Source organism: Podarcis bocagei (genome assembly GCF_964188305.1).
Source record: "Podarcis bocagei genome assembly, chromosome: 16".
In the NCBI taxonomy this organism is placed as follows: Eukaryota; Metazoa; Chordata; class Lepidosauria; order Squamata; family Lacertidae; genus Podarcis; species Podarcis bocagei.
Window position 1 is genome coordinate 35,543,216 of NC_138142.1, and position 54,650 is coordinate 35,597,865.

General features: G+C 49.4%; 1 protein-coding gene across 10 annotated transcripts; it reads right to left on the reverse strand.

The window, feature by feature from the left end:
• Positions 1-3,011: 3,011 nt before the first annotated feature.
• UBAP2L (ubiquitin associated protein 2 like) lies at positions 3,012-53,312 on the reverse strand. Of its 10 annotated transcripts, none has more exons than XM_081173489.1 (29): positions 53,187-53,312; positions 44,644-44,767; positions 43,252-43,329; positions 42,884-42,994; positions 41,168-41,336; positions 40,203-40,298; positions 39,014-39,059; positions 38,724-38,836; positions 36,842-36,901; positions 34,367-34,419; positions 34,179-34,264; positions 31,701-31,872; positions 31,304-31,547; positions 28,639-28,916; positions 27,209-27,381; positions 25,714-25,903; positions 25,056-25,110; positions 23,292-23,469; positions 22,663-22,735; positions 15,402-15,597; positions 12,506-12,594; positions 12,151-12,204; positions 11,441-11,522; positions 9,793-10,010; positions 9,588-9,693; positions 8,026-8,093; positions 6,219-6,419; positions 5,854-5,889; positions 3,012-3,753 (listed from the first exon to the last, which is right to left on the reverse strand). In XM_081173489.1, the coding sequence occupies exons 2-29, from the start codon at positions 44,725-44,727 to the stop codon at positions 3,658-3,660; spliced, it is 3,405 nt and encodes a 1,134-aa protein (XP_081029615.1). In that variant the 5' UTR covers positions 44,728-44,767; positions 53,187-53,312; the 3' UTR covers positions 3,012-3,657. The 10 variants fall into 10 exon arrangements, with proteins under 10 accessions (XP_081029615.1, XP_081029614.1, XP_081029613.1 ...); XM_081173488.1 differs by having other exon boundaries at positions 12,151-12,198; positions 36,827-36,901; XM_081173487.1 differs by having other exon boundaries at positions 6,219-6,416; positions 36,827-36,901.
• Positions 53,313-54,650: the final 1,338 nt, after the last annotated feature.

Here is a 54,650-nt window from a genome sequence, read left to right on the forward strand (position 1 = left end):
AGAGTACCTTAAGAGCGATTGTTGACTGGCGCTGCCAGAGGGCACCAAGTGTTATTATTACATCATACATTTTAGCCTCACAGAGGTTGATGTAAAAGCCTCCCTTGCCTGCAAGAATGCTGATAACTGGAGATCTCTCAATTTCCATTCAATCTTCAGTTTATTTCAGGTTTATTGATTGTAAGCAGGTTGGCTGGCAGGCCCTCTCCTTTTAACTATTGCACACCACCCAGTTACTTAAAGACTTAAATGCAGGTTCAGTTTTGTACAATGGTTAAGGGACACAAGGTTTTGCTACCATCCATGGACATCAGATATTCAAGGCTGCCATAGAACAACTTTGGACGCAGATGCCTCCCGGAATTCCTCCTCCAGTCCAAAGATCTACAGGCTAATGGTTCTAGAGAAGGGATTAAAAAAAATAATTCTTCCAGTAGCACCATAGAGACCAGCTAATTTTGTTATCGGTATATGCTTTCATGTGCATGCACACTTCTTAGGGTTAAACCAGAGAGCCTAGAACTTGCCGATCAGAAGGTTGGCAGTTCGAATCCCCAAGACGGGGTGAGCTCCCGCTGTTCGGTCCATGCTCCTGCCAACCTAGCAGTTCGAAAGCACGTCAAAGTGCAAGTAGATAAATAGGTACCGCTCCGGCGGGAAGGTAAATGGCGTTTCCGTGCGCTGCTGTGGTTCGCCAGAAGCGGCTGTCATGCTGGCCACATGACCTGGAAGCTGTACGCCGGCTCCCTCGGCCAATAAAGTGAGATGAGCGCCGCAACCCCCGAGTCGGTCACGACTGGACCTAATGGTCAGGGGTCCCTTTACCTTTATGGTGCTACTAGAAGGAATTTTGTTTCAACTATGGCAGACCAAGATGGCTACCTACCTGTAACTAGAGAAGGGATATTTGGGGAGTGATGCATGGAAAGGGCTCTCTTGGGGTGGGGTATTGTGGAAACTGCTGGAATAATCCACCCCTCTTGGATAGCCACTTATCCTTGGTCTTTCTGGGGGGTGAGGAAAGCAGGATCTGCAGATACTGCGCAACACTGCAATACCTCAAGAACCGCCTTTCCCCATAGCTGGAGGACCCTGTGCCCATCCTCTGAGCAGTGGCGTAGCGTGGGGGGTGCAGCCGCACCGGGCGCAACATCTGGGGGTTAGGGTTAGGGGGTGCAAATCCACGGGTTAGGGGGCGCAAATTACTTGCCTTGCCCCGGGTGCTGACAACCCACGCTACGCCACTGCCTCAGAGTCCCTTCTTTGTGTGCCTCTTCCATGAGAGGGCATCAACAACCAATGGGGCCTTTTCTGCAGTGGCTCCCCGCTTGTGGAACGCTCTCCCCAGGGCAGCTCACCTGGCACCTTCATTACATAACTTTGGGCACCAAGGAAAAAATATTCCTTCTCCCAGGCCTTTGGCGAACTAAGCAATTAATGGCTTGGGGGTGTGTGCTGTTTTTCTTACTGTTTCTTTGTGTTTTTATATTGCAAAACACCCTGTGGTCCTCAGATGAAAGGCAGCATTGAAATTTATTAAATAAACTACGAGCCACTCAAGTTCCAAGTTATCCGCTAAATTGATATTATGTTTATGGATGTTCTGTATGGTTCCAACGAGTGAAGCACAGGTAAGTTCAAGTCCAAGAAAGCAGCTGCTCTCGACTGCAATTCTTCCAGTCCATGCAAATCCATCCCCAAGATTTTGGCCCCCATAAATCCCAAGGCTCCATTGCACAAAATTAGGGTACATACAAGCAATGCCAAACTAGTATGCAGCATTGATTCTGGAGTTCTCCAGTCTCGAGTCTGCAGGTGTTGCTGGGCTCTAACTCCTATAATCCAGAGTTTAGCCAATGGTCAGGGATAATAGGTGTACGTAGTCCCAACAACATGTTTGAAGGCCAATTATCTAATGGTGGTGGCTTTTGAGGACTGTAAAACTGAGTTCTTTATGGTATTGCTTTGTTTTTAGTTACTGATCCACAAAAGTCACTTGAAGTAGCTGAACAGAACAAGGACTTGTGTATACAGTGGTACCTCGGGTTACAGACGCTTCAGGTTACAGACTCTGCTAACCCAGAAATAGTACCTCAGGTTAAGAACTTTGCTTCAGGATAAGAACAGAAATCGTGCTCCAGTGGTGCAGCAGCAGCAGGAGGTCCCATTAGCTAAAGTGGTGCTTCAGGTTAAGAACAGTTTCAGGTTAAGAACGGGCCTCCGGAATGAATTAAGTACTTAACCTGAGGTACCACTGTTCATCCTTCTCTTGACTATATTTGTAGCTTGCCTGACATCACAGGGGGTGCAAGAGGCACATGAATGGCCAGCCCTTGCAGAAATCTGTTATCAGAGCCCAAATAGGTGGGGAGAGGGAGGGAGGGAGAGAAGGCACCATGACCTGACCAGGGTGTGTGCGTAAGAGGCTTTATCTGGTAGGCAAGAGACAGGGAAGGTGGAAGGATGAGAGAGATTGAGGAGATATTATGACCCTATTGTGCATGGGTAGGCAAACTAAGGCCCAAGGGCCAGATCCAGCCCAATCACCTTCTAAATCCTGTCTGCAGACGGTCCGGGAATCAGCGCGTTTTTACGTAAGTAGAATGTGCCCTTTTACTTCAAATGCACCTCTGGGTTGTTTGTGGGGTCTGCCTGGTGTTTTTACATGAGTAGAATGTGTGCTTTAATTTAAAATGCATCTCTGGGTTATTTGTGGGGCATAGGAATTCATTCATATTCTTTTCCAAAATCTAGTCCGGCCCCCCAAGAAGGTCTGAGGGACAGTGGACCAGCCCCCTGCTGAAAAAGTTTGCTGACCCCTGCTATTGTGGGTTGGGGAGAAACAGACAAACACAGCAGTCTTGGGGAGATGGCTTCAGTGTGGAGAATGAAACAGGCTTTGGGGGGGGGGCTGGGGCTGCCTGGCAGGTACCCTCTAAGTGCGCGCGCACACGCACACACACACGCACAGTCCAACTATGGATGGAAAACGCAAGGCCCACAGAACAGAGTGGGGTTTTCGTTTTTATATACAAGACACATTTATCCATTAAATTTAGAACACAGTACAAAAAAAACACTTCAACTAATTAATCTTACAATGCGGTTCATATCAATTACTGATCTTATTCCTAATAATAAAGGGGGGCATTGTAGGAGGAGTGGGGAGAGAGAGAGAGAAAGAGAGAGAGAGAGAAAGAGAGAGAGGATTCCAGATGTTGACTCCTTTGGATCCGTCAGGCGGTACTTCTTTTTTTTCCTTCCTTCCTTTTTCTGGGCGGGTGGGTGGGGAGGGGCGGGAAGAGTAAAGGAGTAGAAAAACGAAACAAAACAAAAGGCCCCTACGGCTGAACAGCTCGTAATCTGAATGAATGCAGAGAAAGAGAGAGAGAGAGAAAGGAAAGAAAAAAGATACAAATTCTATATTACATACAATGGGGAAGGGGGGGGGAAGAAGGTGGCTGGAGGGACGGGGGGGGGGAGAGGATGCTGAGCCCAGAGCCATGTTGGCTGGGGTCCGCCGGGGCTGTTGCAGGGCTGTGCTGAGGGCAGGGGAGCTCTTCTTTCCTTCTGGGGTCCTTCCTTCTTGGGTAGATTGCTGTCGTCCTTCCGTTTGTCTCTTGGTTGAAGTGTGTGGAGCCGCCTCTCAGCCTCCCCTCAATTGGCGCCCCAGTTGTAGCTGTTGTAGGCAGACTTGTTCGCCTGCGACTTCTGTGGGATGGAGGTGCCCTGGCTGCGCTGCCCAGTGCCGCTCTGTGCAGGAAGAAAAGGGGGGGGGGAGTAGGGAGAGAGGGGGGGGGGAGGAAGAAGGTGAGCGAGGCTCGACTAGCAGCTAGCTCAGCTCCCCAGGCCTTATTTGGAGGCACGAAACAGGCTCCAGCAGCCCATGAGCATGTGAAATGAGTAAATCAGCTCAAGAAAGGAGGTTGCTTCTCTTGCCAGCAACAGGAATGCTCTGTCTGCCTCTAGATCAGCGTTTCCCCAACTTGGGTTTCCAGCTCTTTTCAGACTACAATTCCCATCATCCCTGACCGCTGGCCTTGCTATCTAGGGACGATGGGATTTGTAGTTCAACAACATCTGGGGACCCACAGGTTGAGAAAGGCTGCTCTAGATCAATGTTCCCCCAACTTGGGTTTCCGGCTCTTTTCAGACTACAATTCCCATCATCCCTGACCGCTGGTCTTGCTAGCTAGGGATGATGGGAGTTGTAGTCCAAAAAAAAAAAAAAAAAACAGCTGCAGACCCACCTTTGGAAAACACTGACCTAAACGCTGGACTGCAGCTCCCACCAGCCAGCAAAGGCAAATAAGTCAGGGATGATGGGAGTTGTAGTCCAGCGACATCTGGAGGACGCCACAAGTTTCTCGCAGCCCGGCTCCGGAGCAAGGCCAGGAAGGGCTTGGGGGTTTTTTGATAGGGCTTTTGTTAGTTCACCAGCCAGAGCCAAGCGCAGCACAGGGTGGGTGTGGAGAGATGCACAAGATGGCAAGTTTTGGGTGGGGGTTGAAGCCAAGCATATTCCAGGAGACATACATGGGGATGACCTGTGTACACAAGTACAAATCTGCACCTGAGGACTGCCAATTCAGGGTTTGGAAAGAACCTTCTGCTGCCACTGCTGCCAAACAAGGGGATGTCGGAAACCTTTGCCAATTCCATGGCAAGTGGCAACTTATCAGTAGATCTTCCCTCCCTCTACTTTAGAGGGAAGAGCCTGGACTGTGCCACCAATGGCCAAGGGCCATAGCAAACTGCCACAAACGCTCCCTGTGATGTCCCAAATCCTACTGTGCCGTTGGGTAGACTAGGAAAGCAAGGTACTCCAATTCTAGTTGCAAAATCTGACATGGAGTTTTACGACCTGGCGGGGCAGGACACCAGCAGCTGCTATTAGTTATCAAAGCATAGCCAATAGTTTGGACAGCTCTGCCTGCTGAGCGTAATGGCACCTGCAGCGTATCTCTGTGCTTGGCCATTCAGATCTGAGGTGGGAGACCTAAGCTAGACAACTTTTAATTTTATTTTATTCATCGAGCCGACTTGGATCCCGGTATTCTGTGGTGGGGAATCCACACTGCACACGACACAATTTGGTAGAGGGAGCAAGTGCTTCTTAATACAGCGCACGGTTAAAGCTCATCACCGGGGATAGCCAACGTGGTGCCCTTTAAATGCTGAAGGACCGCAATTCCCACCAGCATCCCAGAACAACGTTCAGGGATGATGGGAGCTGCCAATCAGCGTCATCCAGAGGGAACTCAGTTGGCCAGCCTCGTTCCTGGCGGTAAGAGCTGTTTGATGGTGGAACAGCTTGGAATTTTTGTTGGAGGTTTCTAAGCAGAGGTTGCTTGGCCATCTGCCTGGAATTCCTGTGGCTGTAGGGGGCTGGACTAGATGACCCTTAGAGTCCCTTCAAACTCTCCGATTCTGCTCATGATGTGCTGCCTCACTTCCAACACGTCCTGCCTTTGCTCTGTACTCCCTAGAGAGCCTGTGTAAGGCTGGTTCACCATCAACCAGCCCCAGGACAGAGGGAGGAGCAGGGAAAGAAGATTTCTACGGCTTGTGGGTCCATTGCCCTGTGCGTGTTGTGTATGGTTGTGTTTTTATGCCCACATCTGTCTGGGGCAGAGCTGGGGGGAACTGGCAGCCTTTTCCAGCTTCTGCCGGACTCCCAGGAGCCTCTGGTCAACAGGCAGGGAGGAACGATGGGAGGCTGGAGTCCGGCAGAAACATGGGAGGAATGCAAGCTTCCCTCCAGCTCCCTAGCCTACGGCAAAGACTGAGCACAGCCACCAGGGCGCAGCAGGATGGGCCCAAGCGATCACCCCCTTCCAAGAGGTTCGTTACCTGGTCTTCCTGCTGGCGTTGGAAGTACAAAATCGACTGTTTTGGGAAGGTGGAGGCAGGCCCAGGATATGGAAAATACAAGGAGAGGTTATGACAGCCCCCCTGGACCCAAGTGTGCGAGGACGAGTCTGGGATGTGGCAGGAGGGGAGAAGTGGAGCGGGTAACGAACCAGCAGCTGGGGCGATCAAGACACCTGCTAGAAACGCATCCCAGGGCCTTCCCTACTGCGTGTGCATGAGGTGTGTTGTTTTACGTCTCTGTGCAATGAGGGGGATGGAGATGGAGGAGGAGAAGAAGGAGGAGGGACCTGGAGACAGGTGGTGGTTGCCCAAAGGAGGGAAGGTGTATTGAGACCCGCCCTTACCTGCCCGTCCTGCTGCAGGTGGTGGTGCAAGATCTGGGAGTGCGGCTGCTGATGAGGCGTCAGGATGTGCATGAACGGGGCCGGCGGATAGGCTGCGGCGGTGGCAGGGTTGATGGGGCCGCCACTGCCCAGCGCCGACGGCAGGTTGAAGGAGGCCGTGGGGGTTCCGGTGTGGAATCCCTGCTTCTCAAACGACTGCTGCTGGGTACACATACACACAGAGGGGCGTTTAGGGACAGGAATTCTACCACAAGCGTCTCCTATGTCCATAGCTGTCAACTTACAGATTTGAAAATAAGGAACCAGCAGCCTCGAAAATAAGGGATCAGCAGCCAAAATAAGGGATTTTGCTGCTGTGAAGAGTTGCATACATTGGTAGGATTGACAGATGCTGTCAATCCGGCATGAGGCGGTTGCGGCGCGGCCACGGCCGCTGAAGCGCCGCCCTTCTGCGTCCCTCCCCATCCCCTACTCTTCCTCCTCCCTCAGGCCGCCTCCTCAGCTGCCACCACCGCTGCCGCCTCCGGGCTCGCGGGGAAGAGTCTCTCTCTCTCCCCCCGGGCGGGGAAGGGCCGATGGAACTCCTCGCACCAGACGATGGCACCAGCGCGCTCTCTCTCTCTCACGGCAGAGGACCCTGAGCCACTGCTTCCCTCCTGAGCCGGGCGAGCATGAAACCCGGGAAATTTAAGGGATATCATCAATAAGGGACAGCAGCGGGACATAGCGCTGGGATAAGGTACTTTCCCGCCGAATAAGGGACGGTTGACAGCTATGCCTATGTCGCTGGCAGGGAACCTGCGTCGCCACCCCACACCCCGGTTCCTGATGTTGCTGGGCTCCCATCAGTCCCTGCAACAGTCACAGAGTGGCTCAACTGTCAGGGATTATGAGAGCCAGGAGTGCAGCAATATCTGCAATGCGCTCCACATGGGGCTGCCCTTGAAAGTGACTCCCGAAATGCGGCTGTCAGGTTGCCCACTGGGGCTCCATTCAGATCACACACAAGCCCTCTTTGAAAACAGGTTGCCAGTTCATTTCTGGGCCCAATTCTAGGTGCTCACGTTAAGCATTTAAAGTCCTAAACCACTCAGGCACCAAATATCTGAAAGACCAGATCCTTCCCTACAGACCCTCTAGATGGGACCTGCTCGGTAGTTTTGCCTCCCTCAGGAGGCTTAGGGAGGGGCTGGCCAAGGAGTGGGCCTCCTCTGTGGCAGCCCCAAAATTGTGGAACTCCCTCCGCACAGAGAAGCGCCTGGAACCTTCGTTATACAGCTTCTGGCGAATGCTGAAGATTCATCTCTTTACCCATGGGCCTTTGACTCCCAAGATGTATACAGGCAACCCCTGATTTGTGTGGGGTTTGCGTTCTGGGTCACTGTGTGTTTGTGTGAAATCATGTGCAATTGAAACACCTCGTTCTGCCCCTGCTCCACTCTTTTAATGATGTCTTTCTTGATGTTTCTGGGTCACTTCTGGGTTCGGTGCTATGTGCATGTTCACAATCATGCACAAAATAATACAATCACAAAAGCAGGGGAGGGGGTCCTGAAAAATACAGGCAACCCGTTTTAGGCACGACTAAATGTTGCACCTAAAACGAGTTGCCTGTATTTTTCAGGACCCTCCCCCGTTTTTTGCGATTGTATTATTTTTGTTTCTCAGCAGGGGAAGGGGAGATTTTGGTGGGGAAACCGGGGCAGTTCCTTTGCTCCTACACTCCAACTAGATTACTGCAAGGCAGCCAAGCACCCAAACCTCACACAGCACACTCAGGAGCCACCTCCCACATTGAAGCACCAACCTGCGTTTTGGAGTAAACAGAACCAGAGATGTCTGGCACTCCTGTGTTACTGGATGTTACTGACACACCTGGAAAAGGGGGGGGAAACAAAGCGGCGTTAGCAGTTAGCTTGGTCGGTCGCATGCAAAGCCCAAACTCCTCCCCTCCTGGCTCCCCTAGCTCCTTCCTAGAGAGATTTGAGGGCGAGAACAGCCTCCTAGCCATATCATGATGTTGCAAAGGCTGACTTTGGTGTACATGTGCACACATCAGCTTGGATGCAGTGGAGAGATGCAAGAAGCAAAACAAGCAAGAAGCGAGAGGGAGGCACTGTGGGAGAGTGGCTCCCACGTCCGAAAAACTGGTCAGTTGTCTTCCCCGGAAGGAGCAGGTTCACAATCTGGCAGTGCTGCTCTGTCATTGGAACGCCCAGGTAGTCTCGGTGGCCAGATGCTCATTTTACCATACTGATGCAGACGGAGTTCCTTGGAGCGTTAAAGGTAAAGGGACCTCTGACCATCAGGTCCAGTCGCAGATGATTTTGGGGTTGCAGCGCTCATCTTGCTTTATTGGCCGAGGGAGCCGGCGTAAAGCTTCCGGGTCATGTGGCCAGCATGACTAAGCCGCTTCTGGCGAACCAGAGCAGTGCACGGAAACGCCGTTTACCTTCCCGCCAGAGCGGTACCTATTTATCTACTTGCACTTCGTGCTTTCGAACTGCTAGGTTGGCAGGAGCAGGGACCAAACAACAGGAGCTCACCCTATCGCAGGGATTCAAACCGCCGACCTTCTGATCAGCAAGTCCTAGGCTCTGTGGTTTAACCCACAGCGCCACCTCAGAGCGTTAGGCCCTACCTAATTCCATGTCTGTGTCTGCCTTCCTGATTTAAGCAGTGCAGGGTCTGTATCTGGGAGCAAAACCAGGGTGGGAGTTCCCAGCTACCCCAACCGCAGCCTTTGGAAGCCTTGCAAGTTGCTGCAGGAGAGGGACTGTGAGCAACACAATGGAAAGGGTGTTTCTGGGACCAAGTGGTACCTCGGGTTACAGGCGCTTCAGTTTACAGACTCCGCTAACCCAGAAATAGTACCTCGGGTTCAGAACTTTGCTTCAGGATGAGAACAGAAATCGTGTGGCGGCGGCAGCAGGACACCCTATTAGCTAAAGTGGTGCTTCAGGTTAAGAACAGTTTCAGGTTAAGAACGGACCTCCAGAACGAATTAAGTTCTTAGCCCGAGGTACCACTGTATACTGCTTACAACTGTACCCAAAAACCATATATGAAAGTTAAAAGTCAGAAATCACGGTAACTCTTGCTGAAAGATGTTGGCTTGCATACTAAGCCTGGCGGAACCCAAGTTTCCAGCAGGCATTTAAAAGGTTGCAATGGAAGGGCCTGCTTGCAGAATTTCTAGCGGCAGGGCGTTCTGCAGGACTGGGCTGAAGGCACCAAAGGTTTGGCCCCTTGCCACTGCTCAGTGAGCCCCGCTAAGGCAGGGAACCGCGGCGAACGATGCCCCTTGCAGACGATCTCACGCCCGCCCTCAAGGCTGCTTCAACTCTTGTGGCCACCCCACCTACTCACCGGTGCTGTATCCATGGGAGCCGTAGCCGCTGGGCTGCTGGAAGGGGGTGGCCGAGGCGTTCATGCTAACGTTGACGCTGTGCTGCTTGGAAGAAGTGGGAGCCACCTGGGGAAAGCAAAGGGCTGGGGAGTGAGCAGGGTGGGAGGAAGTGGCCGGGTCTGGCTCCACCCCAGCCCCACAGCTCCACAGCAGGCCGGCACTCACGGGGAACACAGCTGGCCCGTACTGGAAGGTGCTGGGCAGCCCCGGGACTCCGGTGTAGTAGGGCAGGCTGGTGTAGCTGTAGCCGGGAGGCAGGGCCGGGTTCAGGAACGTCTGCTGGGTGGTGTGGTGTGTCTGGGTCTGGTTCTGCTGAGGCTGGGCCAGGGTCGTGGCCGGCGCGGGGGAAGAGGCGTCACCGCGGCCAAACTTCGTAAGGTCACCTGGGCGGGGGGAGGGCAGAGTGAGAATTAATAATAATAATAATAATAATAATAATAATAATAATAATAATAATAATAATTTATTATTTATACCCTGCCCATCTGGCTGGGCTTCCCCAGCCACTCTGGGCAGCTTCCAACAAAATATTAAAATACAGTAATGCATCAAACATTAAAAGCTTCCCTAAACAGGGCTGCCTTCAGATGCCTTCTAAAAGTCTGGTAGTTGTTTTTCTCCTTGACATCTGGTGGGAGGGCGTTCCACAGGGAGGGCGCCACTACCGAGAAGGCCCTCTGCCTGCTTCCCTGTAACTTGGCTTCTCGCAGCGAGGGAACCGCCAGAAGGCCCTCGGAGCTGGACCTCAGTGTCCGGGCTGAACGATGGGGGTGGAGACGCTCCTTCAGGTATACTGGGCCGAGGCCGTTTAGGGCTTTAAAGGTCAGCACCAACACTCTGAATTGTGCTCGGAAACGTACTGGGAGCCAGTGTAGCTCTTTCAAGACTGGTGTTATATGGTCTCAGCGTAGGGTCCCAATGGCAAAAGTGTGTATCTAGTTTGCCACCACCCTTCTCCAGCAACGTAGGGAGATTACGGCACATTACTGATAGGATACAGCTGCCTCTGCGTGTTGTCCACCACCTTGCTCCATTTTCTGTGCAAGTGATGTTTGTAAATACTTAGAATAAATACCCTGTATTTTTCAACAAAAAAGATGTTTTTATGCTACAAAAAACAACAACCCTTTATTCCAAAATTGGGGGTCGTCTTCTACACAGATAGTGAATGCACAGGGATCCTTCAAATGTCCGGGTGTTTGGCTTGGGTGGGCCAGAGCGTGGTGTTCGGCAGGGTGATTGGGCCGTGGGGGGGGTCTTGGTTTTGCCCCCAACAAAGCTCAATGGCTTTGAGGGCCACTGCCCCCCAAAAGGCTGAACAACTTTTCACAGCTGCTGATTGTTCGGATTTTCACTTCTAAAGTTATGGCAACCCTAAAATATTGATTTCCTAATTTGGGGTTCAAAAAAATAGGGGTCGTCTTATACACAGAAAAATACGGTAAGTGGCAACCCACTCCCACACAAAACAAAAACCCACCCAAAGGACCTAGCTTGGTGCCAGCAAGTTAGTGTTCTAGCAGGTATCTTCCTATATAAAGAAGAATGTAAGATGTCGTCATGTTTTGCAGTTCGCGCCGCTCCCTTCCCCATTCCCTTTCCCTTCATGTGTCTTGTCTTTTAGATTGCAAGCCTCAGGAAAGGAACGGCATTGTCCCTTGGAGAGCCTCTTTGACTGATGGATAGGATATGAATACTGGAAATAAGTAAGTTAGTTGAACAGAAACCTACAGAATTAGTCTGATTAGGACGACAACTGAACTGCCCTTCCCAGGTGGCTCAAATCCAACTCCCTTCCCCAACCGTCTCCTACCAGAGTAAGGATTGCTGCTCAAGCTGGCGTCTCTTCCAGTAAGCGGGGTGGTCTGTGTGGGGAACGGGATGCTGTAGTAGTCCTGGAAGAGAGGCAGGAGGAGAAGCTAAGGATGTTCATCTCAACTGGGGAGGAAGAGGAGGGGGGAACTGGCCTCCAGGGACCAGAAAGCAACCCCAGCACACATTTGAAACACATGACTTCCCCCAAAGAATCCTAAGAAATGTCGTCTGCTAAGGATGCTGGAGGCTGAAATTACAGTCCCCAGGATTCCTTGGGGGGAGCCTTGTGCTTTAAATGGGCACAGCGGGGATCTGCCCCAAGTAAAAAGGTTGGTGTCTTTGTGAAAAACAAGAGCTGTATCTGAAGGGGATGGAGAAGAAGGAGAAGACCAAAAGCAGTACCTTTGTTCAAAAACTGGGCTTGTTTATTAGTTACTGGCAAAGTAACCTCCCAGGTGTCACATAGCGTATAGTGGATGTTACGGGGTGGCATACAAATGTCATTGTCAAAGACAATTTATTTTCAGTTTATTTTAGGTTTTGCATTTAAGATTATTCCAGTCTGCTCCATTATGAAAGTGTTACAAACATTGCAAGAGAAGGTGTCCTGCTACACAATGCAGAACAGCGGGAGACGGCATGTTTTCTAAGTAGCAATGATGATGATGTTATTTTAGGAGGGCAGAGGGAGGGCTGAATTTAACTCACCAAGGGGAATCTCGTCTGAAGCATCTGTAGGTCGTCGTAGCCATAAACCTGCGGCTGCAAGAGAAGCAGCAGGTTAGGGAGAGGCCCGTGTCTCTCACAAGGGACGTTCATTTTGTATTGTGTTGTATTGGTGTGTTTGGATTCGCTTCCCATAAACCAGGATTATTTCAAAGGTCTTGGGTTGTTGTTTTTTTGTCGGAGTCAGATGTTGCAACACAAGCAGGCTGGAGGCTGCTTTGACTGCATCTGGTACCGACTCCAGGTTGATTTCCCATGCTCTGTCCCTCCTGCCATGCTATGGTCAAGAGCCAGGCAAGATCTACTGGCATGGAACTGTAAAGCGGCCCCTACTCACCGGGTAGGCGTGCAGCAGCCCTGGAGCCATGATGTACGGGTTCGGCAGCAATGGCGGCACACCTGGAGGCAGGTTGGGTGGAGCCTTCCCTATGGGGAGAAAGCAGAGTTAACTACGGACATCCCAGGACCACTGCGCCCTCCTCTCCCAAGAGAAGCAGTGAGACTTACAATTATGAGAGAGCGAGCATGCACAAACCAAAATTTAAAAAGTGTGTGACTGGCAATGTTAGATACGGAAGAGTAAGGATAAAGCTCATAGCTGAGTGGGAAGAAACAAGCTTCTGTGTGCGGAAGATGGCAAGTCCAAAGACTGCTGTCCCTAGATGTTATTGGACTCCAGCTCCCATCAACCTCAGCCGGTATGGATAATGGGAGTTGTAGTGCAGTAACATCTGGCCACAAGTATTCCACGCCTGTCCTAGACACATGTCCCAACCAATCAGGGACCACGTAAGTGCACTTGCAGAGGTGCAAAACAGGGATGGGGACCCTGCGGCCCTCCAGATGTTGCTGGACTCCAGCTCCCATCAACCCCAACCAACAGTATGGGATGATGGGAGTTGTGGTTTGGAAATACCTGGAGGGCAGAAAGTTCCCCATCCCTGGCTTAGGGGCATAGGAAGCTGACTTCGGCCAGTTATATAAAATAAAATAAAATAAAATAATAATAATAATAATAATAATAATAATAATAATAATAATAATAATAATAATAATAATAAATAATAATAATAAAAATAAATTTATTTATACCCCGCCCATCTGGCTGGGCTTCCCTAGCCACTCTGGGTGGCATCAACCAAATATTAGAATACAGTAATGCACCAGACATTCAAAGCTTCCCTAAACAGGGCTGCCTTCAGATGTCTTCTTAAAGTCTGGTAGTTGTTTTTCTCTTTGACATCTGGTGGGAGGGCGTTCCACAGGGCGGGTGTCACTACCGAGAAGGCCCTTTGCCTGGTTCCCTGTAATTTGGCTTCTCGCAGTGAGGGAACCACCAGAAGGCCCTCGGCGCTGGACCTCAGTGTCCGGGCAGAACGATGAGGGTGGAGACGCCCCTTCAGATACACTGGACCAAGGCTTTTGGTATATTCAGCTCAGTATTGTTAGCATTGGACTTCCTTCATCAGTAGAGGAAAGGACTACATGACTTTGGAGGTCTATACCAACTCTGTGATCCTACAGTCTATGCCAGGGGCACCTCCAAGTATTTCTGGACCCAGCTCCCCTCAGCCACAGTCAGTGTGACCGATGCCCAGGGGTGATGGGACCTGTAAGTACAGCAGCAACCTTATCCAGTCCTGCTCTAAACTAAACTAGTCACTAGTCACAGGGACTAGACATAGCTGAAAAGGAGGGATTGGAGGGACAACGCAATGAAGGCGCACCCATGCTTCAGAACGTGTGGCACAGAGAGTGCTCACAGTGTTCTCCCCGCTTCTGGCTTTATTACAGGGCTGGGGCAAAACTGTGACACCCCTCCCGCCGAGGTTGTTGGACTACAACACCCATCAGCCCCACATAGGAGGCCAATGGTCAACGGCTCATAGGAACTGTAGTGCAGCAACATCTGGACTCTTATAAGATGGCAGGAAATGCGAGAACCAACAACCATATAAGCACAGCTCTGCTGGCACTTTCCATTGTTAAAATCCCCCCTTTATATGTGTACCTCCTCTATGAGAGGTCCAGAGGGTGGAAATATGAGAATGGGCCTTTTCTGCTGTGGCTCCCCGTTTGTGGAATGTTCTCCCCTGAGAAAAGGTAAAGGGACCCCTGACCATTAGGTTCAGTCGTGGCCAACTCTGGGGTTGCGGCGCTCATCTCGCTTTATTGGCCGAGGGAGCCGGCGTACAGCTTCCGGGTCATGTGGCCAGCATGACTAAGCCGCTTCTGGCAAACCAGAGCAGCGCACGGAAACGCCATTTACCTTCCCGCCGGAGCGGTACCTATTTATCTACTTGCACTGCGTGCTTTCGAACTGCTAGGTTGGCAGGAGCAGGGACCGAGCAATGGAAGCTCACCCCGTCGCAGGGATTCGAACCACCAACCTTTTGATCAGCAAGTCCTAGGTTCGGTGGTTTAACCCACAGCGCCACCCACGTCCCCTCTCCCCAGGGAGGCTCACCTAAACACCTTCGTTACGTATCTTTTGGCGCCAGGTGAAAACATTTCTCTTCAACCAGGCTGATTATTATTCTACAGCTTTTAAAAAATGTGTGTGTGTGATTTGTTATCCTTTTATTATGTACAGTTGTACCTTGGTTTTCAAATGCCTTGTGATTCAAACGTTTTGGCTCCTGAATGCCACAAACCTGGAAGTGACTGTTCTGGTCTGCAAACTTTTTTGGGAAGCCAAACATCCGCTGCGGCTTCCGATTGAGTGCAGGAAGCTCCTGCAGCTAATCAGAAGTAGTGCCTTGGTTTTCGAACATTTTTGGAAGTCGAACGGACTTCCGGAACGGATTCAGTTTGAGAACCAAGGTACAACTGTATTCTCAATTCTGTATTTTTCTGCTGTAAACTGCCTTGGGCTCTTTGGATGAAGGGCGGTGTACTCATTTTATAAATAATAGTAATATTATTATATGAATGACGGTCACGTCAGCCCCAGCAAACACACACACTCTCTCTCTCTGTTCAAAGCAGGCAAGAGAGGCTGAAGGGAGCTCAAAGCTCACCAACTGGCTAGCTGCTAAAGAGATTGCACTTGCCTTGCCTTACAGAGAGGGACACTGTCCAAAGAGGGAAGAGCAGAAATGTATATATGAATCAACAGCCGCAGGAACAGAATGTAAAGCAATGTTTAAAAAAGGAGCAGCCCTGCTCTCTGCTTTCTCATGCACACACGTGCATTTTAGCCGCAGGCCAGGCCTAGAGTCTTGAGGAAGCACCTGACGTCGTGGCAACAGAGCTGCGGGTCGTCGCGGTCACCGTGGAGTTGCCGCTGAGGCTCAGGCCCAGGCTGCTGACGCTACTCAGGCTCGAGGAGGCGCTGACCACGGGGGGCGCAGCCGAGACGGTGCTGGAGGAGGTGGAGAAAGTGCTTGCGGAAGAATGGAGCCCGGCGTCGCTCTCCACACTGGTGTGCTGCAAAAAAACCAGGAGGGGAAGCAGGGGAAGGAAGTCAGGATCTGCAAGACGGGGACTGATGTGCCCGTGCGGAAAAGTCACATGGCGCAGCAGCAAGGCGCATGTCAGAGCACTGCAGTTCAGCCAGCCACGGGTTCTAGGCTGGATGCATCTGGTTGCGGCTCAGGGGTTTGCTTTCGCACGCTCACCACCCTCCTGGATAGCTACGGGGCAAGCTAGGCAGGATGTTGGGGGGCATGCACTTTGCAGGCCTCAAACTTAGATGGGAAGCCAAACACATCATGGAACTTTGGAGTGTCAGGCATAGCCCTATTGGCTTTAGCCCAAACGTAGCAGAGTTTTCCTGCACAGCGAAGAAGCTAGTTGCGGCGGTAATGACTAGTCAGCTAGACTCAGAAGAACTATTTACAGGATTTATTAAAAGGAAAAATAAAACCAGCAGAGTTTCTGCATACAAATAAAAGCAAAATAAATCCTATCTTTCTTTCTCTTTCTCTCTCTCAAAACCATACACAGCACTTCTAACTCCTAACACACCTCACACCAAACTGTGCTAGCAATCCCTTGATAACAGAGTTGAGTGCTGCTCGTTAACCAATCAGAGTGAGTAGTTTCTAGGTCAAGCAGACCTGGGCTTTCTGCCAAGAGTAAATTGACACCAGCTTGAGTTAATTGGTGAAGCTAGAATCTGCAAGTTTCCCACGAGAACCAATTAACAGAAACTGAACACCCCCTCACAGATTCTGCTGAACAATTAACACCAAATACACCTATGTAGAAGATCATTTTTCCAGCAAACCTAAACCCTTGCACATTCGCTTGTTCTTTACCTTTGCCAATGGTTTAGTTAACACATCTGCTACATTTTCTTCACTTGATACATAAGTACAGGTGATTACATTGTCTTGTACACAGCAACGTACATTTTGGTATTTTACAGAGATATGTTTGGAACGCGATTTGAAACCCTCTGTTTTACTTAAGGTTATACAAGCTTGATTATCAATGTAAACTTGTACTGGTTCTCCACAATTTACATTTAAATCTGCCATCAAATGCTTGAAATAAATCACCTCGTTGCACAATTCACTCAATGCGGCATACTCTGATTCCGTTGATGACACACTTACAACGTCTTGCTTGCGTGACCGCCAGCTGATTAAAGCTCCACCGACCATTATGACTAGTCCTGTGACAGATTTTCTATCTGGCAAATTTCCCCAGTCACTATCACAGTAGCAACTCAACATTTCATCCTCTGAAGAATTTAATTGTAACATATAGCCAATTGTCTGTTTGAGATATCTCAGAACTTGTTTTACCCCTTTCCAGGCATTTAGTGTGGGTTTTGAGACCAATCTACTTAATATGCCTACTGCATAGCTAATATCAGGTCTGGACCACTGTGCTAGATACAATAAACTTCCAATTACAGAGTGATATACATCAGGGTGTTCAAATTCAGGACTCTCATCTATGTGAAGTGTTTTTATGAAACCTGGATCCATAGGCACCACTGCCCCTTTGCAATCCTGCATCCTGTATGTAGTCAGTAGTTGCTTAACTTTGTTCTGCTGACTAATTAGGCAGCTGCCATCTTGGGCCCAGCACACTTCCAACCCTAGATATGTCCTAACCGGGCCTAAGTCTTTCACTTTGAACTTACTGGACAATTGCTTGGCAAACCTTTTAGTTTGTTTATCTGTTTTACAGGCATACAATACATCATCTACATAAATCAGACAAAACTCTTGATCACTGCCTGTACCACGTACATAAACACAATTGTCAGCTGTACTCTGCTTGAAACCAAATGACACTAAGGCCTCATGGAAACATCTGTTCCAAGATCTTGCAGCCTGTTTGAGACCATATAAAGCTTTGTTTAACTTCAACACTCTATTGGAACCTGTCTCATAACCAGGCGGTTCGGCTAGATACAGGTCTTCTGATATTGATGCATGTAAATATGCAGTCTGGATATCAAAATGGTTCAACAGGAGTTTTCTCTTTGCTCCAAGCGTTAGAATCAGCCTTACACTGTCCCCCTTAGCAGTTGGGGAAAAAGTCTCGTCATAATCTTTTCCAGGCCTCTGAGAATATCCTTGAGCCACTAAACGAGCTTTGTATTTGTACTCTCCTGTCACCAGAGGTTTAAGTTTGTACACCCACCTGCAGCCTACAATCTTTGCCCCCTCAGGCGCTGCTACTGGTGTAAAAACCTTGTGCTCATTCAGAGAGGACATCTCTTCCTCCATTGCCTGTTTCCAGCGCTCTGCCTCCTCTTTTGGTAACTTTAACACCTCCTGAAAACTCTTGGGTTCTGCACTTACACTAAACACATTTGCAGTATCTGGGGAAAAACGCACTGGAGGCACTCCTTTGTTTTGTCTTTTAGATCTTCTGGGAGAAAATTTTTCTTCTGACCCACTTTCCTCCTCAGAACTACGACCTCTCTTTTGTTGCTTAGCAACTAGTCTCTGGCTAACTCCACTTTCTTGAGAGCTCTTATCTGAACTTTCCTCCCCCTCAGACTCTGATTCTCTGTGTCTACTTTCAGAGTCATGAAGCTCCTGGGAAGGTTCAAACCAAACCTCAGTATTGGCATGTAGTCTCTCCCAGCCACTATGTTCACAAAAACTGGCATTCCTGGAGATCACAATGCCATTTGTCCCTTCAGCAAAACGAAAACCTTTTCCCAGCTCCTGGTAACCCACAAACACTAACTGTTTGGTCTTAGGATCTCCCTTCTTCCTCATTTGTTTCGGAATTAATACCCAGGCTTTTGATCCAAACACATGCAAATGGTCAATTTTGGGTTTTTTCTGAAACAATTTAAAGTACGGGGTTGTACCTATTGTTTGGTGAAAGAGCCTATTTTGGAGATAACACGCGGTGAGCATGCTCTCCCCCCAATAAGACATGGGCAAATCAGCATCATCAAGCATGGCAAACATCATATCTTGTAAAGATCTGTTTTTTCGCTCTGCAACGCCATTCTCCTCTGGGGAAAAAACGTTCGTTTTTCTATGCCCAATGCCACGCTTTTGTAACCAATCTTTAAAGGCATTTGACATAAATTCGCCACCTCTGTCCGTCTGTATCCTTTTGAGTTTAATGGACAGAAATCTTTCCACAGATGCCACCCAGCCTTTAAACTTAGTGAACACGTCACCCTTATTTTTCATGGGAAAAACCCAAGAATAACGCGTGGCGTCATCCACAATTGTTAGTGAAAAGCGCGATCCACCCCTGCTTACAGCAAATGGACCAATTACGTCCATGTGAACCAGCTGTAGCGGTGACTCACTAACTCTGACGCTTCTGGGGTAAGAGACTCTGTGGGTTTTAACCTTTTTACAGACATTACAATCAAGGTACTTGTTACAACTCTTTAAATTACCCCCATCAGCCAATTCAGACATTTTTAGTACACTTTTCCAGCAAGCATGCCCCATTTTCCTATGCAATAAGTGCACACAGTTGTCATGTATAGCTTTGTTAGCAGGCTGAGATTTACTGACTACTGCTGCAACTTGAGATCCTGCTTTAAGCCAAAACAAGCCTCCCTCTGACTTAGCAGTGCCTAAAATCTCACCAGCCTTCTTAATAATGCAACTGTCTCCTTCAAAATGCACTTTAAACCCAGCTTTTAGCAAACAATCTACAGACATCAGATTGCTCCTTAATGACGGCACACAAAGTACATTTTGCAGGCATTCACGAAGACAAGGAACAAAAACTGCACCCCCCGAAATCACTTCGGATGTACTTCCGTCTGCTAGAGCCACCTGGCTGCGCTGTGCTGAGTTCTTGGAAACAAACAATTCATCTGAATTCACGATGTGGCGAGACGCTCCCGAATCGACCACCCAGACAGCTTGTTTCTCATCAGCAATCTTGACCTCGCCGGTCACCAGCTGAGCCGACTGTTTTTGTTTGAAGAATTTCTTTTTACGCTGCTGCTGCTGCTGATCTCGTCTCTGCTCCTGCACCGGCAACTGAGACTTGACCAACTCCGGACATTGTCGTTTTAGATGCGCTGAAGACCCACATCGGAAACAACGCCTAACAGCAAACGCTGACTCCTCACCGGTACGCTGCTTTTGCTTCACCTCTGGCACGGCATGAGAACTCCTTCCAAACCGCCCACCTGTAGAAGCCTCTGCAGCCAACGACCTTTCTTGCCTCTTCTGCCATTCTTCAATCAAACGCCCAGTAACGTAACTGACTGATAAATCAGGCTCCGGTATGCCTTCTAGAGACAAAACTAAATTATCCCAGCTTTCCGGGAGAGAACTCAAAATAATAGCCACCTTCTCCTGCTGGTCTAACGCACAGTCTCTTTCCTGTAGCGCAGCAAACTTTAACTGTAAACTGTGTAGGTGTTCCTGCATTGTAACCCCAGGCTGTAACATTGCCTTGTACAATGCCTTGCGAATGAACAGCTTGGAAACCGCTGTCTCACGCACATGGAGTTCTTTAAGTGCTTGCCACACACCTCTAGCTGTCTTGATTCCCTTCACATACGGCAACTGGGAATCTTCCAGCCCCAAGACAATTGTGGCCCTTGCTCTTTGGTCTTTATCGAGGTCTTCATCATCAGGCTTCGTAGGAAACTTACTCACCACTTGCCAGAGACGATCCCTCTGCAGCACTGCCTGCATGCGTTCCGACCACAGCAAGTAATTGGAGTCATTCAGACGCTCAAAAGCCATCTGAACTGGTTGTGAGGCCATCTTGAGAGCGATGTCCCTGGAACCCGGAACCAGCTACTCACGACCACCGAGAGAGAAAACAGGAACCACAGCACCCAGCACTCACACGCTGCAGCTGTTGTCCTTCTGTCCGCTGCGTCACCAGCTCACCACGGTCAGGAACCAGCCAGGAACAACAACTTCTGGAACTACTGGAACCAACGCCGTTGATGCTGACACCACCGCAACTCAGGCTGGCAGCACAATGCCCATAACCTCATGGAACTTTGGAGTGTCAGGCATAGCCCTATTGGCTTTAGCCCAAACGTAGCAGAGTTTTCCTGCACAGCGAAGAAGCTAGTTGCGGCGGTAATGACTAGTCAGCTAGACTCAGAAGAACTATTTACAGGATTTATTAAAAGGAAAAATAAAACCAGCAGAGTTTCTGCATACAAATAAAAGCAAAATAAATCCTATCTTTCTTTCTCTTTCTCTCTCTCAAAACCATACACAGCACTTCTAACTCCTAACACACCTCACACCAAACTGTGCTAGCAATCCCTTGATAACAGAGTTGAGTGCTGCTCGTTAACCAATCAGAGTGAGTAGTTTCTAGGTCAAGCAGACCTGGGCTTTCTGCCAAGAGTAAATTGACACCAGCTTGAGTTAATTGGTGAAGCTAGAATCTGCAAGTTTCCCACGAGAACCAATTAACAGAAACTGAACAACACAACAGAGACAAAGAGATTTACAACCGTACAGATCTACAAACACCAGCAGACAACCTTGCAGCTTCAGCTGTTCCTGCTCCTGCATAGCCAAGTCAGGGATGATGGGATCTGAAACTCACCAGTATCTGGAGGGTCACAGGTTCCCCATCCCTGGTTTTAAGAAACAAAGCCTTACAACTCCTTCAGCTCTCGCAGCAGAACAGGAACGAAGGCAGAGGCGATATGCTTGTTGACAGACTGTATGGTTTCAGAATACAGTTATGGGAGCATCTATTTTTAGTATTTCCTCCTCCACACAAAACGCCCCATAGACACACAAGGCTAGTATGTCAGGGAGAATAATATGGAGGGAAACAAAATATTCATTCCCTCCCACAGCATGTAATCCATATACATCACACAGGGCTCATACTGAATTGGGGGGGGGGGCGGAGAGAAACAAGGGGCGAGTTCCACTACATATATTTCTGGGGGCCAAAGAGCAATTGGGGAATAAACCACTAATCTTCCCCAAGCAGTTCTGTCTACCACATGACAACTTCCTGGCCTACGGCCTAGGACCCTCGTACCTACGGGACTGCCTCTCCCAGTATGCCCCACGGAGAGCCTCAGTCCATAAACAGCAACACCCTAGTGGTCATAGGCCCTAAGGAAGTCAGATTAGCCTCAACCAGAGCCAGGGCCTTCTCAGTGGTGGCTCCGGCCTGGTGGAACGCTCTGCCTCACGAGACCAGGGCCCTGCGGGATCTGATTTCTTTCCGCAGGGCCTGTAAGACAGAGTTGTTCCGCCTGGCCTTTGGCTTAGAATCAATTTGATTCCCTCCCTCTTTCTTTTTTCTTTTCCTTTCTCCTCCTGCGATGAGGCTACCTTTTAATATTTTAATGTTTCAATATTTTAATGTTGTATTTTAATTTTGTTTTTAAGTTGTATTCATTCAACTTGTTTTCATTATTGCTCGTTAGCCACCCTGAGCCCGGCCTTGGCTGGGGAGGGCGGGGTATAAATAAAAAAAATTATTATTATTATTACTTTCCTGAGGTTTATCTAGCATCATTATTTAGCCTCAGTCATATGCTGAAGCCACACCTTTTTACCCTAGCTCAGAATCACGTTTTGTGACCCACTTAGAAACTGTCAAGTTACCTGATGACTTCCGTGTATGGTTTGTTGGTTTTACTTTGCCTTAAAGGGTATTGTTCTGTTGTAATCTACACTGGCACGTAATATAACCATCAACAAAATAAGAAGAGTCCTGCAGGATCAGGCCTAGACCCATCTAGTCCAGCATCCTGTTCTCAGAGTGGCCAAGTGGCCAAGCAATTGCGCCGATGGGAGGCCCACTCCGCTCACACACAGTTCCCAGGAACTGGTATTCAGAGACATGATGCCTCTGTCGATGGAAGGCACAACAACTTCTTCTTGGAAATCAGAGAGGGATTCTAGTATAACCTCACATAAATTCAACCAACGGAGCTCTCCTATGTGCATAAATGCGTGTGAACCAGACAAGGGTACCTGGAAAACAGATTGCTGTTGGGTCTTGGGAAGACAGAGACAAACTGGCACTCCAAGCCCGCTAATAGGCACCTCCGGCACCAAAACCTTACTCTCCCCTCTCATTCCCTCTACTCACCAAGAGAGTTGAAGTTGACGTGCGGCCAGCAGAGGTTGACGAGGAGAGGCTGTTCTGAGGGGTGGGTAACGTGCTGTGGGGAGAGAGGGAAGGGAACGCTGGTCAACCTACAGCCAAATGGCTGGCAATGCCCTGTGCCTGGCCTTTTCCATTTAACTTCACCTTTACAGAGGCTTTGGCGCAATTCCATTGGTTCCCCCCTCCTTTTTTTAAAAAAATAAATAAATTTATTACATTTATATGCTGCCCTTCATCCAAAGATCTGGGGGCAGTTTACTTCATTTCCGTAGCTGTTTTAAAAACAGCTTGTTTTTAAATCAAATCGACAGAAAAATGGAATAGAACTGAACACACCACAGGCAATGCAGTGGTTGTTTTCTTAGGCGCAAAATACAGATCCTCAACTTTACTGCAAAAGGAGGTTGCTAGCCCTCATGACTGAGTTTGAGAAAGCTGCTTTAAGCAGAGTCCAGCTGTTGGGCCCAATTCCAGGGGTGGGGAACAGAAGGCATTCATCTCCTCACCCCCTACCCCGACATCTGCCATGGCACCAGGTGACTCAACTTCAAAGGAAAGCACACCATTGGGGGGCAGGATTGGGGTCAGTTCTGAGGCCCCCCTGCTGCTACCTGCTGTGTTGTGTGGTGGCCGTGCTGGGGAGCTCCTCCGTGTGGTTCAGGCTACTGAGCACCGAAGAGTGCTGGGTGGACGTGGTGAGCAAGGATGCGGCGGACACAGTGTCGTTGAGAGGGGTCGTGATGCTGGGGGCAGAGGGGGAGTCCGATTTCACAGCGGGGCCTGCAGAACCTAGAGGAGGGGGGCAGGTTGGAAATAAGGAGAGGAACGCAGAGTAAGGGGCAGATCGCCCAAGCAAGACTTCTTCCCGCACTTCCCCTTGCAAAATTTGAAGCAGCATAGAAAGCAACATCAAAAGGGCAAAAAACCAAGATACAGTGGTACCCCGCAAGACGAACGCCTCGCGAGACGAAAAACTCGCAAAACGAAAGGTTTTTTCGTTTTCAAGTTGCCTCGCAAGACGAATTTCCCTATGGGCTTGCTTCGCAAAACGAAGCTTGCCCCGGGGACAGCGGGTCTTCTCTTTTGAAGCAAGGGGCGGCGGGGAGAAGCAATCTTCTCCCCGCAGCCCCTTGCTTCAAAAGAGGTCCGGGGGCAGCGGGAGCGCTTCCTGCTGCCCCCGGACCTCTTTTGAAGCAAGGGGCGGTGGGGAGAAGCGATCTCCCCGTGCTCCGAAGCCGGGCGGGGGGGGGGGGGTGGGAACACCTGCCCCAGCCACCCCGCTTCGGAACGCTGCTCCGAAGCGGGGTGGGTGGGGGAACACCTGCCCCAGCCGCCGGGCTTCGTAGCGCTGCTGCGAAGCCGGGCGGGGGTTGGGAACACCTTCTGAAGGCGGACGGGGGGCGAAAGTCTTTGTCCCCCCTGCCTGCCTTCCCAGGGGCTTTTAAATCGCCCCAGACAGCGGAGAAGTCCTCTGCTGTCCCGGGGCGATTTTAAAATGCCGCCCGCCAGCATTTTAAGATCGCCCGGACAGCGGAGAAGTCCTCCGCTGTCCCGGGGTTTTTTTAAATGCTGGGGGTGGGAAGAAAAGCCCTTGTCCCCCCCCCCAGCCTTCAGAAGAGGTCCGGGGACAGACTGTCCCCGGACCTGGTCTGAAGGCGGTTTCCCTAGGAACGCATTAATTGATTTTCAATGCATTCCTATGGGAAACCGTGCATCGCAAGACGAAAAAACCGCAAGACGAAGAGAATTGCGGAACGAATTAATTTCGTCTTGCGAGGCACCACTGTACAATACACAACGACTGTTTTCTAATTTATGATAATTTAGAATTTTAATGGGTTTTCATGTAATGCTTGATACTTCCAGCTGATGAAGGTGAATACATCGAAACAGGGCCCTGTCCTGGTTTCTGATCCATAACTGACTTCTCCTCAGTGATTGAAACTAAGACCTTCAGCTCGAGTCTGACTATGAACTAACATGAACATATCTCTACTCATAAACTCTGATCTCCAATTCTGTAACGAATTATTGTGTTATACATATGAGTTTGTAATCCTTATCAGAATACATACTTGGGAATGGATTAGTTTTTGTTACAATTGAGTGCTGATTTGCGAGTAGGGACTACTCCCACTACTGAAACTTATATTGGCCAGCGTTCTTGGCGTGCTTTTTTCAAGATACAATACACGTCAAGTCCAGCCCAGCGCCCTGTTCTCAAAGGCGCCAACCAGATGTCTGCTAGGGGGCGCCTGCAAGCGGGAGCAGAGTGTGCCACAGGTTCGCCAACGCTGCTTGCTGCACAAATTCTTTGCGAGCTCAGCTCGTTTCTCCCCCCCCCCCAACCGCAGGCATGCTGGGGAGGCACTGACCTTCGGCTGTCTGCGTGGTCTGCAGCTGCGTGGGCGGCACCGAGCTGAAGCCGTTCTGAGAAGAGAAAGAGAGAGGGAAAGAGAAGTCAGCTGCCGTTGATACAGAAACACACGTTAGGTGCACAGATCAAGCATCGCCCCAACCCCAGCCAAGTACCCTGCTCTCAAACACCTCCCTATTTTAAAAGACTCGGATCCGTTAAATGTTTCTAGTAGCCATGCTCATCATAGACAGCGGTCAAGCTATGAATTACTTGATGCTTTGAATGTGAGACCCAAAGGCATCCACTATTCCCCATATTCTTTCTAGGCCAGGGGTGGGGAAGCTGCAGCCATCCAGATGTTGCTTGGACTACAACTCCCATCATCCTTGACTGTCAATCCTGATGGGAGTTGTAGCCCCAGCAATGTCTTCTTCCCCTGAAGAAGAGCCCTGATGGATCTAACCCCTTCTAGTCCAGCATCCTCTTGCCATCAGCCAGATGCCTCTGAGAAGACAGAAAATGGGAGATTTTCACGTTCTGTGAAGGTTTTATCCTAATCCAAAAGAGACCCCCTCTGGTGACAGAGTTTTCCACAGGCTGCCATGCTGATCATCATCGCTGTTGTGTTGTTAATAAGGCCCCATCTTAACAGAGCACTCGGGGACAGAGCTTACCTTGGCCTGGGTCAAGTCTTTTTGGGGCGAGGAGGAAATGGAGTTTGGGTACCGCCGGGTCTGAGTGGATCTCTGCTCGTACAGTGGTCCCTGAGCGCTGTTCTGGGAGGTATATGTTGCTGTAGGCATGGTGCCGCTCTGGTAACCCGGCTCCTGGCTCTTATTGGACGAAATCGTGGACAGAGACTCGCTGCAGGTGAAGAAGGGTCAGGAGATTTCAGCACGCAAACTGCCAATGGGCTCCTGCCAGTGGCTTGCAAGAGGCGGCTTCCACCAACTAAGCCTCCTAGAGCATGGGTCGGCAAACGAAGACCCAGGGCCCGGATCCAGCCCCATTACCTTCTTGATCCAGCCTGCAGACGGTCTGGGAGTCGCCGCATGGATCGGTGTGGGGATTCTGATCGTTCAGGCTGTGCCATTCCCCTCCCACACGCAACCGCCGCGGCGACTCCTCCCTCCCTCCTCCTGGCTTCTCCCCGCCCTGCCTAGAGGAGGAAGAGGGCTGGGCTTTGTTGAGCTGTTGGCTGAGTGCCATTTTAAGCAGCCCCTCTCCAGAGCCAGCCCTTTCACGCTGCTCATCGTCCCTCCGGCCCTGCCGCTCGCAAGGCACAGATAAGTAGCCACTGGGGCTCGTCTGGTGCTGTGGAGAAGGGAGGGGGGAGTCGGTGGGGGGATTTCCCCCCCTTCAAAATATAGTCTGGCCGCCCACAAGGTCTGAGGGACAGTGGACTGGCCCCCTGTAGAAAAAGGTTGCTGACCCCTGTACCAGAGCAAAACATACACAAGGAGGCTTAGTTTGGTCAGAATTGAGTCCACACTTCCAGAGTTAACACTAAACACATCACTCCTGGAAAAAGAGCCACCATAGATGCTAGAGGGCCATGAAAATTTGTGTCCTGGGTTTTTTAGATTTATCTACCCATGTACTAGGGACGCGGGTGGCGCTGTGGTCTAAACTACTGAGCCTAGGGCTTGCCGATCAGAAGGTCGGCGGTTTGAATCCCTGTGACGGGGTGAGCTCCCGTTGCTCGGCCCTGCTCCTGCCCACCTAAGCAGTTCAAAAGCACGTCAAAGTGCAAGTAGATAAATAGGTACCACTCCGGCAGGAAGGTAAACAGAGTTTCCGTGCGCTGCTCTGGTTCGCCAGAAATGGCTTAGTCATGCTGGCCACATGACCCGGAAGCTGTCCACAGACAAACACCAGCTCCATTGGCCTACAGAGCAAGCTGAGCGTGCAACCCCAGAGTTGTCTGCGACTGGACTTTACCTTTACCTTTCACCCATGTACTATCTGAAACCAAAGGGGCTCATTGGTTGCCGGATGTGAAATTTACGAGCACTATTTTCATCTCTCTTACCCCACTAAAGGGGTCTTTTTGCAGCCCAACCTAGAGACGCCACTGAGGGTTGTTCCTGGGACCTTCTGCTTGCCAAGCTGTCTCCCACTTAAGCTAAGACCCTTCCCCCAAATACAATGTCAACAGGCTCGTCTCACCTTGCAGTACTCGTGTACAGGCTGCTCGGAGGCTGGCTGACGGAGGTGCTTGTCGCGGGGGCAGGCTCGTACTCCGAGAGGACAGGCTCCGAACCGAACTGCAACGCACCGAACTGCAAGTTGAGCCCCGAGATATCCGCAGAGCCGGGCATCTCCACTGCCAGAGCGGGAATCTGAGGAAGGAGAGGTGGTCTGATGAGCTGCCGACATGCAACCTGAAAGTGGAGTTCCCGCTCTCAAACTGGCAAACCCTGAAGAGCGGAGGCTGCCAAGGCTTTCCACTTCCTTCTGTGGCAGAGGGTGTGCCTGGGTTTCAACGTCGCCTTTAGAGGCTCAGGGTTGTTGCATTTTTTAAATTATCACCATCATCATTTAATTGCTAAAAGTGTGCCACGCTTCCAAGCTGCAACAACAAAAAACTAGTTTTAAAAGTAACAGGGTGTACAAAGAACTAAAAGCAACGAACGGCTGTATTATTAGCGTTCTACTTAGTAGTACAGTATATTAAGGAACCCCCCCCCCCGTTTTCCCATGGATATATTAGGGTTTTGATTCAATTGCATCCTCCTAATCTAATCATATTGAGCCGCGGGGATAGGGTGATATTCAAATTTAATCAATAGAATAACAAATAATCTAATGATTTTTACCACTGCCCATTTTTCTCGTTCCTTTCAAAGGCTGCAGATGGTGAATTTCCCCCACCCCCGTCAGACACGAGGTCTTGAACAACAGAATCACGGAGCTGGAAGGGACCCCAAGGGTCATCTAGTCCAACCCCCTGCAACGTAGGAAACTTAAGATTAACTTAAGATGCAGATGCTGGGGGCTGAATCGGAGACCTTGTGCACACGAAGCAGCTGCTCTACAACTGAGATTCCACCTTTGCCCAATACAATATATTTGAGTCATCATCATCATAATTATCATTTATTTATACCCAACCCACCTGGCTGGGTTTCCCCAGCCACTCTGGGCGGCTCCCAACAGAATATTAAAAACATGATGAAACATCAAACATTAAAAACAAAACAGGGCTGCCTTCAGATGTCTTCTAAGATAGTTGCTTATCTCCTTGACATCTGATGGGAGGACGTTCCATGGGGGGGGGGGGACACTACTGAGAAGGCCCTCTGCCTGGTTCCTAGTACCCTCACTTCTCGCAGGGAGGGAACCAGCAAAAGGCCCTCGGCGCTGGACCTGTGTCTGGGCAGAATGCTATGGGGTGGAGACACTCCTTCAGGTACACTGGGATGAGGCCATCTACAGATTCAGACCACTGGGTCCACCCAGCTCATTAGACTAGCCTCTGACACTCCACTCCTGAGCTACGGGCCCCTTCCCGCTCACCTGCCAAGTTCACTGGGCCCTTTGGGGGGCTGCCTCAAGCCTAAGCCCCGCGCCGTGCAGGATGGGAAATTCCTGCGTACCTTTGATGTCAAGGACGCTTTCTTCTTCTGCTGCTTCATCTTCTGCTGGGCTGGCTGGGGGCTGGAGGACTGGTTGTCCGAGGAGCCCGGAGACATCTGGGAGACGGGGTTGGTTTTGCTGGCCAGGGGGGACGACGGAGGCGGCGGGGCCGTGACGGACGCTGTCACCACAGGCTGCTTGTCCTGCAGGAACACTTCCATCATGGCGGAGGTGGGCGGGAAGGCCTGGCGCTTGGCAAACGGGCTGTGCACAGCGGATTCCGATGGGTTCTTCAAATCTGCGTGCCGGAGACGGAAGGAGGATGGTCAAGCCCAGGACAGGAAACTCCTGGTTCCTCCTCCTTACAAAGCACCTGTGTATTAACCTATGACCTTTGCCACACCCACATGAACCTCTGGCTGCACCTGTTATTAGCATGTGGCCCCCAGATGGTTCCCTATGAGGCCATGCAGCCCCCAGGCTGAAAAGTTCCCCCAACCCTGGTTTTAGACACAGCAGGATTTGGAATAAAAACCTTGTTTGTTTGATCACCACAGGCAGGCAGTCAGCTACCACAGATGCAGGACTGAATTTGCTGATGATGCCAAGATTTGCTATAGCATACGCTGTCCCCCCTTTATAGCTATGAGGGAGCCAGAAAGGGTCTACTGGTATGCAGCTCACACTAAGGCAGGAGGAATGCGCAGATTTAAATCAGGATTTAAAAATCAGTGAGAAAATAAAGCTCTCCGTCAAGTAGTACAAATCTGACCACTAAACCCATGTTGATTTAGGGTATTACTTTTACCAGGAATACTTGTTTTTATTCAAAAAAATGGCTTTAAAAAAAAACTAATTTCATAGCATACTTTAGCAGGCATTTCGAGGTAGTTTTTATGGTGAATTTTAACTGATCTTATACTTGGTGTGGTTTTTCTTTTTAATGTTTACATACACCCATTAGAAATTCTGAATTATTACGTAATTGTACAGATACCCGAAATAATGTTACAGAATCTGTTGCTAAATGAAGAATTGTCTATGGGCTGTTTGCTGTATGCAACACTAATCCTATTCAAAGCAGACCCACTGCATAATAATGGAGATATTGGTCTCTTCTGCGTATGATTTTAGTTGGCAGCAATCCTAGGTTTGTAGGGAAGCGTGCAAATACTCAATTTTCAATAATGTTTTTATTTTCAAGGTACAGAAGCTAAATTTTGAGAAAACAATTGTTACAACAGTAAACAACAGATAATTTGTCCTGATGAAATTACAATTTTTTTCATGCCAGGTACAAAGTTTCATTTGATAGTCTAAGAGATCACACTGCATTTCCCCCATGAGTACTAGGTAGATTCCTGCCACAGTCTGAACAATTTATGTATTCAACAAACAGTTGCCATCTGTTATAAAAGGAATGTGGATTGTGTCTGCCCTTTGTCGCTCTCACCTGGCATGTTAGTTTCTCAGCCAATGCTGACTCTGTCAAACCAAGAATCCATGTTCAACCCAACACTGGTTTTCCAACACCTGGCTATCTCCATATGGGCCGCAGTCAACAGAAAGGCTAAGAGGTGATTCTTTAGGATAATCATCAGCAGATGGGATCCTAAGCCCAACCAGTGCTAGCGCAGGAGACATTTCAATTGTTTTGTTGTAGAGCTTCCTCAGTTTACACTAGAATATGGCAACCTATTGTACACAAAAATGCCGTGGGCAATGGGACCTAGATGTGCAAACACCAAATGAAAAATGGAATGGCTTTCTGGTCTGGGAGACCGCTGAAATCAGTTTCTGCAAAAATATTCTTTTAAAATATTTTTTAAATCTTTTTTTTTTAAATTCCACCCTGGTCTCTAAGCTCAGTTCAAAGGCTCTGACAAACCGTACCACCAGAGGTGCGGGGCCAGAGTGTCTTAGTGGTTAGGAGCGCCAGACTAGGACCTGGGAAAGACAAGGGTTCAAATCCCCGCTCAACCATTAAACTTGCTGGCTGGGACCTTGCGCCAGTCACTGCCTCTCGGCCTCACCAACCTCACAGAGTTGTTGTGGGGATTAAATGGGCCGGGGGGGGGGGGGACAGCGTGCAACTCCTTGGAGGTAAAAGAAAGATGGGATATAACCAAAGCATTGCTTAGATCCCCTAATCCCTTCCAGTGGTTTAAGACCCGTGGGCGCTGCCTGGCTTTTTAAAAAAGAAAAGAAAAAAGAAAGAAAGATGGGATATAAATGCAAAATAAGTAAGTGTTCTTCACAGATTCAATTCTGGCTGCTAGAGTGGCCGGATACGGAGGTAGGTATACAGTGCTACCTTGAACGTAATCCGTTCCGGGAGTCTGTTCGACTCCCAAAACCGTTCGAAAACCAAGGTGCGGCTTCCGATTGGCTGCAGGAGCTTCATGCGCTCATGCGGAAGCCGCGTCGGACGTTCTGAAAAATGTCCGCAAACTGGAAGACTTACTTCTGGGTTTGCAGTGTTCGGGACCTGATTTGTTCGACAACTAAGCTGTTCGAGAACCAAGGTACCACTGTACTGAGAAGCAGTTATTAACTCAACAAAAGATCCTCAAGCAGATTAAAGAATTTGGGGGCATTCAGTGTAGCCCTGCCAGGGCTGTAACAGTGAACTGTGCATTCCAACACTCTCCCCCTCCAGCCTTCAGCTGCCCCCTTCCACCTTACCGTACTGCACGAGAGACGAGGAGTGGCTGGTGGTGCCGCTGTCCCAGGACGTGGCCGCGCTGCTGCTCCCGGATGGCTGAGGATGCTGAGCTGCCAGCTGAGCCAACGCCTGGGCCGTCTTGAACTGCTCCAGGAACTGCGAGCCGGTGGTGGTGGTGGCGGCAGCGGAGGCGGAGACTGCGGTGCCTCCGCCTCCGCTTTTGGCCTCGCCAACGTCGCTGAACCCCTTCCCCAGCATGCCAACCTGAAACGGCAGGAAGGGAAGGTGAAGCAGGCGCATGGCGGCTTTGGCTGGGCAAAACAACACAGCAGCCCCAGATGGGGACCAAGAGGCTGAACTCTTCTAAATACAACACGTGGACGACCGCAAGGTTCAGAGGCTCGTCCTTTTCCTTACCATGCCGTGGTGCGGGAAGGTGTTCCCCGAACTGGGCTGGGATATAGGAGCCTGCTTGGAATTGCTGAACACCAGCGGCTGGCTGAGGGCAGGTGCCTGCGAGGAATCCAGGTTGGGCGACTCGTTCTCCAGAGAAGAAGGGGTCTTTCCTAGCAGCACAGCAAGGTCAATTCTAGGAAGGAGGCAGAAGCGTCACCGTGAGCAAGGGGTTGGGTGAGTGGCCTGGCCAGCCCACCACTGTTCCTGCACCAAAAGGGATGCCCCATGCCAGGGCTAAAGCTAACAAAATGAATTTCAATAGGATCAAATGTCAGGTTCTGAACTTGGGGGAGGGACCAGCTGCATAAATGTTAAGATGGGGGACACACCTGGGTTTCCAGTAGCACATGCGAAAAGGGTCTAGGGATCTTAGTAGACCACAAACTGAGCATGAGTTAACAGCAGCAAAATAAGCCAATGCTATTCTGGGGTGCATCAACAAAAGTACAGTGGCCCGTTCGCAACATGAAAAGAACACAACCCGCAGCAGTGCGTCTGCGCATGCGCAGATTGCGACTCGCCGCTTCTGCGCATGCATGTGATGTCATTTTGCGCATCTACGCAAGTGGCGAAACCCGGAAGTAACCCTTTCGGGTACTTCCGGGTCGCCACGGGATGTAACCTGAAAGAACGTAACATGAAGCAGACATAACACGAGGTATGACTGTATAGTGTGCAAATCCAGGAGGGTAGTAGTACTGCTCTATTCTGCCCTGGTCAGACCACACCTGGGGTTCTGTGTTCAGTTATGGGCACCACAGTTTAAGAAGGATGCTGACATGCCGGAACGTGTGCAGAGGAGGGCAATCGAGATGACGAAGGGCCTGGAAACCAAGCCTTATGAGGAACAGTTGAAGGAACTAGGTATGCCTGGAAAAGAGGAGACTGGGAGGAGATACGATAGCTATCTCTTTAAAAATCTCAAGGGCTGTCACATGCAGGACGGAGCAACCTTGTTTTCTCCTGCTCCGGAGGGTATGACCTGAAGCAATGGATTCAAGTTGCAAGAAAGGAGATTCCAACTAAACATCGGGAAGAACTTTCCGACGGTAAGAACTGATCGACAGTGGAATGGGCTCTCTCTCTCGGGAGATGGTGGAGTCTCCTTCCTTGGAGGTTTTTAGCAGAAGTTGGATGGCCACCTGTCACATATGATCTAGCTGAGATCCCTGCATTGAAGGGGGTTGGACTAGATGACCCTCAGGGTCCCTCCCAACTCTACAATTCTTTGATCTGCTTGTGCACAGAATTACTGTGCAGTGCAGAATCAGGCAGGGTTGGTAGAGGATCTTGGGCATACCAGCAGGCTGCTGAGGTGGCTGGATGCATCTGATGCCGCCTGCGCCAACATGGATGTTTTGGATTACATTTCCCAGCAGCCCGTGTTAACCCAGCCATTGGCGGAGGCTACTTTAGTCTCCGATCTGGCATCCACGGTGAAATTGCTCGTGTTCAGTTTATGCTACAGTATGGTCTTGGGAAGCAAACGCACACAGAAACCAGGGCACGAAAGACCTTACACCTCAGGGTGCTTTTTCAGGCAGAGGGAAGCCCCTTCTGGGGGCCACAGAGGCAAATGTGGACAGAACAAGGAATGTGAATTTTCCCTCTGTGCAGCAGCCTAGTTTTTACACATTGCCCCCCCCCCACTTTCTATCCTCCATCCTGGGAAGCAAAAAAAGCTTTATCAGAGCTCAAGGACACATTCCAGCCAGACAAAAAACTCCCAAGAAGAGCGCAAAGGAGGACTGTTGGTGAGGAATGTGCCTCTGGATGTTGTGCAATCTGGGGGGGTGGGGTGGAAGAGTCCCAAGGGCCAGATGGAGAGGACTCAAGAACTGCATTGGTAGGAGCCAGAGCAACAATTGGTAGGAGTCAGCTTGGGGGACGGGAGCAAGAAAACCCAGAACAGTACATGGGGCGGTGAGAGAAGCAGTAAGATTGTTCTATCTGGCAAGCAGAACTGCTTCCGTTGATGGAAGGATTGTAATAGCACGCCTCTGAATTCTTCCCAGGGTGGCCTGACACAGCCCTGCCTGACCTCTGGTCATACAGTGGTACCTCGGGTTACATACGCTTCAGGTTAGAGACTCCACTAACCCAGAAATAGTACCTCGGGTTAAGAACTTTGCTTCAGTATGAGAACAGAAATTGTGCTCTGGTGGCACGGCAGCAGCAAGAGGCCCCATTAGCTAAAGTGGTGCTTCAGGTTAAGAGCAGTTTCAGGTTAAGAACGGACCTCTGGAACGAATTAAGTACTTAACCTGAGGTACCACTGTACCAGCAACATCTGGAGGACTACAGGCCTGTCCGCCACATCCTGGCTAGGGCAATGGTTGTTTGCTTTCTTCCCCTGCTCTCTCCCCCCAGCCCCGCCACCAAAAAGAAACTCATTTCTAAACTGAAACCCAGCTACTGTGGCAGGCGCAAATGGACCACCTCTGTCCAGCCGTGATGGTCACATTTTCCGCAGGCAGAGGCACAGAGGAGACGTTGGAGGCAGTGAAGATCTTGGTCTCCGAAAGCTGGGGAAGGAAAGGAGAGGCAGGAAGTTAGGGTGATCCCAAGTTAGAGAAGGCAAAGCGCACACAGAAAGGGATGCTATGCAAGAGCTGGGGTGTACCTACATCTTCATTCCAGTCCTCGGTCCCCCATTCCTCCGTCGCCGTCCTCCACGCACCTGGCAAAGAACAAAACAGGGAGGGGGTTTGGTACAAGCGGATCCTGGGTGCTTCCCGGGGAAAGGGGGTGATTTTCAAGAAGCATTGCAAGCAGCTAAGCAGGTTGGTGCCCCTCGCCCAGACAGACACAAGCTTGGGGTGGGGGGAGAAAATATGGGCACACCATGCAAGCTCCCCCACCCACTGAACCCCAAAGCAAAGAGGCTGGACCCTGGAATCACTGTGGGGAAAAGAGATGTCTTCCTTGACCCCGTCCTGAAACTCTCTTCCCTTAGGAACAAACGGTGATGGACAGCCCTACTGATATTCTACATGCTCCTGTCCAGTTCCACTGCTCTCTTGCAATCAAACGTGGCATCTCTCTACCCTGCCCATTCCTCCTCCTGCCACTACCCTCCCCAAAGTCCTGCAAAAGCCCAATTTCCCCAGAAAATCGCCGCCACTGGGTTAGGATCCGTACAAAATGGTCAAGTCAACGGAAGGTTCTGTTTCTGCACACATGTGTGTTCTTACAGATTTATAAACTGCTTAATTACAACAGTGTCTAAGCAGTGTATAAATAACTCAATACTACACGATGCTCGTGCGTCCTGCAAGAGACTGGCTCGGATGTCTCCCCCCCTGCAAAAATCTGCTTTCAGCCCTATGAAAACAAAGGCAGGTCTTTTACCATCTCAAAGAGGCAGGTTGGGTAAATGGTTAAGAAAAAGCTGAATCAAGCCAAGATACATTTCTTTCCCATGTTTTAAGGTTACGTTTACTAAATAAAAAAGCCCCCTGCCCCCCCATGCTGCTGTTCAGGTCACTTCCCTGTTCCTTGAAATCTTCATTTATTGACCATGGGCATTTAAAAACATGCATACACTCTGCTGGCTCCTGAAGGTGTGTTTTGTTTTTTCAAAAACCCACATAGCGCCATTAGCCAAAAGCGCAAGGGAAAAGATATGAAGACTTGAAACTGGGGGGAAAAGAAAACTCTGCAAGGCACTACAGCTGGGAGTTGGACCAGGGGACTTGAAGTACACCCACCCACACCCACGCTTCTCAGGCATTTAGTCGAGAGACCTTGGAGCAGTCCCACACTTTCTCTCTCTCAGTCTAATCCAGGTGCGTAACCCCCAGGGCCTCCCAACTCCCATCAGCTCCAGCCAGCAAGGCCAAGGGCCAGAGATGATGCAAGCTGGGAGTCCTGCCACTCACGTCCCCCCACCTCCCCAATCTGCTCTGGGGTTTCTTCCAACTCCCCCCCCCCCCAAAAAAAAGTAGAACAAGGTGGCGTGCCAGGAGAAATTCCGCTGGGCCAGCTTGAGCGGTTTTACTCACACAAGACCTTCGCTAGATTCAACACCCTGTCAGCATTCGCCAAATCTGCAGAAGTCTGCACATACTTGGTCCCTGGATGGCTAGCAAACCCAACTTGTGTAGCAGGACTGCTTCCTCTTCATAGTCCATTCCCCCCCCCCTCTGCACCCGCAAGTCAGGCTATCGGTGAGTTTTTTAGAAGTTGCAGAAGGGGATTAACTCAGGATCTCTTCATGGTCAAGTGATCCCTAACCTGTCTTCAGTGATCCCAAGTCTGCGCTCTTGCTTACGAACATAAGAAATGGCCTCACAGGATCAGACCAAGGCCTTGCCCAACCTTCTCTGAAAGAAATCTCAGCCGCCTGCCAACAACTGGCCAGCGATCCACCAGGAGATTGTAAGAACCCACCAGTGTTAACTACCCACCAGTTGGAACTGCAAACGAACCATCTGTAGATCTTGAGGAAGGCGTTGCAGCAGAAACTGCCTCATCATTGGCTCCCCAGAAGGCCAATTAGATGGAACCTCTGTGTTTAGAGGCAGTGTACCTGTGGATGCCAGATACTGGGGGACTGTCACCTTCAGTCCCACTTGTGAGAGCCCAACAGAGGCACCTAGCTGGTCCCCCCCCCCCAGAAAAAACCCAGAAATATAGATGGACTCCTTGGTCTGAACTGACAAGGCCATTCTGAGCTTATGTCCCAAGGAAACTTGGCCTTCGAATCAAGATGCAAGAGCTTTAAAGAGCCAGGAGAGGGGAACCACAACAGGGGCAGCCACAGCCGATGGAGGGTGCAATCAAAACAGCCAGGAAAGCAAACTCATCTCCCCACCCGCCCCAAACACAGAAAAACACAACACATGGAAGCCCAAAGCCCGCCTCCCCTTAAAAACACAGAGGTGTGGGGGAAGGCGGGGTGGGGTGGGGTGTCAGTGTTAGTAAAAGCACAGGCAAGAACGTACACATATTCATTAAATGAAACCAAACGAAGATGGAAAGAGATGGAGGAGGGCAGGGGTTGTGGAGTGGGAGGAACGAGACAATGACATATCCACAGATATATTCCAACTTATAAATAAAGAGATCCCGGGCAATTAGTGCACCTGGATTTCTCGTACCAGGAGCAGTGTCAAATTTTCGGGGATAATTTGACCCCTCACCCCTAATGTAATCAACTCCTGAAAAGAAACAGAAAAAAAGAAAGAAAGAAAAAGAACGGGGTAAAAACAGTGAAAACGGTTTTGTATTCTAAGAAATGAGAAAAGCGAGGCGATTCTGCCGCTGCTGCTGCCGCCACCCCCTTCCCCACCCCAAGACTACTCTGCCGCCCACCATACCTGTGGATATTGTTAAAATTAAAAAAATATACTTAATACTACAAACTAATCATGGGAGTATGAAATGAGGAGTGCGTTCTGTAGACACTGTGGACAAGTAAACCCTCCTTGGGGGCCAATGAAAAGGGTCGTCCCCTTCCAGCGACAACTTTTAACAGTCCCCCTTTCTTAGCTCAGGACACACAAAGAACGGCGGGATCTACTTCCAAGAGAAAAGTTAAGACACTGCAGTTCTCTCCCCGCTTCTACATTTCTACTGCACATCCAGGTAAGGGAACCTTCCCTCAAAAACCTCAAGTGGTCTTTTTGTCCAAGCAGAAAGACATTGTTGTCTTCTTCTATGGAGGAAGGCCAGAGCTCAGAGGCAAGATCCAAGGTTCAATCCCCAAGGGCATTTCCAGGTAGCACTGGCAGAAAGGCCCCCCTCTGCCTGAAACCCTGGGAGGGGGGTGCCTGCCGGTCAGTGTAGACAGTACTGAGCTAGATGGACCAGGATTTCCCAAACTTGGGTCTCCCTACTGTTTTGGGACTACAATTCCCATCATCCCTGACCACTGATCCTGCTAGCTAGGGATGATGGGAGTCCAAAAACAGCTGGAGACCCAAGTTTGGGAAGCTGTGGTCTAAGCCATTAGAAGGCAGCTTCCTGCATTTAAAACTTTAGTTCCCTAAAGTTATGCTGTCGCCGAAAGAGATGGAAAGGGTGTGCAATGGAGTGGTGGGTGGAGATTATTTCTCTTCCCTCTCAAAAGCTTTGGGAAACCTTCGTTAAAATCATAGGCTGGCGGACCCAACTCACCCCTGCCCAGTGGAGGTTAACCACCACACCCTAAAGACCAGGAGTAGCTGATGGGATGCATTCAGATGATGCTGAGACTCCCAGCTCCCACCAGCCCCAGCCAGTGTGGCTAAAGCTCAGGGAAGATGGGAGCTGGGAGTCCAGAGGCTTGCAGGGTACCTGCACTAGGACTTGCCAGGTACACCCTCAAACTCCAATGCAACTTTCCCCACAGGTTTTGCAATCGAAAATACGAAAACGGATCTGAAGCGCTTAACGTGGATTGTAACCGCAACCCAAAGCAGTTTTAAACAGAAATAAAACCAGCCTTTTTTTCTTTACAGCATCAAGCACAAGTAAAATGGCTGGGTTTAAGGGCAAGGGCATGATGGGGCAACTGGATAGGCATTAAGTGGCTCTGGGTGGCAGAATTGGGCGACTTCAATCACACAGGAGCATGGCAGGTCATGTGCTGGGAATGGTGGTTCTCTCCCCACACCCCCAGTCTCCATTTATAACAGTGTTTTTCAAACTTGGGTCCCCAGCTGTTTTTGGGCTAGTCCCCATCATCCCTGACCACTGGTCCTGCTAGCTAGGGATGATGGGAGTTGGGCTCCCAGCTGTTATTGGACTACAGCTTTGAGCTGTGTTGACATAAAGGGATCTCTGGGGAAGGTGTCTACCTGCAACACCCAGAGTGCTGTTGCCAACCAGCCTAGACAATACTGGGATGGCTGGACCAACAAGCTGACTTGATAAAATGCAACCCTTTATGTTGAAGAAAGGCAAGCTGTATTGAAGGGGACCCACTTGTTGGCCTTTTTACTGACAGGTGCTGAACTCTGGCCCCAAACTGCGGCAGCAGAAAGCGCCCAGGTCACTTACTCGTGCCGTCGTCCGGCTCAAAGCTCCCGGTGTTGTTCCATGTATTGCTGTTACTGTTCCCGTAGCCTTCTTCCGTGCTCGTGGGCTCGGCATAGTCCGCGGGGTTGAAAGTTCTGGAAGACAGGGTGGGTGAGGAAAGGGGAATTGAGCGTACATCTCAGCTTTGACCCTTTAGTCTCTTCCCTCCCCCTATCCAGGCCACAGATGTGTGTCATCTGGTCACAGATAAACTCTCTAGCTCTGCCCACCCCACCCAAGAATAGAGTTAAGACAAAGGCTGCGAAGCTTACCCCATGCCTTGGGCTGAAAACCTTCCTCCCCGCCTTCCAGATCCACCTGCAACAAAAAAAACAGGCAGCTTTAAAACCTTACTGAACCCGGGATGCACCTCTAGGTAAACTAAACCAGATTTTAAAGTGTCTTCTATCTTCACCCATCTCTTATTTCCCCCACCAATTTCACTCCTTTGAACCAAGGATGGGACTACAACTTCCATCATGCATCGCTGATATTGGTCGGGGATGATGTAAGTCAGCCCCCCAACAACTTGGGGGGGGCAGAGACAGAGGGCCCCAGCCTTGCTTTAAAGCAAAACAAAAATGAGCCTACTGATACAACCACCCACCTTGTAGGTACCAAATTGAGACAGAGAGCTGGACTAGTGCCAGAGTTCAAATCCACAACGAAGGTGGGAGAACGTGGGATATTCTAGATGTGGAGAACCTGCGACCCTCCAGTTATTGGGCTCCCAACTCTGACCATCTGCAGCAGGCATGGTTGAGGGCCAGGGTTGAGGGGCACTGTGGCCCCCAGAAGGTTCCCTATGTGGGAATGAAACTTCCAGGCTGAAAAAGCTTCCCCTGCCTGCTTTCAGGTGCAGTCGGATTAGGAATCAAACACCTCGTTTGTTTGATCACCGGAGGCAGCCAGTCAGCTATCACAGCTGCAGGACTCAGCTGGCCAACGATGCCAAGACTTGCTGTAGCATACGCTGTCCCCCCTTTATGGCTATGAAGGAGCCAGAAAGGGTCTACTGGTATGCAGCCCACCGTACGGCAGGAGGGATGGATTCAAAGGCACTTTAAATCAGGATTTATTTATTCTTTGTCTGTCCTGAGTCTTCCGACGTTTGTTTGATGAGCCTGAATTCTAGTGCTAAGAGAGGAAAACCTCTCTAGATCAACTTCCTCCACACCATACTTAATTCTATACACCACTCAATCACCTGATTTTATGGTCTTACAAAAAGTGCATCTGATCCATCCTGTTCTCAAAGCCGACAAGCTAAGCAAGGGAAGCCTGAAAGTCTCACTTTCCACACTTGATTCCCAGAAACTGGTTATCAAGAGACACCCTGCCTCCGACAGTATGGGGAGAAAACAGCCACCGTGCCAAATAGCCACTGGCAGCAGTATCCTCCATGGTAATTTCCAGTCCTCTTTGTAAAAGCTATCCAGGCTGCTGAGCCGACTCTCTCACCTCTGCCTCGCCCGCGGCCTCGTCGCCCTCTCTCTGTGCCTCTTCCAGTGGGTCCGGCTGTCTTGCCACTGTCCAGTCCATTCTCCTGGCCCCGAACTGGAAGACACAAAACCACACTAGTAAGTTTCCAGTGTGTTGAGTGCATTGGGGGGGGGGGCGCAAGGCTTGAGTGCTGTGCTGAATGAATTAAGGATTCTTGGGCGAGCTGCAGAGAAGCTGGCAGAAGCTGGCTTTGCCAAGGGTCTGCCCTGCCCACCAGGTGCACCCTCTCGGAAGTTCAACCTCCTGCCAGGGGAGAGATGGGCGGTGACAACCCACACACGATCCCCTTCCTCTACTGCAGGAGAAGCAACCCACGCCACACCGTTCCAGTTTTCCTAGCCCTGCCCTGCAATAGGCTCGTGTCTAAATTTTACAGACTCAGCGTCCTCAATTTCCCTTGAGGGTCTTTAGAACGAACCATCTGCTTTTAAAGAAATGGAGATACATGGTCTTTAGATGAAAATAAAATACAATCCATAGGTTGCAAAACAGATGTTGTAAAGGGGGTTGGGTGGTCTTTTTTGTTGTTTTAAAGAAGATACAAACACCCAAGCAAAACACATCTTCACAGTTGGCTTGTGAAATGGCATTTGTATAAAACAGGCCTCAATTTTAAAAAACAAAAAGCCCTAAGGATCCCAATTACCCAAAACACCAGGATGTTTGAAACATTTTGTTGACACCCAAGCAGAGCTAACTATTAAAAAATAAAGGAAGTTTGGAGCAGGAATTCAAAATGTGACTGTTATTTTTCAAGCTCCGTGCACGGCAATGCCAGGTACAACAGGGAAGACAGGGAAGCCATAACTGCCCCCATGCTGCACATCTCTAGCCGTGAGGTTTTAACTATCTGCTACCTTTCCTCTCATCTCGTTGCCCCACCCCACACCGGCAGCTATTCCACACAAAGTCGTGACTCGTACACTCTCTTCCGCGGCTCGTCCCTCGGCCCCTTCTTGGCAATCCACCTCGTCGCCGGCTGAAGTCCCGCTCCCTCTCTCGGTTCTCTTTGCTTTCTTCGCTGGGTTCCGTCTGCCCGCTGTCTTTCTGTCCTGAAACCCCCTTCTTCTTCCCAACCATCTCCCAGGAGTGCTGCGAAGGGAGAGGCAAGATTTATTCCCACTCTCCACGCACATAACACACGTTCAATTTCACAGATGCATGCAAGAAACATTCTACAGGTTTCATTGAAGTTGGTGACTGTCATTTTATTTAAAAAAAATATTCCTTTACAAAAAATATTATTTTTCAAACAGGAAAGATGCATATACTTGTGCTGACCACTATAAAACAGTGTACCGGGTGTGTTCGTACATTTTAGATTAGTTGCAAAGATGGTATTGTAGAACCATTGTAGAACCGGTTGTTGCTTTTAAAAGTTTATAAAGTTTTATTTGGGAAAATAAAAATTTCATTGGAAAAAAGAAAGAAAAACCTGCTAGATATCGACTAGAGTTAAAATTCCAGTTCAGTTCTGGACATTTTTTGAGGGGGAGGTGGGGGCAGAAAGCATAATTGCATCAACCAGGTTTCATTTTTTCACATTTCTAAAATGAGAATTCATAGAAGGAATCAACACTGGAGTGAAGGCAGCAGAATATTTTGCCAACTAGAAGCAGTATGCAGAGGGGGCCGTGAATGTCAGGAGAGGAGAACCGCAAGATTTGGGCCTGGGCAGATGAACAGGTGAGTCATCCTCAGGCTTCTCAGGTTGGGGGTAGGAAACCTGTTTCTTCCCAAGGGCTGCATTTCCGCCTGGGGAACCTTCCAAGGGCCACATGCCAGGGTTAGGCAAAAGTGGGTGCGTAATAAATGTACAAACACCCCCCCTCTGTCACCCATACAGATGAGAGGCATTATCAGAGCTCAAGGACACATTCCAGCCACCCACAAATGCTTGGGATGCCAAGCAGGGCTAGGGAGCGGTGTGGCCTGGGAAGTGTTCCAAGGGCTAAGCCATGGGTAGGCAAACTAAGGCCCGGGGGCCGGATCCGGCCCAATCGCCTTCTAAATCCAGCCCGCGGACAGTCCAGGACTCAGTGTGTTTTTACATAAGTAGAATGTGCTTTTATTTAAAATGCATCTCTGGGTTATTTGTGGGGCATAGGAATTTGTTGACTCCCCCTCCCCCCCAAAAAAAAATATTCCGGCCCCCCACAAGGTCTGAGGGACAGTGGACTGGCCCCCTGCTGAAAACGTTTGCTGACCCCTGGGCTAAGCTGAGAGGCCTGGAGTGGGGCATGAAGCCCCTTCGGCTGCTGTTCTCCGTGCCTGCCTTAGACCCACAACTTAACTTTAATTTAAACCGCAGAATCCTACACAGATTTCATAGTGCCCCGTGACCTGACTTTTCAACACCTGCCCTCTGCAGATCTGCCTCACTCTGTCAGCTTTTCTCCTGGGTCTCTCTCTCTCTTTTCAAACTCCCATCAGCTGCAGCCAACACAGCCAGTCATGAGGGATGATGGGAATTGTAGTCTAGCACAGATAGTAGGCTGTGAACTGCCTCATCTTCTGAGACATGGGGTCTATACATGGGCTGCCCTTCTCCCCTCCCCAATGCCCAACAGAGAATAAAAAAGGCCTTTGCAACCCGCAACGCCACTCTGCTAGCCGAGCCTGCAAAGCCACAGATTTACCGTGTCCGGGTTGCCTTCCAACAGCACGTTGATGGCTCTGTTGACGTCCCCATTGCAGTCGTGCAAGGCGATGACACACTCATCCTGGTTCTTGCCTGTGATGTCGATCAGCTGCCGAGGGAGAAGCAACAAAGGATAAGGCCACCTGTCAACTCGGCTGGGACCTGTCACCAGTCACGGGACTTCAAACCCCTGAACCTGAGTGCCTCCCTCAAGCTATCCAAAGCAGCCATGAGTGTGTCCTTCGTGTTCCTCTCTCCCAGGAGACATCAAAGACAGCTGGTAGGGCAAGGAGTTAAAAGGCACACTCTCCTTGGAGAAAGAGTCTTCCCCTCTCCTCATATCCTCCAGCATCCCCAAAAACTTACTTGTTTCACTTTCTCCTCAAAGTCAGCATCGTTGTGGTCGGATATCATCTGTGCAAGTCGGATTTGCTCTGCAGTGGCCTGTGGAGACAGGGGCCGGAGGTGGAAGTGTTAGAATGAAACAGGGCAGAAAGACAACAAGTTAGCCCTGTAATTGGGACGTCTGGCCGGGGGCAGGGAAGCTGCCTGAGTAAAGAATGAGCTTGACACTGCCGTTCGCTCTGCCCTCAGATCTGAATTGGGTACTTCCAAGGCCAGGCAGCCACAGACATCAGTGAGGGAGGAGGGCAAAGCAACAAAGCTCCCACTATGAAGTTACGAGGGAAGAGCTGCGTAAAGCCCTGCCCTACTGGCTTAGATATTAATCACCTGCTCAGAGCTGATAGGGGGGGGGGGAATTTTCTCATACAGACACAACTATATAACTACGTTATTCAGAACTGTAACTTTAAGAATTTGCACCAGAGCTTGCTTCTTCTCTCACTAACCCTTGTAAACCCAAGGAGCAGGGACTGGTTTGTGTAAACTGCTCTGCTTTTTGGCTAAGAAGCTGAGTACAAATACACTGGGACTAACACACTCGGACCAAGACTGAGAGGTTTTAGTCCTCAGTTAAGGGTGAGGATCCAAAGTGCAGTCTAAAGTAGGGATGAGATTTATTTAAATTCTCTCCCATCGTGTCTTTTCTGATCTCTGTTAAACAAGGATAAAGGCATGTTGTGGTTATCAACGTGAGAGCTCAAATTCTCTATGTTCACCTCTCTTATTAATCTGGTATTAATTTTCTATTTCTTATACATATCAATAGCACAACATGCTTCCATGGAATGCAGATTAATGGAAAAGCAGAGGTTCTGGAACAGAAAGGATAAGATATTGTCCCCTTTTACAATCTCTCTTCCCCTCTTTGAAAAAAACCCAAACGTTTGAAAACTGTAATAAAAATGAATGATAGGCAACTGGTTGGGCTTATCAATGGGGGAGGTTTCAAAAGCTTTTCACCGCCCAGGCAACCAGATGTTTTATCCAGATATCCCAACAGGTTCAGCGTCAGTGGCCGGGAAATTAGTCCTTTCACCTGCCACACGTATCAAGAAAGTTTGAACACTCTTTTCTCTTTAAAAAGGTAGAAGCGTAAGAAAGGTCTTCCCTTCTCCTTCCGATTCTTCCTGTGTTTGCCCACAAAGCCAGAACTTTGCCTCAGCTCCTAAGCATGCAAACTAAGAGCAGCCCGAAAGGGTGCGGAGGAGTTTCCCTTTGTCTCGTGGGAAAGACGTTAGGCCAGCGTGCTCTTAGTCACAACGGAAAAAAGGAAAAGGTGAGGGAGCCAAGAGGACTCCTCCCCTCCCAAAGCCAACTGGTTTCCATGGACACCCTGGCCTGCTCCGCCCTCACCTGTGGCCTCTGTTTGTGCTGTGCCTGGTTCTGCGTCTGCTCCCAGCTTCCCCGGGCTCGGTTAGTGCCCACCGATGTCATCATTTACAGTATATACAAATAACAGTATTTACAAGGTAGAACTCTGTGGAGGGGAGAGAAGAAGAAGAAAAGGTTTTTTTTAAGGAAACGAGCATCAGATGGCCCAGCCACATTTTGCCAACACATCCCCTTTTGTGATTAACACGGAAGAACCAACTCCTGATCCCTTAAGTCAGGCATGTCCAACAGGTAGATCATGATCTACCGGTAGATCACACCCAGTGGCAGATCACTGGCTCCCCCCAAAGAAGCTCAACAACTTTGACCTGAACTGCCAGATCGATGCCAGTTTTTAACTCTGTGAGTAGATCACAGCCTCTTGGGAGTTGGCCACCCCAGCCTTAAGTCAAGGGGTCAAGTATTCTTTCTCCCAGTTCTGCCCCACATCCTGGTACAAATTGCCTTCTTAAAAGCATCAGCTTGCGAGGACTCGCATGTCCCAGGCGCAGAGTCCACTCCTCAAATCCCTCAGACGCACGCCAGTTCTCAAAGGGGAGAGTTCCAAGCTTGTTCTCAGCTTTGGGTGAAAAAGCCTTTGATAAAACCCATCTCCTCAAGGAAAGTTTCCATGACCAATGGAAAGTTACAGGTTGGTGTTGCAACAAAAAAAGAAAAGAAAAAGGGAACTTTGACAAGTTGGCATCGCAGAGCAGGGCAGCGACATTCTCAGGCTGAGCTGCATCCAGCAACCCTCAGAGCTGGTAACCAGGGAGTCGTCTTCGCAAGATCAGAGGTTGAAGCAGGGTCTTTCCTCGTCCTCAGATTCTGGCCCCAAAACCACACCAGTTTTCAACAAGAATCACAGCAGTTTTCAACAAGAATGAAGCAAAGTTTTATAAAGTGGCAAGAAGAGGTCCTCATAAATCTGTGCTGCCCTGCCTAAAAACAGTGGCCCAAACACTCTGGAAATTTGCACTCTGGAAGATACATTGAACCAAGAACGCCTACGAATGCAAGGGATCAAAGAAAGCATACATTTCATAAAACCCACACCCAATAAGTTTGAGAGGAGGACCATAACTCAGAGGCACCAGCTTCAATCTCCAGGTCATGCTGGGAAAAGGCTCCCTTGCCTGAAACCCTGGAGAGCTGCTGCCTGTCAGTGTAGACACTACTGATCTGGATGAGCTAATGACCTGACTTCCTAAGTTCGTTAGTAGGCTATTATTCACAGTGGCCAATGCTGACCAAATCCGATACAAAGAAATCCAACTAAACGATGGGTTCTATTAGAAATGACAATTCCCCCCCCCCATGAGTTAACAAGACACTGTGGCCAGTGGGGGGACAGTTTTTTCATCAGTCTCCCCTTCCTTCTGTTTTTAAAAAAACATTTGGGAGAGTAAAGAGGCCCTGGTACTCCATGGGCTGAAGCATATCCAGAGTTTATACTAGGTGATTGCAGGGGAACAGAAACAACAGAACTAAATATTGATATTTTTTTCTTGCAGTAGGGATGAAGGCGAGGAAACTTTTGCAGTTCAAGTGCCACATTCCCTCACAGACAACCTTCCAGGTGCCACATTTGCAGGGCCAGAGAAAGATATGGGCAGAGTAACACATGCAACTGTTAACATTATATCAGGGACGGGGAGATGTTTTGACTCCTAGATGCTACTGAATTACAATTCCCTAACCACAGGTGTGGGGACGTGGGTGGTGCTGTGGGTTAAACCACAGAGCCTAGGACTTGCCGATCAGAAGGTCGGCGGTTCGAATCCCTGCAACGAGGTGAGCTCCCGTTGCTCGGTCCCTGCTCCTGCCAACCTAGCAGTTCGAAAGCACGTCAATAGGTACCACTCTGGCGGGAAGGTAAACTGCGTTTCCATGTGCTGCTCTGGTTTGCCAGAACATGCTTAGTCATGCTGGCCACATGACCCGGAAGCTGTATGCCGGCTCCCTTGGCCAATAAAGCAAGATGAGCGCCGTAACCCCAGAGTCGTCCACGACTGGACCTAATGGTCGGGGTCCCGTTACCTTTTTAACCACAGGTGTGCTGACTGGGACTGATAAGAACCGAAGTCTAACAACCTCTGGAGGGCCAAAGGCGTTAAGACAGTAGGCGACAGTCCAACCACACAAGAACCAGAGATCTCTACACACCGTTCTATATTCAGCTAGGCAAGAAGCATTGCCACAGTTAAATGGTACATTCCAGCCAGGGAAAAGCCCTTGAACAGGGTACAGAGCAGTGGCAGGGTCTTGGAAGAGTCCCAAGGGCCACATCCATGCAATAGGGGTACTGTGCTTCCAACAGAGATTGCGGGAGAGCAGGACAGAGAGAGAAGGAAACCATTTCTCTCACACCAATGCAAGAACAAAGTTCTATGGGGCCACCAGAAAGGAAAGCATGCTTGAAAAATAGGCTTTCTCCAACAACTGCCTACTGTTCCTTAGGGAATTCTGGCATCTACATGCAGAATGACCACGAAAACACAGCAATTATTCCCAGGTGATGGGAGTCGTGGGCAAGCGGATCACGTGGGTCTTGGGATCCTTAGCGGCGCATGCTGGGGGCAACTGAGCACAGGAGTGGCAGACAAAGTTACAAAGTGGTCTGGAACAAGGGACAAAAACTCCCATTGGTGGGTCCATGCTACCTGTACACTCTTATCTCATGTATGGACTACAGCCACAGGCAACTGAGGACCAAGCATTATGGCCTGCTTGCCCCACATGAACATTTTGTTTGCTGCTGGACACAAGACAGACTGCAGAGCACATACCGTATTTTTCGCTCTATAACATGCACCCGACCATAACACGCACGTAGCTTTTAGAGGAGGAAAATCCGTAGGCATGCCACCCGTAGGCATTCCCTCCATAACATGCACAGACATTTCCCCTTACTTTCTAGGAGGAAAAAAGTGAGTGTTATGGTGCAAAAAATACGGTACATGCTTTGCACACACAGAAGGTGCTAGATTCAGTCCCCAGCAAACAAGGTTTAAGGGTCCCAGGTAGCAGGTAGAGCCAGCCTGACCAAACTCAGATATATAAGCTAATCGCCAAATGGCAATTAAACCTAGGCTGCGGTCACCACAATGGCATGTCTAGATTTGTTATTATTATTAATTTCATTTCTATACTGTTCTAGATCTTAAAGAAAAAAAGCCAAAGCAACATTTGACAACACATTAAAACATCAAATAAAACAATCCAGATTATAACAAGTTCAATCTTCAAAGAAAATATTTCAGATCCTTTTGTAAGTGACATTTTGCTTTCCCCGTATTTATTTACCTACTTAATTTATAGAGCTGCCCCGTAGCAGAAGGACTCTAGGAAGCCAGTGTGGTGTAGTGGTTAGAGTGTTGGACTAGTACTTTGGAGATCAGGGTTCAATCCCCACTCAGCCATGAAGCTCACTGGGTGACCTTGAGTCAGTTGCAACCTCTTAACCTACCTCACAGGGCCATTGTAGGGATTAACTGAGGAGGGGGAGGTGAACCACGGACTCCTTGGAGAAAAGGGTGGGATCTAAATGCCACAAATAAGCTCTTCTGCTTACCTGATTAAGAAAACTGGAAGGGCCAGCCAGATGGAGATGTCAGTTGCTAGCCCAGCACCCAGAGACCTCCATGTGGTTGTTGCAATTGGACCGGCACCAGTCGCAAAACGCACCTGGCGCCTGGCTAATTTCTAGCACTGAGCTTGTCTGTTAGAGGAAGTCAGGCAGCAGGCAGGAAAGGCCTTAGTTAATGTATAATGCAGCTTCAAAATACTCAGATGACGTTGAGGTGGCTCTCTTCCCCTACACTCCTTTTCGGTCCCTATAAATTACAGGGCCTTCCAAGGGAAGCACTGTGGGGCTATTTATGCTCAGGTCCTGACCATAAACACCTCCCTGAGTTGGCATAAAAAGGAGCCTCAGTGCACTTCCTGTATTACAACGCCAGCAGCTTCCATCTCGTGGGTGGAATAAACTTCCTGTTTATACGTGTGTAGGCCTTCGAGTCAATGACAGAAATCTATAGTTGTCCATTGCTTCCATACAAGAAGTTTCATTCCCACACAAGTCTGGGGGCTTAGAGGGGTCTATCCAGGTGCCCTCAGTACCCACAGCTGGGAATTTGGAGAGAATCCAACTAGATTTCTCAGTCCCTACAGATCACTGCACCATCAAGAATAAGAGTTAAACAGCATAATCACACCAGACTGGACACTACGGAAACTCACTGATAAGCTGGAGAAGATTTTGCAGAGAGAGAAAAGAAACTCAGAAAGAACACAGAAAGGTCCAGATAAGTTGTGTGCAGGGGAAAGCCTGAAAATACTGATATAGAGAGCTAAAGAAAATAAAGAGAGATGAAGGATGTGATGTGATGGGTTTCTTTAAAGGAGAACAGCCACTATTATCCGAGATCACAGTTTGGGCCAGGATGAAAAGCTGTTGGTTTCAGTTCACTCAGGATAATTAAACATTAGAAACAATATTTATACAATACTCAAAGCCTTTCAGCCACACTACTTCAACTATCTTTAAAATAATTAGTAAGATTGGTCAGTGCTAGGATTCCTATTATTACTATTCAGTACGAATTGATAAGGCAGTGTTGCTCTCCCAATGGAAATTTATTCCTAAATATCTGACACCCCATAATATCAAAGATAATCAAGAGCACTGCTGATGTTCAGCTCATAGCTTGAATGCTTAATCATTACACTAAGAAAAAGTTCCTCAGATGCCTCAAAGCCCTGCTTCACATCCTTTTCCAGCAGAAGACCCCAGGTTTAATCCCAGGTAGGATTGGAAACCACAGAGAGCTACTGCTACCCAGTGTGGAGGCAATACTGAGCTAGCTGGACTAATGGACTGAGTAGCTTTCTGTGTTCCAAACAAAGTCTCCCAGAGCAATATGCAGTCTTCTTTTTGTAGGTTTGAAGGAAAGGCTGCCATGGGTCTGACAGACTTTTTAGTGATCAATACCACCACATTAAAGAAGAGATCTGGTCCCACAAAGCATCTTCTGGGACTCCAAGATCCTAAGAACAAAGCAACAAGAAAGATGGTTATTGTTTGCTGGAGAGAATAGATACTGGGAAAGGCCAGTGATGCTGACAGGGTGTTTGGGCTTCTGGCAACCTGAGCAGGCAAACTTCACAGCTATAGACATAAAACACAGGTACACACAAAAACCAAAGCAACTTTCCCTTTAGCAAAACATTTTTTTGTACCTAAGGGTGCAGTTTTCTGCGATTTAGCGCCACTGAAGTCAGTGAGATGTGGTTTGGAGTCATAGGACTGGACTGCACAGGAGATCACAATGAAAACACACTTTACAAAAAGCTATACACCTTAACCCTGAAACTTGTTTTGTGTCTACAGCAGTATATATATATTTAGTTGTAAATATGATTTATTCATTAGTAGTAGTGGTAGTAACAACACCTAAAAAGGATCTTATCTGCTGGACTCTATTTTCTCAATATGAAAAGGTTTAGAGTATTATTTTGGTTAGTTACAAGAACTGCCTTAGGAGAGACATAATGGAAAAAAGTGTTGACTTTCATTGTGTGATGCCTGAGCCCTTAAACTCCTAAAGCATGGATGGAGAACCTTTGGCCCTGCAGAGGTTGCTAAACTGCAGTTCCCATCATCCCTCAACCATTGGGCATGCTGAGGCTGATGGGAGCTGAAGTCCAACAACTTGTTCTAAAGAGCAAGGGAGGGAAAAGGAATATTAGCACAAATCCCAAGCCTTAGAAAGGAAAAACAAATAAATAAACAACAAAGCAGTCACTCACTGGTTCTGTTCCTTGTTCGCGAGACAAAAATTAACAGCAGCCTAGGTTATAGAGGGATTGCTCCAAGGATTAAACTGTTCCATCTACTGTCTTTTAAAAGCACAGAAGCTGCAAACTTAAACCCACTTACCTGGGAGCAAGCCTCATTGACCTCATCACTCCTAAAGTAGGCATGGTTAGGATTGAAATGTACATTATTAAGAATCACTTTCTGAGAAGCAAGAACTTAGGTAGAAGAAGCCAGGCAGAAGAGAAGATGCTGAATAGCAAGAACAGCAGAACCATGTGTGTTTGTGCTGTGTTGATGCAAGTTCTCTGACACAAAAAGAGGGCCTTTCGAAGGATGGGAGGCAGAAGCAGCATGATAAGCAAGGACTGGCCGTGGAGTTGCAGGCAGTCAGCTTTCTCAAAGGCACCAAATCTCAACTGAAATGGCCATGTGGAAAGTGGAGGCCCTAGAAATGGTACTGGTCACTTGGAGCAGATGGCCTGGCCGGAGGGGGCAGTGATGAGAGAAGAGTGACGGAGATCAACACAAACTCCCAAGGTTTGAGGAAAAATGAGCTAGCTGTCCTGCAATACCAGCAGAAACACCATTACGCAAACCCCACTGAGTGAAAGAATCCTCAGGAGAATGGTGGTAGTTAGCTTTTAAAGGCAGGACAAGAAGAAGCTCTGCAGTATTTGAAAGTCTCTTTTCGTAAACACCACACCCTTTGGATTGAAAGCTTCCGGCACCAAGGGAATCCTGGTTCTTTCAGTGCTCCATCTGTCTGCCTGGCACCAGAGGTCTTCGCAAAGTGTCCTAGACAAAGTTGCAAGAGTAATCTGATAAGGAAGTTCAGCACCAGTGCAACACAGGCTTCGGAGACCTGGATTCGAAACACCGTTCGGTCACAATGTTCACCAAGGCCAGTTATGCTGTTTCATCCTCAAGCAAAAACAGTGAGGGTTAGATAGAGGAAGGTAACACATCCTGAATTCTTTAAAGGAAGGGCAGTATCCAAAAATATTTTTAAAATCCAAGGACGCAGCTAGGAGTTTAAGGAACAGTCCAGAAAATTATTTAGCATAATAAAGGGGGAAGTTTCATAGCCAGTTAACAATTTATTCAGAAGTTAAGTACCACTTGCATGAGGTAACTTTATAGTAAGGGATGCACTAGCAGCTCAAACTTACAAAGTAATAAGGTGAGAAGAGTCTTGCAAGATCTGGAAAAAGGCCCATCGGCATCTTGTTCTCAAAGTGGCAACTAAACACTTCTGAGAAGCCCACAAGATGGGCATCAGCACAAGAGCATTGACCCTTAGGAAACTGGTATTCAGAGGCCTTTGATAAGGGTGGACATAATAGAGCTATGATGATTTGTAGCCACGAATGAGACTCATCTTCTGAAGTTACAGCAGCACCGGTCCTCAGGAAACCAACATTCAGAGGCCTTTGATATGGGACAAAATATATAACCATGATGACTTGTAGCCACTGATAAGAATCATCCGCCGTAGTCCCGCTTTGTACAATGGAGTTTACCTCTTTACTTCAGTGCCCAAAGGACTGCAGCTAGAAGGAGCCCAACCTAGCTTCAGAGTTACTCACACTGCTGCAAACTTGGCACAAGCTGTTGTTTCTCCCCCCCCCCCAAAAAAAAAACGAAAGAAGAGGAGACCAAGGAACTTTCTCTTCTCCTCCCCTGACTTTTTTATTTTTAAATCGTTTCCACGTGCAGGTTTTTAAGGGCTACTTGGGGAATGTTTACAGATCTGCGGGCGGTGGGGACAGAAAAGAGAAGTCGTCTAACTCTCACAGTTCCCCACCGCCACCAGCCAGATTTACCAGCTTTTTACATCCTGGTGGGGAGCGGGGGAGAGAGAAACAAGCGGTCTTGGGGGGAACGAACAATGGATCCGGCTTTCTAGAGAGGAAAAGAAAAGTCTCCCCCACCTCGATCGCAGGAAGCTCCCCCCAGGCCTGTTTGTCCGGGAAGAAGGATCAGCTTGCAGTCAAGGGTGGGGTTGTGTTTGCGGTAAAGGATTTAGAGTGGTGGTTGGGGGGGGGGGAGGAGAGAGTTGGAAAGAAAGACTCCTCTTTCTCTTTTCCCCGGTCCACGGAGCTCTCTGGAAGCGGAAACAGCCCAGAGGGCCTCAAGGTGGGGCGAGGAAGAGAAGGAGGAATGTTTTAAAAATAGTGATGAGAGTAATAACCATAGTAAGAAGAAGGGGGGTAGTTTACCTACCCAGAGGTTGTGGGGAAAGGATCGACCTCGAAGAAGTTTGAGCGGGGGGGGGATCGGTCCCGCCTGGTTCTGCCTGACTCAGCCCCTCCCTGGCCCAGCCTGGCGCGCTACGCAAGTCCCCGGCTTCGCTCTGGCCGACTAGGCCGCGGTGGCGCTCGGGACCGGAACTCTCCCCTCCTCACGCCCCCTTCCCCCGCCCTCGCCCCCTCCCTCCCTCGGAAGGCCCAGCAGTTCCACCGCCTCCTGGAACAATTCCTGCCGGCCGGACTTTCCCCCTTCTACTCACCCTCCACGGAAAGCTCCTTTTTTGAAGCCCAGGGGAGGGGAAGGAAAAAAATCCCCTCACAAAATATAGATATACATATATAAGTATGTATTAAAGAAGGAATTTATTATTATGATATGGTGGGGTGGGGGGGAAGGGGCGGGGCCGGCGCTTAAAGGGCCCGCGCGCAATTCCCGGCGCGGCCGCCAACTTTACCTGAGTCTCCACCGCCTCCTCCGCCGCCGCCGCCGCCGCCGCCGCCACACACACTGACAACTAACCCAACGCGGCCGCGGGGCCGCCCCTCTGCCCCCACCACGTGACGCGCGCGCGCGGGGATTGGAGGGAGGGCCGCGGCGCGGCTTCGGCCCGCGTCACGTGACGGGCGGCGGCGAGGGAGGCCGGGCCACGCCCCCTTTGCTGTTGTCCGTCAAGAGTCCGCCCGCCCGCTCTTCGGCTTTATCCCGGCGCGCTTTCGCACTCTTACCCCGCCCCTCGCAACCTGACCCCGCCTTCTTAAAGGAACCACGTGACGCCTCCCTGCCAGAACTCACATGGCCAAGAATGAAAAAGGGGAGGTGGGTCTGTAGGATAGGGAGCCGTTATCGCCAGCGGCCACTTCCGGTTCTCGTCGGACACGGCGGGTTTCGTAGAACTATGTTTTACTCAAGAGTAGACCCTGATTGAAATTCATGAGCCTAAGCTGTTTGTTTAATGAATTTATTCTTATACTAGTCATGTCTATTGACTCCAATGGGTCTGCTTTGAGGACTAAGCACTGGGTGCAACTCAGTGTCAAGACAACCCAATCAGATGGGCGGGGTACAAATAATAAAACTGTTGTTGTTAATAAAACTGTTGTTGTTGTTTTAGACCTTTTTTTGAGGAGGCGGCGGAGAGAGGACTTCAGCTAGGAAACTTGTGTAGCGTAGCAGTATAGTTTAGTTAACTATCTTTGTTTCTTAAGTTTTGCTGCTTTTGTGTTTTCTTTCTAGCTTATTAACTGCACAACTAAGAAAGTTTTCTGATTAAGTGATCTTTACATATTTCTATAAATTATAAAACAATAAAAGCGACTGAACATTAAGGCATGGGTTAGGTGGAAACTAGCAGTACACTGGGTTGTTGTTGTTGTTGTTTAGTCGTGTCCAACTCTTCGTGACCCCCTGGACCAGAGCATGCCAGGCACTCCTGTCTTCCACTGCCTCCCGCAGTTTAGTCAAACTCATGCTGGTAGCTTCAAGAACACTGTCCCGCCATCTCGTCCTCTGTCATCCCAATCTCCTTGTGCCCTCCATCTTTTCCAACATCAGGGTCTTTTCCAGGGAGTCTTCTCTTCTCATGAGGTGGCCAAAGTCTTGGAGCCTCAGCTTCAGGATCCGTCCGTCCAGTGCGCACTCAGGGCTGATTTCCTTCAGAATGGAGAGTTTTTATCTTCTTGCAGTCCAGGGGACTCTCAAGACTCTCCTCCAGCACCAGAATTCAAAAGCATTCCCATCATCCCTGACCACTGGCCCTGCTGGATGTGAGACTGACAACAACCCCTCGTAAATTAGAGCAGTGTTTCCCAACCGGTGTTCCGCGGCACACTAGTGTGCCGCGAGATGTTGCCTGGTGTGCCGCGAGATGTTGCCTGGAGGGAGGCGGGCGAGTCCAAAAAAGGTTGGTAAACACTGCTCT

What these genes read in the sequence shown, in the direction of transcription:
- UBAP2L (XM_081173485.1), bottom strand. Translation starts at nt 44,727, where the DNA reads ATGATGACATCGGTGGGCACTAACCGAGCCCGGGGAAGCTGGGAGCAG. An exon ending in TGGAAGGCAACCCGGACACG is followed by an intron (nt 41,337 to 42,883) that starts GTAAATCTGTGG and finishes CTCCCTTCGCAG; the next exon opens with CACTCCTGGGAGATGGTTGG. An exon ending in AACGCCAGCAGGAAGACCAG is followed by an intron (nt 3,754 to 5,853) that starts GTAACGAACCTC and finishes CTTCCTGCACAG; the next exon opens with AGCGGCACTGGGCAGCGCAG.